Below are 72,089 nucleotides of genomic sequence, written 5' to 3' on the forward strand. Positions count from 1 at the left end.
TAAATAACAAAAGGATAGCTGTGAAATTGATTTTGATAGAACAACTCTTGGTATTTGATTGAAGGCCATCTATTCATAGACTACAAGATGACAAATGTGAGGTTCAATATTTCATCTCCTTACCCTTATCTTTAAAGTGAAAACCCGTTTTCATTTTTATCTATATGTTTAACATACAGACAATTTTGAACATATGTCATCTTTGTTAATGAGTATACACGTATTCATCTTTTAATATTTCAAATATTAATTAAATTATTTAAAAAAATAAAAATTAAAGAACTATTTACCATGAGGGGAGCAATATGTCCATACAGGCGATATTTTTAAATTCATCTTAAAAGTTGAATTCAAGGAAAATTTGTGCCCTTCACTTCCACGAATCCAATAAAATAATATCCTTCAAACGTCCAGAAGCAGCAGCCGACAATTTGGCAAATATTGAAGAAATGACTGACAATATAAGTGATAAAAAAAAAATCAAAGGAACGATATAGACAAGAGAGCCAGGGTTGAAGAACATAAAAAACAAAAAGATTAGAACAGAAGAAGACAAATATGAGTAAAACAATAATTGGACTTATATTGTTCGAGGTAAAAAAATGAAGGGAAAATAAAATGAAAGGTATCTATTTTAAAGTAATTAATAATGTGGGTTAAAACAGAATATATAATAAATTCTGCTTTTATTGTATTTTCTGATTTTATACATGTTAAAAGAGTGAAGGAATCTAAGTGGTAAAAGTTGTATTGAATATAATGCCTAAAAATCTAATATGATTTTATAGTTAAGATATAAATTGGCCACTATTAGTGTTAAAATATGACTGGAATGAAAAAGGACACTAGTGTAGTCAAATAACCACAACTAAAAAACTATTCTTCTTAATTGAAACATTGTGGTAATTTTAAAATAAAAGCCAACTTTTCTACAATGCTGTAGTTAAAAGCTCTAAGTTAGAGAAATAACGAAAGTTGAATGGAGTTGAGAAACAACAACGGTTCCTATATGAACCATCATCAAATCCCAATGCACTCATTTTTATTATCTTGTTCGCTTTTATGTGCTACATGTGTTCTTCACTCTCACCTTTTCTTCCTTTGTGTCGTTGTGGTTCAGTCATTGCACTACTTTTTTCTGTCATTTTTTTACTATTGTTTGTAAAATTCAGGAGAAAGAAAATATTTAGAAGGGTGGTATAAACGTGAACAATATTAATTAAAATAATAAAATATAAGTTATATAGAAATAAAGTGCAACTTAGTTAAAGCTCTTTATTATAAATTGAAAGTTATGTGTTTGATTTTTATTGTGTGCATAAAACACGTTTTACTTTTTTTTATTTTTATAATATTTGTACATGTGGTTTGTGATATTATTTGTATTATTTGTTGGGCATGTGAATGATAAGATAAATATGGTGTTCATATACGTTGTTTGAACATGTTGTCCTTTATTTTTTGGTTCTACACGATATCCATATATGTTGCTTATGTTTATTGGTGGATATAATCTTTGTGGTTAGTGATGGGAGTTTCTATGAGTGTATATATGTTGATATGGTGATGGAAAAATTCTATATTTATGGTTTATGGAGGGTAACAAGAGAAGTAATTATTGAGATATATGAAATATCTTTGAGACAATATTATAGTTTAATTTTGAAATTTTTGAATATTATTATAAGTTGTAATTGAATTAATTATTATTTTTGTACGATTTTAATTGTGTTCATGTAAGAACCTAGAAAATAGGTTATTAAAGTTGATAAATGTTTTAAAATAATAAGACCCAGTATTTTAATGTAAAAATAATTCAATAATATAAATAGATTTTCAAAAACTAATCTCATTATCTAAAACATTCACCATCTCTCTAGAACTCTTTCTTTGAGTTCTCTTTCCCTTCTCTCTATAATTTTTTACTTCTGAATCATCTATTTGACGATTAGAAAGTGTTTAAGCGATCACAACGGTGAATCCTTCATTCTCTACCGATCAGTTTCCATTCTAGAGCAAGTAAGTTTCCACTTCTTTTCTTAAATTCGTAATTTAAGGCACATGCGACTAGAGGTTTCTCGCATGTGTTGTCCACTTCTCTTTTCTAGTTTCTTGTTGATCAGAGGTCGTAAAGACTCACTTCGATCACAATTTTATGAGTTGTAGGTGTTTCTAGAGTTTCTTGAACTTAAAACAAGGGTTATGTGTGGATAGAGTTTGGTAGCATTTCCATTAAGTTAGGGGAAGCTAGTGCTTATGCTTAAATTTTGAATTTCAAGTATGATTAATTGTTTCTATGATGATATGATGATTTAATTGTAATTGAGATGACTGTTTTGGTAATAATGGTGTTTTGATGAGTATAATTAGTTGTGTGTTGCATGATGCCTCGTATGATTATGTGTTGAATTGGAATGTTATTATTATGAAGTTGGTGGTATGATTTTTGGTTAAAATGTTGGGGAGAAATGGGTTAGTAGAGTTATAGGTCTTTTTTCTTGTATAAAAGGGAGGTTTGATAGGTGAATTTTAGAAATAATGGTATAAGGGGAGAAATGGTAAATTAGGACATGTTGTATGGTCCTTTGAAACTTGTTTGGGTTGTGAGTTAGTAAATATGTGATGCAAAATAAGGTGGTACCCAATTAGTTGTGTCTTGAATGATTTTAAGTGCATTTTCAAAGTTTTGGTAGTGGGTTTTCAAAGTCGAAAGTCTGAGGTAAAGTAGAGTATTTGAGATTTGTTTTTGGGTCACTTTTAACTTGTTTCGACACTTAAGTTGCTAAGTCATGTGTTAAAATCGGTAGAACGCATGTATGGTTCTATATATGGTGACGTTTTAGTTGATTTAAGTTGGAATTTCATTATAAATGAGTTTAAACTTGGTTTGAGTTGGATCACATATACTTGGATAGGTCAATTGTAGCTTAGAATACCAAATAAAAGTGATAAACTTGGTAAAAGTGCATAAGATAGGACATGTAAGGTTGAGAGGGTGCAAATTTTGCAAAAATGGTGTTCTGTAGAATTATGCAGAGTGGCTGGGTAAGAAAGTAGCTCGTTACGCGAGTATTTGGGGTGTTTTGGCAGTGTTGTTGGTATGAATGTAGGAAGCTCAGTCTTGGAGGTTATCCTGACACTCTAGTGATTTCATTCTCAATTAGAGAGGAGTGAAGCATGTGATGAGAGAAGCAGGAGGTCCTAGTCTAGGTGCTCTATTATGGCCTAAGATGCCGAATAGACCAACCTTGTGTGTGTGATAGGGTGAAACTCATTGACAATGAATCTACAAAGCAGTAGAGGCCACCACAAGTGCATGACACATCATAGCTTGACATTCATATTATATTTTGATGGTTAGGTATAGGTTTATAACATGCTTATCATGAATTGTTTAACTATGTATAAAAAGTATTTTATGATGAATCTCAATAGTTTGTGCTTGATTCTTTTCTTCATTAGCTTACCTTGTCTTATGTTTTTTACGGTTGTTATTGTGTGTTGATCCTTTGAGCAATATCTTGAATAAAAAGAATGACTTGTATGTGAAATAGATTTTGGATGAAGATGGTGCTAATGAATAAATATTGTAATATATATATATATATATATATATATACATACATATATATATACATACATACATATATATATATACATACATACATATATATATATACATACATACATATATATATACATACATACATATATATATATACATACATACATATATATATACATACATACATATATATATACATACATACATATATATATACATACATATATATATACATACATACATATACATACATACATATACATACATACATATATATACATACATATATATACATACATACATACATATATATATACATACATATATATATATATATATATACATACATATATATATACATATATATATATATATATATATATATATATATATATATATATATATATATATTCTTTTGGATATAAAAGGATGATATTTAAAGTACTTTTGAATTAGTAACTTGTATATAAAGATTGATTTATAGTCATATGTTTAATAAAACTTTATGTTTAGTGTATATTAATGGTTTTATTTTATTGATTATGTAATAGTTTCTTTATAAATTTATACTATTTATTTGGAATGTTACATTTTTATGATATGATAGTGAAATAAAGTTTTAATTTTTTTTACTATTTCGTTATAATATTAGAAGTCACTATTTTTGAAGTTAATTAATTACGCATAATAAGATGCAATAAAAAAAAGTCAAAACACATAATTATCCTAATTTTCATTGTTGTATTGGACACACTATAGAAACTAATACCTCACAAATATTATATGCTATTATATTAGTTATATGTAAGACTCATTTTATTTTATTGAAAATCTTTAATAACATCTATCACAATTAATTTTGCTTATTTACACTAATAACAGTCGTATATAATTTATTACATGTTATTTTTATAGTTTATACTAACTAAACCAATAAAAAATAATATTAATAAACTATAAATAAATGCTTTTGTCATTTTTAAAACATGTTTACCTTTACATATCATTTGAAAATGATGTATAATCTTCTTTTTTTCTTTTATTCATTATACATTAATATATATATTCGTATTTTTTTAAACTAAAAAGCTGAATTTACATATTTAATTATTTAATTATATTACAATATACTTATTTTTATATTTTATTAATTTGTTTCATGTATTCAATTTTTTTTTATTTTAAATTTTTTTTCTTTAATTTAATTTATTATTCAAAATTTCTACGTCTAAATGTTTTAACATCAAATAATATTACACTGTTTAAAATTATTTTCTCTTAATATTATTACTTCAATATATTAAAAATGTAATTTTATTATTTAAATATTACATTATTCATCCTCATAAAAAATTTAAACATTTTTTTAATTTCACAAAAAGTTACCTTTTTAATTACCAATGTAATAAAGTAACTAATTGCAATTAACAATGTAACATAATTTGTTTTCTCTTTTTTTTTCCTACTTTATAAAACTTTTATAGCATTTCCGAATAAAGATTCATTAGTATTGTATTACATAAAACGAATCGAAAGTTAATACCTCTTTATTTTAAAAGTTTTATGCAATTATTTATATTTTTAATTACATATATTAAAAACTCAAAAATAAAATCATATTAGTCATTTTTATTATTATCCAGTTTTGACCGTAATCAGTAAATACGTATTGGTATATAATGTTAAGATGTTTATTTATTTAATTTATTTGAAAATAAGTTTAATTAAGAAAAAAACACTCGAAAAAAGTTATGATCTAAATAAAGAGAAAGCAGTATAGATAAGATATAAACTTTAATTACTATTATTATTATTGATGATGTTTTAAAAAAAATGCATTCAATTGATTTAAAATATTAAAATTTTGTTTATATTTATCTGTTTCGGTTACTTAATTAATATAGTCACGTAGACTTCAAAACTGTTAAGAGTAATTTTATCTTATTTAGTTAATTATATATATATATATATTATTAAAACGAAGAAGCTGGTGTCGAATCTTATTATGTTCAGCCATGCGAAGATTTATTACAACGACAGCGAAATTAGCCTTTATTTAGCGCATAGATTACGTTAGTCACTGAGTTGGAGAAGCTAGTCATGACTTTTTAGGAGCAGTGATGGTTCATGCAGAGAAATTGCAGATGATGCGGGCGAAAGTCTCTGAAATCGAACCCATAAGGCAGCGTCCGCGTTCTGGGTGATCACCAAATGCCTGTTTCTAGCAGCATCAAACTGAATCCCAAGATAGTCACATGAACTACTATCGAGAGGACAGAACAAGATGTTGTAGCCCCCAATGTCAACAGGAACACTCTGAATCTTAAACCAACCGCTTACTGTGTTGTCGTATCCAGTAAGTTTAACAGAGAGTTCCTCTTCCTCACCCTTCACAGGAGTCCACACAGACGGGGTGGGGGCACACGGAGGCACAAAAGTGAACCCCAAGGTCAAAATAGTGCCTTCACGTAAAAAAAGGATTCTTAATGGGGATGAAATGTGTACAGGGAAGCCGTTAGAGAAAGGATTGGGATTTTGGACAACCGACAAAGGACAAGTTTCGTTTCCGGTTGCTGCAAATTCTACCCCACCCCCGTTGCCAGTTACTATAACTGGCGTTATAAAATATACGCCACCATTTTGAATAGGGTTACCGTCAGTGTCCACCAAATCAGCACTGGCTGAAGGAAGGTTCGAGGTGAAGGCACAAAGTAGAAACAGAGAGAGGAAGGTCGTAAACTTCATTTTTTGGGAGGCTCTACAAGGCTTATCTTCTGTTTGTGTGGACGAATCATATAGGAAACATGTATTTATAGACGCGCGAGTACAGAAGCAGAGACCCTCAGTATATTTTATAGTTTGAGTGAACAATTTTTTTTTATCTATTTTATGTGGTTCAACGTTTTTCAGTATAGAGATCATGAGCAAAATAAGTTAAACGTGGATTGTAAGGAGTTTAAGGAGACTGCTAGAGTTTAAGAAGCTTTCTCTTAAATCGACATTTGAAAATAAAGTCTGCATCTCCTTTATCTCTAATAATTTTCTAAGGTGATAAGCTTCTTCCAAAATTGAATCACGTGAATGAGCATGTCACGTCACCATAAAAGCACTGCTGAGTCACCTGTCAGCTTCCATAAATGCACCCACGCCACACGCTCAGTGCAATTAAAACGCACTTACATTCTCTGAATTACGTCTGCCATGTGTCAAATTGGAATGTTCTAAATTTGATAGTGGAAGCCAGGTGTCAGCGTGCAAGAGAGTGTCCGTTTGACTTGGAAAAGGAGTTGATTTTCTGAAAGCACCTCTTCTCACTCTCTCTGCATTGCACCATCTTCTTCCTCAGAAATTCAAAACCTCCATTTTCTCCTCCTTCTCTCTAGAACCCCCTTCTTCTCTCTTCGGTAACTTACCACCCTTTTCTCCGTTCACGTTTCAGCACCGTAGGAACGTCCCCTGCACCGTGAGCGTCATTTTAAACCGAACAACTTCTGATTCTTTAACCGGTAAGTTTTCCAACCTAGACTCTCGTTTCTAGATTTCCTACAAAACCCAAATTCAGCTGCATGCAAGGGTATCAGCTAAATTCTTTTACACTTCTTTTGGTTAGATTTAGTGAACAACTTAAGAAAATCGTTGAGGGTAGGAAACCGTTGTGGACGAGTCCAATTATTAGACGTTTCAGTCACGAATCCAGGTAAGGGAAGCTTATTAAGTTTAATTCTTGTGATTTTCTGTACTGCATGTGCGTTTATGTGATGTTTAAAGTATGATCTATGATATTGGACTTTTGGTATGAGAATATGATTCTGAAATGATGTATGAAAGTGATGTAATGTGCTATGGTTTGATTAAATTGAAACGTGAGCTGTATGATGAGATGATGCAATGAACATGTATGAATTGTACTATGATATGAGTGATTTAATGCATGAAAGTTTCTACTGGAAAATATGGTTACTGTATGTGGAATGTAAATATGAAAATCCTATGAAAATGAACGTTCGTTATCGAAACGGTCTTTGACCGTTCGGTATTCGTAGTAAATTCTTTGAAGTAGTCGAACCCTTTCATTTGGAAAGGATTATCCTTGAGGACAAACGCCCTCTTATATAGCTTTACGTTTGTGCTTTCGGCCAGACGTAAACATCATGAGTGTTGTGTGAGAATTTGAGAAGCCTGAAAATATCCCTTTGAACTCTTAGTCATATTATTAAAACATAAACTTTAAGTATCTCATCTTATATAATATCCAAATTTTCTATGATTTTGAATCAGCGAATAGCCTCGACCTAAAAGCGTACGTCTTAAGTGGCGCTCGGTCCTAGACCGAACGCTCGTCCTAAAAGTGTAAATGATAAGTAGCGCTCGGTCCTATACCGAACGCTCGTTCTCTCTGTAATTATCAACAAGCAGTAAAAGCGTTCGTCCATAAATTTAAATAGCTTTCGTCCAATACTTTAGTGACGTTCGTCCAAAATCTTCATTTAAATACCTATTTTCACGCTTGGTCATTGACTGGCGATTTGTCTTCTGAATTAAGTCGTGCTCGGTTTATTTATCCAAACAATTTGTGATATATCTATCCATTGGATTCACTCTAGCGTTATTGAACCTAAATTATTCTAAGTAATTTCCAGATCATTCTAGAGTCAGTTCATCTAACTGATTCAAGTTGTACTGAAGTCCATCTAAATAACTTATGTTGGTTTTATTCTACTCGTGAACGAGCCTTTCTTGGTATTGTATTAACGTTCGTCCTCTATTACAAAGAGGGTTGGACGTTCGTTCTTTTATGGAAGTGGAACTAAAAGTGAAAGTGTGAATAAGATGAAAGATTGAGATGTGCGAATGGTGTAAGAGATGAAATTATGGTTGTGGATTTTGAACGAGCGTTCCAAGGAGGAACGACTCTTGGATGGAAATTGAGATTGGTAAAGTATGAATGTGGACAAAGCTTAGCTGGCGATTCATCCTGATGTTCCGTGAGTGCTCGTCCTCACGTAGAGGGGAGTATGTCATGTGTGGGAACGGCAGGAGGTCCTAGTCCTTAGGGGTACTTTGGATGGAAGGGACTAACCTCGGGTGGCAGCTGATGATAAATGCCAGTTACTACACCACCTGGGTGCACGAACGTCGTAGCTACACAGAATTCATACAGTCCGGACAGTCAGTCTAGTATCAGGAATTGATTGAGTGAATGAATTGATTGAAGCATATGTTATGACTTATTTAATTTGTTTGATGTATATGTATGTTTCACTTGAATTAAATTCAATAAGCTTACCCTTCGTTTTCCATTGTGTTGTCTGTATCTGTACGTCCGTCTTGTCCTTGAAATGATCATCCGTGTGGATGTGAGCAGAGGGAGATGCATCTCTGGAAGAAACGCTTGAAGAAGGAATTCTGGCGGAAGAGAATTTAGTGGAGATTGAAGTGAAGGCCGAACCATAGAACGTTCGGTTATATGTTAGTTTATTTATGATAGTGGGCTGTTTTAGAGCGAACGCCCTTTTGTTTATGATAAATTTTGGAACGTTCGATGTTTCCCTCAATTTTGTAAACCGTCCGTTCTTATTGCTTAGTGAACTCTCGTAAAATTTTATGTATCTATGTAAGGCCGTTCGGCCAAGAGCGTACGTTATTTCCTTACTGTAAGACTGATTTGATATATTAATATATGTGAATATTCTATTATATAGTTGCTGACTGTATAATTTTGGGATGTTACATTATTGGTATCAGAGCAGTTTTGTTCTACTAAAGGGACACTGTAGGTTATGAGTGCACTGTGTTTTTGCTGTGTGCTTATTATATGTTTGGTGAGTTATTGTATTTTTAACTCTTAGACATTTCTAACGCTCGTTTTTCTCTGGTCCAGAGAACTAATGGCGCCTAGACTCCCTCCTCCTCCGCAACTGAACGAGTCTGATACGTCCAACAACACCAGGTTGTTGGAAACAGTGGTTGAAAGACTGCATCAACAAAACACCACTTTAATGGAGCAGAACGCCGTTCTGATGCAGCAGAATCAGAGCGCCATGCAGAGTTTGGAGGCTGCTCGCGCTAACTCCGAGGAAACTCAGAGACAATTGATGGAACTCATCTCTGCCACCAGAGGCACGCCAGGAGCGTCCTCTTCCACCGCTACACCACATGCTGAATGGAGTTTGGAAAGCTTCCTCCAACACCATCCTGCAAAATTCAGTGGAAAATGCCTTCCTGATGAGGCGGACCAGTGAGATATGGAGCGGATCTACAACGCTAAGAGGTGTCCGGATGACAACCGGTTAGCCTTTACTGAATACTTGCTGACTGGTGAAGCTAGCCACTGGTGGACGAGCATGAAAGCTATTTTAACGGACGCTCAGAGTCCCATTACTTGGGAGGTTTTCAGAGCTAAGTTCTATGAAGAATATTTCCCAGACAGCGTTCGTTACGCTAAGGAAGTTGAATTCCTTCAACTGGTGCAGGGAGCGAAGTCCGTGTCAGAATATACTAACACATTCAAACATCTACTGAGGTTCAATACAATGGCGGCCAGTGAGGAGTGGCAGTGTAGAAAATTCGAGAATGGGCTGAGGAGTGATCTAAAGGTGTTAATATCCAGCCTGTGTATCCGTTCATTCCCTGCAATGGTTGAGAGGGCAAAAGTGTTAGAGAAGAACATGGCTGAAGCCGAACAGCATAAGAAGCAACAAGCAACCAGAGGACGATTCTAACGAGAACGAATTCGAATCGGAATAGGACTCCTTACGTTCGACCCGTGCAGTCAAGTGGGTCTCAGGCGATAGTTGTTGCTGGACAGCAGGGGTCGATCAAATGTTTTCAATGTGGAGGACCCCATTACAAGGCAGTTTGTCCTCAATTGATAGGAGGGAAATATTGCACTCGCTGTAGAAGAAAGGGCCACATGGATAATGAGTGTAATATGGGTGGAAGAGCGGTTATGAGACCACCGAACGCTGGGAGAAATCAGGCAAGAGGAGGTGGACGAGCGCAAGCTGTGGGGAGAGTATATGCGATCACTGGAGCGGAGGCAGCAAGCTCAGGTACGCTCATCACTGGTACCTGCTTAGTACATGGAAAATCTTGCTATGTGTTGTACGACTCGGGGGCAACACACTCCTTCATCTCGAAGGCGTGCTTTGAGAAATTGGGATTAGCGGAGAGTGAAATGCAGTTTGACTTGGTGGTGTCAACCCCAGCAGCTGGTGAGGTTAGGACGTCTACCATGTGCATTAGATGTCCTATTGAGATAGAAGGGCGTAGGTATAAGGTGAATCTCATATGTTTACCTCTCAAGGAGTTAGAAGTGATTTTGGGGATGGATTGGCTGACTACCAATCACATTCTCATAGACTGTGGTGCTAAGGAATTGATCTTTCCGGAAGAATATGAAGAAGAGTTGTCTGTGACGCTCGGGCAGCTGAAAGAAGATATTATGGAGGGCGCCAGTTGCTTTTTGATTTTAACGCACTCGGACGAAGACTCCAGTGGAGAACGATCGTCCAGAAGTCAGTTGAGTAGAGGACGATCGGTCGTAGATGAATTTCCTGATGTTTTTCCAGAAGAAGTACCTGGACTGCCTCCCGTTCGTGAGGTTGAATTTACAATCGATTTGGTGACAACAGCAGCACCCATATCTGTCCAACCGTACCGCATGGCACCAGCTGAGTTGGCCGAACTCAAACAACAAATTGAAGATCTGATGGACAAGAGATTTATTAGACCGAGCGTCTCACCGTGGGGAGCGCCAGTGTTGTTGGTAAAGAAGAAAGATGGCAGCTCTCGGCTCTGCATTGATTACAGACAACTAAACAAGCTGACCATCAAAAACAAGTACCCACTACCTCGGATTGATGACCTGCTGGATCAGTTGCAGGGTGCGAGCGTCTTTTCGAAGATTGACTTACGCTCGGGCTATCACCAAATTCGGGTGAAGGAAGGAGACATTCAGAAGACGGCCTTTAGGTCCCGTTATGGACATTATGAGTACGTGGTGATGCCGTTCGGAGTGACGAACGCCCCAGCAGTTTTTATGGAATATATGAATCGAATATTCAGGCCGTATCTAGATAAGTTTGTGGTAGTGTTCATTGACGACATCCTAGTCTACTCCAAGAGCCAAGAAGAACACGAAGAACATTTGAGATTGGTACTGGGCGTATTGAGAGAAAAGGAGTTGTACGCCAAGTTATCTAAGTGCGATTTTTGGATGGAGAGCGTGCAGTTTTTGGGACATGTAGTCTCGGCAGAAGGTATATCAGTTGACCCGGCCAAAGTACGAGCGGTGTTAGAATGGGAGAGTCCGCGTTCGGTCACTGAAGTGAGGAGTTTCGTGGGGCTCGCGGGCTACTATAGGCGTTTCATTGAAGGGTTTTCTAAGATAGTAGCGCCGTTGACACAGCTAACGCGCAAGGATCACCCATTCGCTTGGACTGATAAGTGTGAATCGAGCTTCCAGGAGTTAAAGAAGAAGTTGACGAGCGCTCCAGTATTAATCATTCCAGACACGACCAAGCCATTTGAAGTCTACTGTGATGCATCTCATCAAGGTTTGGGCTGTGTATTGATGCAAGAGAAACGAGCGGTGGCTTATGCCTCTCGACAATTGAAGGTCCACGAAAGGAATTACCCAACGCACGACCTGGAATTGGCAGCGGTCGTCTTCGCACTGAAGATTTGGAGGCATTACTTGTACGGGTCTACTTTCCAAGTCTTCAGTGATCACAAGAGCCTCAAGTATTTATTTGATCAGAAGGAGTTGAACATGAGGCAGAGGCATTGGCTAGAGTTTTTGAAAGATTATGAGTTTGAACTGCTGTATCACCCTGGGAAGGCCAATGTAGTGGCGGACGCCCTAAGCAGGAAGACAGTTCATGTCTCGGTGATGATGATTAAAGAGCTAAGTTTGGTGGAGAGTTTCCGAGACCTAAGGTTACAGTTCGATCTAGGAACGAACGTTATTAGATGCTGTAACCTTAGAATTTCCAGTGACGTCTTTGACCGTATCAGGATGAAGCAACGCGAGGACGAGGAATTGTTGAAGATTTTAAGCGCGCTCGGTACGGATCAGGCCAAGCATTTCAACACTGGAACGGACGGCCTATTACGCTACATGGATAGGACGTGCGTTCCCAACGATGGCGAGCTGAAAAGAATTATTCTGGAGGAAGGTCATCATAGTCGTCTTAGCATGCACCCTGGCATGACTAAGATGTATCAAGACCTCCGGAAATCATTTTGGTGGCCTGGAATGAAGAACGATGTCGCTCATTTTGTAGCGTCATGCCTAACCTGTCAACGAGTGAAGGCGGAACACCAAAGACCTGGCGGCCTATTGCAGCAATTGGAAATTCCAGAATGGAAGTAGGACAGCATCTCCATGGATTTTGTGACTCATCTACCACGAACGGTCAGGAATCATGACTCGATTTGGGTGATCGTAGATAGGCTAACGAAGAGCGCCCACTTCCTGGCCGTAAACTTGAAGATGTCAATGACAAATTTGGCCAAGTTGTATATTAAGGAGATCGTTCGTCTTCATGGAGTACCTTCGAGTATAATTTCTGACCGAGACACAAGGTTCACTTCACGGTTTTGGCAGTCACTTCAAAGTGAGCTCGGTAGTAAATTGCAGATGAGTTCAGCGTATCACCCTCAGACGGACGACCAATCTGAGAGGACCATCCAGATGCTCGAAGACTTACTGAGGACGTGCGTCCTAGACCACATGGGCGTCTGGGATGAAGTATTGCCATTGGTAGAGTTCACCTACAACAACAGTTTCCAATCCAGCATTGGAATGGCTCCTTTCGAAGCTCTTTACGGACGTAAATGCCGCACGCCACTTTGCTGGTTTCTTGAAGGAGAGAACGTGTTGACTGGATCGGAACTCATTCAACAAACGACCGAAAAGGTGAAATTAATCCAGGAGAGGTTGAAGACGTCAAGAAGCAGACAGAAATCTTATGGTGACAAGAGAAGAAGGCCGTTAGAGTTCCAAACTGGCGACCACGTGTTCCTTAGATTGAATCCAACCACTGGAGTAGGCAGAGCTATGCGATCAAAGAAATTATCTCCGAAGTTCGTTGGGCCGTATCAAATTCTGAAGAAGATTGGAACAGTAGCGTACGAACTAGCCTTGCCGCCTCAACTGTCCAACCTTCACCCGGTGTTCCATGTTTCCCAACTCCGCAAATAAATAGCAGATCCCTCGCATATATTGGAGCTGGAGGACGTTCGTCTTCGTCAAGACCGAACGCTGGAGATGAAGCCGGTTCGTGTTGAAGACGTCCGCACCAAGTTATACAAAGGAAAGAACGTTCGATTGGTGAAAATGGTGTGGGACGAAAAGACGGGCGACTCTACATGGGAAGTGGAGGAAGCCATGAAAGACTTATACCCTCACCTATTTCTTGGTAAGTCTTAATTTTCGAGGACGAAAATTTTTGTAGTTAGGGGGATTGTCACGTCACCATAAAAGCACTGCTGAGTCACCTGTCAGCTTCCATAAATGCACCCACGCCACACGCTCAGTGCAATTAAAACGCACTCACATTCTCTGAATTACGTCTGCCATGTGTCAAATTGGAATGTTCTAAATTTGATAGTGGAAGCCAGGTGTCAGCGTGCGAGAGAGTGTCCGTTTGACTTGGGAAAGGAGTTGATTTTCTGAAAGCACCTCTTCTCACTCTCTCTGCATTGCACCATCTTCTTCCTCAGAAATTCAAAACCTCCATTTTCTCCTCCTCTCTAGAACCCCCTTCTTCTCTCTTGGTAACTTACCACCCTTTTCTCCGTTCACGTTTCAGCACCGTAGGAACGTCCCCTGCACCGTGAGCGTCATTTTAAACTGAACAACTTCTGATTCTGTAACCGGTAAGTTTTCCAACCTAGACTCTCGTTTCTAGATTTCCTACAAAACCCAAATTCAGCTGCATGCAAGGGTATCAGCTAAATTCTTTTACATTTCTTTTGGTTAGATTTAGTGAAGAACTTAAGAAAATCGTTGAGGGTAGGAAACCGTTGTGGACGAGTCCAATTATTAGACGTTTCAGTCACGAATCCAGGTAAGGGAAGCTTATTAAGTTTAATTCTTGTGATTTTCTGTACTGCATGTGCGTTTATGTGATGTTTAAAGTATGATCTATGATATTGGACTTTTGGTATGAGAATATGATTCTGAAATGATGTATGAAAAAGTGATGTAATGTGCTATGGTTTGATTAAATTGAAACGTGAGCTGTATGATGAGATGATGCAATGAACATGTATGAATTGTACTATGATATGAGTGATTTAATGCATGAAAGTTTCTACTGGAAAATATGGTTACTGTATGTGGAATGTAAATATGAAAATCCTATGAAAATGAACGTTCGTTATCGAAACGGTCTTTGACCGTTCGGTATTCGTAGTAAATTCTTTGAAGTAGTCGAACCCTTTCATTTGGAAAGGATTATCCTTGAGGACGAACGCCCTCTTATATAGCTTTACGTTTGTGCTTTCGGCCAGACGTAAACATCATGAGTGTTGTGTGAGAATTTGAGAAGCCTGAAAATATCCCTTTGAACTCTTAGTCATATTATTAAAACATAAACTTTAAGTATCTCATCTTATATAATATCCAAATTTTCTATGATTTTGAATCAGCGAATAGCCTCGACCTAAAAGCGTACGTCCTAAGTGGCGCTCGGTCTTAGACCGAACGCTCGTCCTAAAAGTGTAAATGATAAGTAGCGCTCGGTCCTATACCGAACGCTCGTTCTCTCCGTAATTATCAACAAGCTGTAAAAGCGTTCGTCCATAAATTTAAATAGCTTTCGTCCAATACTTTAGTGACGTTCGTCCAAAATCTTCATTTAAATACCTATTTTCACGCTTGGTCATTGACTGGCGATTTGTCTTCTGAATTAAGTCGTGCTCGGTTTATTTATCCAAACAATTTGTGATATATCTATCCATTGGATTCACTCTAGCGTTATTGAACCTAAATTATTCTAGGTAATTTCCAGATCATTCTAGAGTCAGTTCATCTAACTGATTCAAGTTGTACTGAAGTCCATCTAAATAACTTATGTTGGTTTTATTCTACTCGTGAACGAGCCTTTCTTGGTATTGTATTAACGTTCGTCCTCTATTACAAAGAGGGTTGGACGTTCGTTCTTTTATGGAAGTGGAACTAAAAGTGAAAGTGTGAATAAGATGAAAGATTGAGATGTGCGAATGGTGTAAGAGATGAAATTATGGTTGTGGATTTTGAACGAGCGTTCCAAGGAGGAACGACTCTTGGATGGAAATTGAGATTGGTAAAGTATGAATGTGGACAAAGCTTAGCTGGCGATTCATCCTGATGTTTCGTGAGTGCTCGTCCTCACGTAGAGGGGAGTATGTCATGTGTGGGAACGGCAGGAGGTCCTAGTCCTTAGGGGTACTTTGGATGGAAGGGACTAACCTCGGGTGGCAGCTGATGATAAATGCCAGTTACTACACCACCTGGGTGCACGAACGTCGTAGCTACACAGAATTCATACAGTCCGGACAGTCAGTCTAGTATCAGGAATTGATTAAGTGAATGAATTGATTGAAGCATATGTTATGACTTATTTAATTTGTTTGATGTATATGTATGTTTTACTTGAATTAAATTCAATAAGCTTACCCTTCGTTTTCCATTGTGTTGTCTGTATCTGTACGTCCGTCTTGTCCTTGCAATGATCATCCGTGTGGATGTGAGCAGAGGGAGATGCATCTCTGGAAGAAACGCTTGAAGAAGGAATTCTGGCAGAAGAGAATTTAGTGGAGATTGAAGTGAAGGCCGAACCATAGAACGTTCGGTTATATGTTAGTTTATTTATGATAGTGGGCTGTTTTAGAGCGAACGCCCTTTTGTTTATGATAAATTTTGGAACGTTCGGTGTTTCCCTCAATTTTGTAAACCGTCCGTTCTTATTGCTTAGTGAACTCTCGTAAAATTTTATGTATCTATGTAAGGCCGTTCGGCCAAGAGCGTACGTTATTTCCTTACTGTAAGACTGATTTGATATATTAATATATGTGAATATTCTATTATATAGTTGCTGACTGTATAATTTTGGGATGTTACATAGCCAAACTTGTTGATAAACAATTTATAAGGAGAAGAAATAGTTTCAAACGAACAAGATTTTTATAAATAAATTTTAACTATTTAAATAATTTATTATACCAATTTTTTAATTTTATTTTAATTGTCCTTTAAATTTAACTCACCAATATTAGAAATAACAAGCTGTGAAATTTATTTGATGAACAACTCTTGGTATTTAATTAAAGACATCTATTCATAGACTACAAGATGACAGCGACGCAGGTTAAATGTCAGGTTCATTACTTCGTCCTTATCCTTATCTTTAAAGTGAAAACTCTTTTAATTTTTTTCTATATGTTTAACATACTGGCAATTTTGATCATATCCCATCTATGTTAACGAGTATACACGTATTCATTTTTTAATATTTCAAATACTAATTAAATTATTTAAAAAGTAAAAAATCAAATAAAATATTGACTATTTACCATGAGGAGCAATACCTCCATACAGGGATATTCTGAAATTCATCTTTCCCGACGTGACAGCTAACAATTGCTCCATTTTAAATGTTACTTTTTCAAAATAAAATGTAGGTTGAGGGTATTTTGGAAAGGCAGAGAGAAACTGATTTTCTTCTTTTCATAGTTTCATCTCAGGAAGCAAACATTTATTTTCATTTGTGATCTTACTCTCTTCACCATTAGTCTCAATGGTCTCACTCCCTCTCCATCGTCTCTCTCTCCACCATTGGTTTCATTGTGTCTTCACCAGAATTTCACCGGATTGTTTCTTTGTCTCGTTCTTCCTCTCCACCGAAGCATATTTCCCCTTTTCTTCCTCTCTTCATCTTTTTCTTGGCGACTTTTTCTCGTTGTCCTCTCCACCGAAGCACATTCAGTCTCTTCCCCATTGTCCTAATGTCCATCAAGGAGTAAAGGTGTGTCCTTTCTTTAAGGTTTCGGCTTTTCGCAATGTCAAGATTGGTAGCACCAATGTAAGTAACACTACATTTGTTAAAAGACTTGATGAATGTATTGATGGTTTCGGTGTTGTGGTAATATCTTTAAGTTGATTGTGTTGATTTCAGGAGGAGTAGCTCGAATTTAAACAAAAATATGTAAGTGACTGGATTCTAGACAACGACAATGTGTGAAGAGAACAAGTGCTGCTAGACTTACAATTATTATAGGACGTTGAGTTGTTGTGTAGAGATTTTGATTGTATGAGAGTTGTAAACCTTCTTAGTATAGAAAAATACATTAAAAATGATGGATAATATGTACTTATTAAATATTATATCAATAAAATTTCAATTTTGATTAATACGATTTCAATTTTGTTATAGTTTTTCTGTGTTTTTGGGTGAGTTTTTCCACTTTTTGTGATGGATGATTGAGTTTATTAATCATGGTTGGTGCTTACTTCACCAATTTACACTTGAGAAGAAATGTGATTTAGGTGCTTTCATGTAAGTTAGATGAACTCCATAAGCATTTATGTCCATTTTCTACCCTCGTAATCGATTACAAGGGTCTTGTAATCGATTACCAGAGGAAAAATGGTCATTTGTGCAAAACCTTCAACTATACTCTCCAACTGGATGAACAACACTTCCCAACTCTGTTTTTCTTACCTTTGCTGCTTGTTTTGCTCCTAACTTTCTCCACTGAACTCCAAATGAGTTGATTCTTATTTTGTTGGAATCTAGACTCAGAGTTTTCAAATGACTACAAATTCCCAAAAACAATGTTTTTTTAAGCTTCCTAAATGAGTTTAATTTCAAGTTATTTTTTTGATGTTTGTTATTTTAGATGAGTGAGTGAGTTTAATGGTCATGAGTGGTGATTAGAGCACCAATGAACATGTTAGGCCATTGAATTGTTGAGAAAAAATGTCATTTAGGTACTTTCATGTAAGTTAGATGAGCTCCATAAGCATTTATGGCCATTTTCTGCCCTGGTAATCAATTACAGGGGTCTTGTAATCGATTACTAGAGAAAAAATGGTCATTTGTACAGAAACTTCAACTATACTTCCCAGCTGGATGAACAACATTCCCCAACTCTGTTTTTCTGACCTTTGCTGCTTGTTTTGCTCTTAACTTTCTCCACCGAACTCCAAATGGTCATAATTTGTAGACCATTGTACTAGGTGCAATTAATTTCCCCAAAACAACGTTTTTCTAAGCTTCCTAAATGAGTTTAATTTCAAGTTATTGTTTCATGTTTGTCATTTTAGATGGGTGAGTGAGTTTAATGGTCATGAGTGGTGTTTAGTGCACCAATGAACATGTTACAGTGCACAAATTTTAAAAGGAAATTTCAATAAGTAATATATCTGTGAACAAGAGGGAAAGATATACGTATAAGATAATGTGCTGTCAACTTTGACCTTTGCTGACTATTTTAATCATTACTTTTTCCACAGACCTCCAAATGATGTGGTTCTTTTTTATTAGAAACTAGACTCAAAAAGCTTTCCAATGACTACTAATTTTTAATTTTTGGACATCTGAGTAGGTACAGTTAATTCCTTAAAGTTAACGTTTTACATATTCCTGTCAACTCTGACTTTGTTGGTTGTTTTGCTCTTAACTTTCTCCACCGAACTTCAAATGAGTTGATTCTTTTTTTTTGAATCTAAACTCAAAGAGTTTTCAAATGACTACTAACTCATAATTTTTAGACCAATGTACTAGGTACAGTTAATTTCCCAAAAACAACGTTTTTGTAAGCTTCCTAAATGGTAAGAGACTTCACCTACCTTGTTCAAACCCATATATGCATTGTTTCATCCCCAATTGAGTAGGGCAAACTGTGTTTTGATATACTTGACACCAACAATGATTAGAAACAAGAGGTATCCATGAAAAAATTGGAAAAAATCACCCATAGGAACACAAAAATGACTTTGGGGAGTCAAGTTCTCCCAACTAGGGAGTAACGTTTTTCGTACAAATTAGCAATCAAACCCTGGTAATCGATTACAATTTTTGTGTCCTTATAAGTGATTTTTTCTATTTTTTTCCATGGATGACTCACATTGCTCATCATTGATGGTATCAAGTGTATCAAAACAAAGTTTGGTCCACTCAATTGTGGATGAAACACATGTTGTTCATCATTGATTGTGTCAAGTGTATCAAAACACAATTTTCCCCACTCAATTGTGAAGGAAAAAACTCCTATAGGTGTTTGAACCAAGGTAGTTCAAGTTCATGAAAATTTGTGCACAACTCATGTCCTGGAATGCCATCTAATGTTGTTACAATGCACAAAATTTAAAAGGAATTTTCAATAAGTAATAGATCTGTGAACAAGAGGGAAATATATACGTATAAGATAATGTGCTGTCAACTTTGACCTTTGTTGACTATTTTAATCATAACGTTTTTCACAAACCTTCAAATGATGTGATTCTTTTTTTATTAGAAACTAGACTCAAATATCTTTCCAATGACTACTAATTTGTAATTTTTGGACATCTGAGTAGGTACAGTTAATTCCTTAAAGTTAACGTTTTACATATTCATGTCAACTCTCACCTTTATTGGTTGTTTTGCTCTTAACTTTCTCCACCGAACTCCAAATGAGTTGATTCTTTTTATGTTGGAATCTAGACTCAAAGAGCTTTCAAGTGACTACTAATTTGTAATTTTTGGACATGTGAGTAGGTACAGTTAATTCCTTAAAGGTAACGTTTTATATATTTGTCAGGTGTGCCCTTTGTTGATTGTTTTGCTGATAACTTTCTCCACCAAACTCCAAATGAGTTGATTCTTGTTTCGTTGGAATCTAGACTTAAAGATCTTTCAAATGACTATTAACTCATAATTTTTAGACTACTGTACTAGATGCAGTTAATTTCCCAAAAACACGTTTGTTTAAGCTTCCTAAATGAGTTTACTTCCAAGTTATTGTTTCATGTCTCTTATTTTATTCTATTTTATTTTATTTCTTTATAAACTTGCAACCATCAACCATGACCAACATGAGTCATGCATTGAAAAAAATGGACAAAGACAACCTAAAGCACATAAAAATCACCATGGAGAGTCACGTTCTCCCAACTAGGGAGTGACTTGCAAGTTTTTGTACAAATAATCATTAAGGCACTGGTAATCGATTACAAACACCATGTAATCGATTACCAAGGCATGTATCAGCTTCAAGTGCTAAGGGACTTTAACTACCTTGCTGAAATAATCACATGGGGCCTTTGCTCCATAATAGGCTGGACAAAGATGAGTTTTGATGCACTTACAACCATCAACAATGACCAACAGGAGTCATCCATTGAAAACAATGGACAAAGGCAGCCTTAAGCACAAAAAAATCACCATGGGGGGTCACGTTCTCCCAATTTGGGTACCTATTAAGCCACTAGTAATCGGTTGCAGGCACCATGTAATCAATTACTAGAGCATCTCTTGGTTTCAAATGCTGAGGCACTTGAACTACCTTGCTGAAACACCCACATGGGGTCTTTGCTCCACAATGAGTTGGGCAAAGTAAGTTTTGATGGAGGTTGGAGAGAAGACCGAAATGAAGAGGGAGAGAGGAATGAAATCTGAGTTAAAAATGGAGGGTGTACAGAGGGGTAATTTCAGAATCTCAAAAAGCTAAATCTGCGTCTCTTTTCACCACAACGACTGCAAAAAAAATTAAAAATCCTACGCTCCAATAAGAAGCTAACATGTGACCGTTGTTAAATTGTTGTTTAATTTTAGTTGTTAACATATCGCGATCCTTTGTCAAATCTTGAAGAAATGACAGATAGTTTAAGTGATCAATAACAATACTTTGAGACGCTTTTAGTATTTGACACTCATTTGACACGCGATGGACTCCATTTTTTCTTATTTTCATTAAGGGTAAGTTTGGAATTTTGCCTAATGAAAGTAGTCGCCCCTTTGAAAAACCAAGCCTTTGTATTTGGTGCTGCAGAAACCCTATCTCTCCCATGAACTGCCCCTTTTTCTCCATGCAGTCGCCCTTTCTCTCCACACACTGGATTCATTGAAGCAGTTATTTCAATGGTTTAGGAACGCAATACCCTTTCTCTTTCTCTATTTTTTTCCAGAAACCCTAAATCAAACACAAAATCTCCTTCTCTATGGTGCTAAAGAAACCCTAAATCGAAGGCAAAAAAAGTGCGAAATTGATGTTTACATCATGTGCACGAAACCGGGAAGCCGAAAACGATTGTGGTGTGGTAAAATTTGAAAAATTTGATTCAGTGGAAAGCAAAGAGTACTCTTTGTTAAAGGATTAAAGAATCGAAATTGAAGCAAAGGAGGAAACTTTCTCTCTCTGCTTTTGGCTTTATTTCACGACTTCCTCTGCATTCCCCTCTACCATTATTCAGTAGGTCTTACACATTGTAGCTTTTCCCTTCTTTCTGAGTTTTGTGTGTTATTGGGATATTAAGGTTTTTCTAATCTTCTTGATCAACCTTTTTTCACTGTTTGGAATTTTTAATCGTAATATCGTGGGTTTGGACAATCTATTTTCCTTGTTCTGTATAATTCGAGAAAGTTGCGAGTTCTCTATGTTTTCACTGCACATTAAATTTGTTTTGGTTTTGATAACTGATGGACTGCTTGAACATGTGCTTCTCATGCCTCTTGTTGGTGGTTTAGGCTTTAAGGAGTTTTCATTTGTGCTCTTCAGTCTGAAATCTCCTTCTATCAATAAATTTATTACTTCCTATTTTGCTAAATCTCTTTGTGTTAACTCAAAGTTGGAGTTTTGATATGATTAACTTAGTTTTTGCAAAATGTTTTTGTTGTTTTGCTTCATACTCAAAAATCCTAATTAGTAAATTAGAGATGTAGAATTTAGACTAGACCTATTCAATTATATATAGCTAATTATGTGATGCTCACATTATATTAGTAATTTCGACTTGCTATAGAGTTGGGGAACAAGTGTTAATGTGCTGACCAAAGATCGTGAACAAGTGTTGCAAACACAACTATACATATTAAACAACAGAAATAAGGTGATCTCGTTTTTAGAAGCACACAAGGCCATTGTGAAGGACAACAATTCGAGACAATCAAAGAAATGACAATTGATGGAGAATAAAAAAACATTCATGTCCTGGTTTAAATCGGGGATTTTAAAAGATGCACATTTTTCTAAGATCATTGCAGAAGAGCTGATGACGGTTACATGGGATTCTATTGTATTTGGTAGTGGCTCTGACATCCCATTATTCTTGTATAGGGATGATGCCATGGAGCTTATGTCGGGGAAAGATGAGTAGAATATTATCCTCATTCAGTTGTGAGTGATGTAAGTCTATGAACCAATCTTTATATAAAATTGATTTATCTAGGTACTTATATGAAATAATTTCTATGTTTTTACGTATATGTTTGGTTTCAGTAACAATTTGGGGTTCAATGATGTTTATGGGTTCGTTGACCCCTAACTCACTCATGAAGGCAATAAATTTGATGACATCCAAGCATACGTGAACGACTGCTTTGGATGGGGGAAGGAGACATCACTAGTGCAATGAAGGGAAACGACAACGGTTTTTTTTACAATACGCTTCGGTTTTCGAATCAAGGCCTATACATGCGAGATAAAAAGGTGGGGGCGTTTTGGCCTCTGTTCTTACCGAGGTAATATCCTAAAGGATACTGCTTCGGTTACTCTGAACCCGAAGCAGTAAGGAAGAAAAAAAACGGGGAGGGGGAGGGGTTATTACCTCAGTTCAACCGAGGTAATAATGTAGGCCTATGACAGCGGTTCAAGCTAGAACCGATGCCAAAGCCCTTTATTTTTTGTCATTGATTGAGGTTGAACTGAGGCCATAGACAAGCTTTCTACCTCGGTTTTGGCCACAACCGAGGCCTATTCTCTTGGAATTGTTTTTAATAGTAGGTCTGTTTTCGTCATATCCACTATCACAAAAATAAACCTGCAAAGAAAACAATATATACAACACAAAATCAATATTTACAACACAAAATGTTTAAAGGATAATGTACAAAGTCTAATAACTATAAATCAAAATGTGCTAATGTATTTTAAATCATAATAACTATGAATTATTGTAAAATTTAATTAAATGTTTTGCAAGTGTCTTCCTTAGGAATGTAAGTGGCTTCTCAGGAAGTGGAGTAGGAGTCTTAAATCTCTGCATAAGACACGTGATATTAATTAGTGAATATGAATTCCAAATGATGGATAAAATCAAAATTCATTAAATTTAAATATTACCGTTTCCCAACCACTTTTAATATGGGCATGAATAGTGTGTTTCATCCAATACATTACATAGTATCTGCACTTATACGACCCACTTTGTCAATGACACTACAATATATCGTCACAGTTGTAAAAAGGTAGTGAAAATCATTAAAACAAAACAATTATAAGAAAGTATGACTTTAGCATATGTCAAACCTTGAGAGCCAACCATGCAAGCTTTTTACCGATAGGTCCCAGACAACATCATACGTGCTGCAATGGAATTATTAAAACAAAAGGCTTTAGCATTCATTTATATAACAAAGAAATTCCAAGCATTGAGGTGTTTACCAAACAACTACTTGTCTGAGATGATTGGGAGAAGACTTATGCAATGAGTAGAACCACACAACATAGCTCTCCGGTATGGAAAATAATAGTCGTTGTCAATGCCGCAGGAAATTGATAATAACTTAATTGTAAAATATTAAAATCATAGATGATACTTTGAAGTTAACAAACTTCACTTTGAGAGACAGTTGAAAAGTGAATTTCTTCGTCGTGTCATATCCATGTTATATACCATCGTAGGAAACCATCACAGATAAGATGTTCCATAATTTGGGTTGCATTCAACTCTTTCCCATTCAAACAGTTCACACAAGGAAATCGAAACTTCACTTCATCATCACTTATACCCTAATTACGTTGCGCAAATTGTATAAATTCCTCTACCCCTCTCTCGTACTCAACACTAATGCGTGGTAAATTAATCCAATTTCGATCCATACGTAAATATTTTGAAATATTCTACAAAATTACAATAATACAATCATACAATTATACATATTTAACATACAAGTAATTCAATCATACAATCATACAATTAATAAGCATTCAAATGATTAATTCAAACATTCAATTGTCCATAATTACATATATATTCAACATACAAAAAATTAAAAATTAGCAAAAAAAAACTAATAAACACAATAATAAGAACCTGGGAGCGTGTAAAAAGAGACAATAACTGAGAAAATACGACTACTCGCGTTTTGGAACATAATAAATTTCACAGCAAAATCACAATACCTACACATAAATACAATAAAATGTAAGTCTCATAATCACAAATAATAAAAAATGCAACAAAATAATCGAAAAACATATTGAAACAATCCAAAAAAGCGAAAAAAATGAAGAAACCACGGCGACGACATAATAATGCTGTAAAACCGATTTTGATCGGTGTAAATGCTTCCAAAATGATCACGAAGGCAACGACGGCTATTGAAATCAAAGATGATCGGTGGAAATGCAAGCAAAATGGCGAGCAAGGCACGTTAAAGGAGAGTTCCAAAGAGTTTGAACACTTTCGTTTCGCGAAAAAGACAAAACTGTTCACTCTCTGTTATTTTTTTTTAAACCTACTTAAACGCTACTACCTTGGTTCATTGAATGATCGAGGCAATAGGGGGGCTATGGCCTCAGTTGTCCACCGAACCGAGGCTGAAAACCAGTTAAAAAAATTCAAATTTAATTCAAAATGACAATTTTGTAATTTTTGCTCATCTTTTTTGCCTTGGTTCCCCACCAAACCGAGGCCAAAACCCCAAAAATATATATTAAAAATTTCAATTAAGTCAAAGGGGAGTTAGAACAGGCTCTATGTCTTTGGTTCTACAAGGAACCGAGCCCATATACCCTTTCCCTAAAAAGTTGGCAACTGAACAGAGATTATGGCTTCAGTTCTGCAAACAACCGAGGCCACATCCTCTGCATAGAGATTATGTCAGTTTCCAGAGTAGGAATGTTCGTGGTCGTAGGGGGTATATGGCTTCAGTTCTGTAGGGAACCAAAGCCATAGACCGTTTTCCCAAAATGTTGGCAGCTGAAGAGTCAAAGGGCATGGGGAATGTTAGTGGGAGCGATGGGTCTTTGGCCTCGATTGAGAAGGGAATCGAGGCCATAGACCATCTGCAGCTTCGGTTCTGTTGGAACCGAGGCATATACGTTTGCGAAAATTTCAAAAATGGCACCTTAACGGAAGCATAAAGGACGCATTAGTATACCCTTTTTTTACTAGTGCATATTTTTTCCTTTATTTTGCTGGGTAAGTGTAGTTTGTTAACTTGAAAGTTTCATCTATGATTTTAAGACACAATATTTAAGTTATTATCTATTTCAGGCAACATTGGAAGCTACTTGTGATTTACGTACCGAACAACATTGCTGTGTTGTTCTGTTCATTACACAAGTCTCCTCCCAAACATCTTAAACAAGTAGTAGATTGGTAAGAACGTCAATGTTATGAACTATATTTGTTATATAAGTGTATCCTAAATCATTCGTTTTTTCATTATTCAATTGTAGTACATATGATGTTGTTAGGGAAATCAATTACTAATGCTAAAAAACTTGCATGGTTGGCCTTCAAGGTTTGATAGTTTTGTCCATACTTTCTTATAATTTTTTTATTCCAACTATCTTTGTTAATTAATTATTATTGCCATATGATATATTGTAGTGTAATAAACAAACCAACTCATATGAGTGTGATTACTATGTAATGAATTGGATGACAACAACTATTCATGCACATATATACTACACTACAAAAAATCCGACGATTTTTGGCTAAAACTACCGCAATTTCTCGGGGTTCTACTAAAACCGCCGCTATTTCCCGAAGTTATGAGAAACCGTCGGTATTTGTAGGATTTTTGCTAAAACCGCCGGAAATCACCGGAGTTTTATAAAAATTATTGAAAATGACTGGGGTTTTATAAAAATCGTAAAAAATGTTCGAGATTTTGTAGAAACCATCGGAAATCATCGCAACTTTATAGAAACCACTGGAATGTACTTATGAGCATACAAGGGAGACTGGAACCTGGCCATGCTTTTTCATATTGAAAAATAACTCCTTTGCTTATTTAGTTAACTTTAGAGTTCACTTTTAATCTTTAGTGTGTTGATATAGCCCTATTAGCATAACAAAATTTAAAATCAAACAGTAAACATTTATTCTTTATAAAAATATAGCTAGGTAGTTAACTACCACGGTCGTGCTGATTTTTTTTTTCTACGAAAGCCACCATGTATGCTTATTCAGTTGCCCCATATGGAGTAATACAATCATGTAGAGTCGCACTACTACATGAATTATCACAAAACAGACCTTTAAAAAGTAATTTTTTTTATTCTTCATAAAAGCATTAAGCCTGTTTTAATGTTCGAATTAATGTTGTTTGAATGGTAAAATAAGATTTTTAGCAGTATTTAACTTTAATTTTTAGAGTGCAATATCCAAGATTTTAGTCTATTGTTAAATTTCAACTCCTTCAATTACATTAGTTAAATTTCAGTTTCTTATTCTTCAATATATACATGTACATTGTGTCACACTTTACCATTTATAAATGTGATGCTTTAAGTAAATCCTCTCTGTTAGTGGGTTTATCCATATGATAGTCCATTCCACTCTCTATCGTTAATCTTTCTGTTCCAGCAGTCAATGCAATGAAAGGAATGGAACACCATAAGCTTTATCTTTCGTATCTTTGTTGCCTCAGTCCATTATTGGCATCTGTTCAATCAATTGTGCCCATTAAAAGTTATCAGTCATAAAATAATGATTATTATTTGAAGCTCTTCCAACAAAATCAAACTATAGATACTATAGAGAGGTTCTTAAGGAGAACGATTAAATATATGTGCGACACAAGTCTTACTTCATAAAGTCTTAAAATAATGTATTTATGGTCTTTTATGATGTTTAATTTTGTTATTTCAAATTTGAACTTTAACTTACACTTAGATTGTTTCTAACAAAGAAATGATAATGCATGGTGATTACCTACTATAAAAAAGAAAAAAGAAGGACATTACTGAAGGCCACAATCCCTCGGAAACAGCCATAAATCGTCAGTAAAACACTAGTAAAAAAACAGCTTTAGAAAGCGTCTAATATGCCTCGGTTTCGGAAGAACCGGTGCCTATACATGATACTAATTCGGTTATGAAACCACCCGAGGCATAAACCTCTTTACAACTCACCTGCTCTCGCTGTTGCCCTCTGCTGTTCTCTGCAAGTCAGACTGACAAAGTGATACCGCCTCGGTCCGTTGCAGAACCGGTGTCTAAAGGCTATACGACTTCGGTCTACAACGAAACCGAGGCATAAAAGTCTCTGATTCCAACTCGGTTAGTTTAGAGGCGGTGCTGAAATACGATACAACCTCGGTTTTGGATGAAACCGAGGCATATATAGTTATTTTGAATTTTTTTAAAGATGTTTAGGCATCGGGTTTGAGTATATTCACGTTAGTAGCTGGCCTACGGCTTCGGGTTTCTTTGAAACCGAGGTAATATCGTTTGTTTTATTTTTACCAAACCGATTAACAGTGCTTTGTCTTCCACCCTCCTCTCTGAGAGTTCTCTCTTCCACCAGCCGTTTTTTCTCTTCTACCAGCCCTTCTTTCTCTTAGACCAGAGCAAACCTCGGTTTCGATTTCTCTTCGACCAAAGACCAAACGCGAACTGCTGCAAGGCGAACCTCGGTTTCGATTTTGTCGCGGGTGGCCTTTGTCGTCTTCTCCGTGCATCCACCGCCGTGCCGCTACAGTTCCACCCCCTCCTTCACCTCCATTGTCTCCGGCGAAGCGCTGTTCAGGTTGGGTGGCTCTATTTCTCTCGCAAACAGTAGGAGTATTCTCTCCAAGCGTTGCTTCTGCCATCGTTCCCGCCTCTCCACCGTCGCTCCACTACCTTTGCTGCCGTTGTTTGCCGCCACGGTAAGTTCTTTACAATTTCATTTGTATATGGTGATTGATATTTGTTTGAATGAAGAAAGGAATGTCTGTGGTTATTGATATTGGTTTGTTTCCCTGATTTTTTCCCCTTGATTGGAATTAATTTTCTCTCCATTCAAGCATGAATTAGTGTGATTCTGTAATTAATGCACCAGATTTTCGATCCATGTTGGCTTATTTGTTATTGTATGGAGACAGTGGTGGTAGTATCTCTGTTGTGGATGTTGTCTTTGGCGTGTATGTTGGGTGGTGGAAGCTGACAATTCACGAAATGGGACCTAAACTTGGAACAGCGTCTCGATGCTATCTTTTCTTTGTTTTTTGTTTTTTTTACCTGCCTTTGCTGTCAAGACAAAAATGATAAGCTTTGAAATTTGTATTCTTTTGTTATTCTTTTTTGTGTATGAGATATCCTTCTGTTTTGGAAAATAATGCAAAATGTGTAGCAGGCAAATCATATACAGTGAGAAACCGGATAGAGAGAAATTGAATATTCTTCTATTTTTTCTTCTCACCATTTCCTTCTAAATTAAGAGCCCCATTTCTCCAACCATTTTAGGGTGTCTCGCATGTGGAACTTGGAATATTGCTTGATAACCTCACATGCCCAGTTGGTCGACTATCACATAATTCACAAAAAGTGAAACAAAATGGGACTTCCTCTATACAATTTTAAAAAATAGAACCATATTGGACGAAAATGGAATCAACATTGGCATGCAGATATAGAAGAAAAATACCCTATTACATTAAAATACCCTATGCAGATATTCTGAATACACTATTTAAAATTTACAAAAATAAAAATATGAATTAAAAATAAAAATATGAATTAAAAATTTTACATTAAATAAAAATAAATTAAATAACATATAAGGAAAAAAATACTTTTAAGTCTTAAAGTTATATTTACCAATTCACTTACATGAGTCATTCTAATTACTTCTAATTATAATTAAATAAAAAAACTACTCTGAGAGTGGTAAGTGGTTAAGAAAATTAGGTAAAGAAGTAAGAGGTTAATTTAAGAGGTTGGAACGAAAATGCACATTATCAAGAGAATAAAAGAGATGAGAATTTTACTATTTAAATGGGGTAATGCAATTTATAATATGAAAAACTCTAAATTAACTCGTGACTAAATTTAAAATTTTAATAGGTTTAATACCTCTTTTGGTCCCTAGAAAGGGGGCGAAAGTTCAATGTGGTCCCACCTTTTTTTAGAAGTTCAATGTGGTCCCATCTTTTGTAAAAAGTGTGCAATCAAGTCCTTTTTGCAAACGGCGTGAAGTTTTTAACGGAGCAGCTGACAGGGTGGACTGAGTATCATTACGTGGCTTTGTGTGGGTAAGACGTGGCAAAGAGAGGGTGATACGTGGCTGTGAGAGGGTAAATTTGGTAATATTAGTGAGGTTAGGAAATCAGAAGTTAGGGTTTCAGGAGTTTTAGAGAAATTGCTAATTTGGGATACGAATGGCTTCTTCTGAAGGGTGTTCATCGTGTTCGAGAAGTTGGGGCAAAGGATCTTCTGGGTGGTCCCATGGTTGTGGTGTGAGAGGAGGTGGGATAATCCCTACTTGTTACTGTGGTGATGTTGCTGTAACCAAAGTGGCGAGAACTACGAAGAATGCTGGGAGAAATTTTTGGGGTTGTCCACGTTACAAGGTTTGAATTATACCCGTTTGAGTTAAAGTTTTTTTGAATTGATGATGCATTTGTTGATAGAATCCATAACTTGGTGAATAACAGGGTGGATCTGCAATTGGCAGCTCGTGTAACTTTTTCAAGTGGTGTGTTGAAGAGAAAGTTGATGAAAAAGATTGCACAATGGTGAGGAGGATAAGTCAGCTGGAAAAATCAGTGCAGGACTTGCAGAAAATGATGAAGATCTTAGTTGTAGCTTTGTGTGTGTGTATTGTGGTGTGCCTTGTTCAGGTTCTGTCTAGGTTCATTTAGTTAGATTGTAAGGTGTAAGATGAATTATGCAATTCAATGTATTACGTATTGACTATTTTAATGAGTAAATTTTAGTGATTAATGTTGAAATCAGTCCCCCTGATGTTTTAACAATGTTGAAATCAGTCCCCTGATGTTTTAAAAATGTTGAAATGAGTCCCCCATTTGCTTTAAAACTGTTCACCAAGGTCACCAAATAATGCATATGATGTTGAATATTGGCACATAAAACAAATACATAAAACAAATACATAAAACAAGTACATAAAACAAATACATAAAAGCAGTTTCATTCATTACGACACATAAAAGAAATACAGAAAATCAGTTCAGTAAGTACGTTAAGTATGTATTACACCACCATGTAAGAAATAGTACATATTACACCACCACAAAATTTAAATATCTAATAACAATTCTTCTGACTTTGCATCTAAGTACGTTTTCTTCTGACTTTGCATTTTGTTGGCCGGGATGATTGGGGACTTGATGGCTGTGATGGTTCAGGGGTTGGTGAACTTGGAGGTGGCTGTGATGGTTGTGTTGTTTCTGCTGGCTGGGGCTTTAAAGGGCAGTTACTCTTGTTGTGCCCCATGTTACGACAAAGACTACATTTTTTCTTATGGCCACCAACACGCATTTGAGTCTGATCTTTAGTTAGCTCCCATGCTTCCAACCTCCTTTTTTTCTTTGGCCTCCCAGGCATCTTCCTGATCAGTGGTGGTAGTACATCATTGAAATTTGTCTTTTCCCATAGTAGGTGGCCATTGAGTGGAAAAATGATGGACGCATAGACCTCTTCATAGGTGGATCTTGTGAACACATTGGGGACAAAAGTCTGTGGATCAACGTTGGAGAAGTTCATTGCTGCAATTGCATGACAGCATGGAATGGCACTAATCATCCACTTTCTGCAGCTACACTCCTTTGTGTCCAGGTCCAGTGTGAACTTGTTCCCAACTGAAGAAGTATGCCTAACCTCAAAAATCTTTCGTGCAGACCAGCTGAAACAAATGAAGCACATCAACAATGTAGATAAATAACTTGTATATAAAATAAATGGAGTTATATTACCTTGGCACCCAATATCTTGACAGATTACATTCCTTCTCAAGTCTCTTCTTTATCTTTGGGCATATTGTGAACTCCATAGATGCCACCTTGGTTCTATTGGTGGCCCACCTTTTCATGAGATAAACTCTGATATCCTCCATCATGGTTATAATAGGTTTTCCTCTTGAATGAATAAGAACACTGTTGAAAGCTTCACTGATGTTGTTATCTAGTGTATCAGTCATTGCTTGACCTGTGAAGCGAGATCTTGACCAAAACCTGTTGCACACTCAAATGGGTTACAATGCATCAGGGACAGTAAATTGTATGTAATGGCTAATGGGTTACCTCGGGGGAATGGCTATGAGGTATTTATATGCTTCAATATTGACTTCTTTAATTTTCAGCATCTCTCTCTCCCAAGCCTGTGGATATGTGCTTGTGGCAGCTGTCCACATCAGGTTTTTTAAAATTTGACCACCAAACCTTTTTCTAAAGTTTGCATACAGGTGCCTCATACAGAATCTTTGTTCTGCCCCAGGAAGAAGCTCTTGGATAGCTGGGACCAACCCCTGCACAAATAATTTTAGTCATAAAACAAGATCCTTTAACAAAGCATTAACTAAAATTGAATATAAGGTGTATATTTACCTTCTGCTGGTCTGACATCCACGTGCACCCCCCACATACTTCACTACCCCCGAGGTCTTCAATTAATAATTGCAAGAACCATGTCCAGCTGTCTTTGTTCTCCACTTCTACTACTGCATAGGCAAGTGGTAGCATTTGATCGTTTGGGTCCCTACCAACAGCAGTGAGAAGCTCTCCCTTGTAATAACCTTTCAAAAAACATCCGTCTAAACATATTATGGGCCTACAACTTTTGAAGCTGTCTTTACAAGCTTTCAGACAAACATACATTCTTTGGAAGATTGTATCACCATTATGCGAGTCAACTTTAATCTGCACTGTTGAACCTGGGTTACACCTCAACAACTCATGTCCATAGTCGTATATCCTTTTATACTGTTCTTTGAAATCTCCTTCAAGCTGTCTTGTGGCAATTAACTTTGCCCTTCGTGCCTTGGATATTGACACATTTGTATTCCATTTTCTTAATGCTTTAGTACGAATATCATTCACCTTTAAGTTAGGATTGTCAACTAAAGACCTATCTATTTCTTCACTCAACCACTGAGCATTCATTAGTTTGATGTTAAGTTGCCTACTACAACCGTGAGTATCAATTATCTTCCTTAATTGCCAAATTTTGCGTGATGGCAAGTACCCACAGTAAGCTACCCATGGGCACTTCCCTTGGCCACCCATGCAGCGCACCCTCACCCTACGCTTATCATTCTTCACAAATTTTAGATCCCTCCCAGCATGAACAGCATACCTTCTAATAGCATCCTTAAACTCTTCCTTCCCACTGAAAATGGTGCCCACTTCCCACTTGTAATCTGCCATGGACTTCTGTTTTGTATATTTTGAGAAACCACCCATACATAGTCTATCCTCGTTGTAATCCTCCTCACTTGAACTGTTTTCAGGAGTTACAAGCATATCAGACTCCCAATCATCATCTGACAAACCCCTGCATTGTTGTTGGGTTTCTTCATCATTGTCTGCATCCACATACTCATCACCACTGAGATCATCCATTCCAGGTTCATCATCACTGTCCCCTCCATCCTCAATGTTTTCTTCCAATTCTTGTTCACTATGAACCTCCCCTCCATCCTCAATGTCTGCTTCCAATTCTTGTGCAGTATGAACCTCCCCTCCATCCTCAATGTCAACTTCCACTTCTTGTTCAGTAGGAACCTCCCCTCCATCCTCAATGTCAACTTCCACCTCTTGTTCAGTACGAACCTCCCCTCCCTCCTCAATGTCCACTTCCAATTCTTCTTCACTTTCAACCTCCCTTCCATCCTCCCTTCCATCCTCAATGTGCACTTCCATTAATCCCTCATTCTCAACCTCAACATCTTCTGCATCCTCCTTGTCTTCCTCCCAGACATTTTCATTCTCACCATCCTCCTTGTCACCCTCAAGATGTGCTTCTCCTCCAACGTCACTACCCTCACCACTGTCTGCTGGACCTTCACATAGGTACAAAATCTCATTGTCATCATTTTCTACAATAGCTGGTTCGTCCACCCCATGCACAACATACAGGTTCACTTTCCCCAAATAATTAGCCACCTTCATCATGTTCATGGCTCCTTTATCATCATCAAGCTTATGTAAAACATGTTGGATATTGTAATATAATTCTTTTACTTCCATGTAACCCAGATCTTTAAGTGAACCTAATACTCCAAAATAACACCATTTATCGGGATCTACGTCCCAATAAACTATCTCCCCACCCATATACTTAAAGGGGACTTCTTTGATCAAGGTCCCACCGTGATGGACCACAACCTGAAACATGTCATCACCCATCCCTACCCCAACCCTGCAAATGCAAACGGGGACCACTAATTTAAGTTAAACTAATATGTATGGGACCACTATGAACCATCAAAACAAGACAACTTTTCACCCCTACTTAATCCCCCTATAAAGCGACAACAGTGATAACATATACAACAAATACATATCATAAACCCTAACCTGATTTGCGGTTTCCAATTTGAGCTTCAGATTTGTGGTCTCCAATTCGCGCTTGAGATCCTCAATGTGCACTTCATCCACGATGATCAATCCCAAATTAGCAATTTCTCTAAAACTCCTGAACCCTAATTTCTGATTTCCTAACCTCACTAATATTACCAAATTTACCCTCTCACAGCCACGTATCACCCTCTCTTTGCCACGTCTTACCCACACAAAGCCACGTAATGATACTTAGTCCACCTTGTCAGTTGCTCCGTTAAAAACTTCACGCCGTTTGCAAAAAGGACTTGATTGCACACTTTTTACAAAAGATGGGATCACATTGAACTTCTAAAAAAAGGTGGGACCACATTGAACTTTGGCCCCCTTTCTAGGGACCAAAAGAGGTATTAAACCATTTTAATACTTGTGAAAAAAATTTCATAGTTGCTTTTAATAGTATTTGACTGTGGTGATTTTAATAGTTGTTTGCTTTTATTTGATGTTGTATGTAGCATATGTAATTATTTGTTTGTTTTGGATATATTCTTGCTTTTAATTAGCCTTAGATTCCCGTTTGAGATTCAATACAAAAATTATTTACTATCTCCAGATTCTTCTAAACAAATGTACTTTTTAAAAATGAATACAAAGGAGATGGTAATAATAATTTATAAGTATTGAATCTTGAATTGTCCGGCTGGACAGTTTAAGAAGAGTAATAACTTTTTATAGTTTATTATAACATATCAATTTTATTATACATGTCTTAAATTCATGAAAATTTTAAGTTGTGTTTTGTATTGATCTTCGGGTGCATATTTGATTGTGATTTATAATCACTTTCATTTCATGTAACTTGAAGACCAATGTGAAATGCTGGCAAAATTTCGTGAAATTTAAGATATGTTGTTTAAAATTGATATGTTTAATAAACTAAAAAAGTGAATCTTCTTGAATGGGATAGGGTCACACCTTGAATACAAACACGATCAAAGTGATCATTCAAGATTATTGAAATTGTGTAAACAATTTCAGTAAACATGCGTACGGATAGAGGGTGGATTAATTTACCACGCATCAGCACTGAGTACGAGAGAGGGGTAGAAGAATTTATATAGTTTGCGCAACGTAATGCGAGTAGAAGTGGTGATGATGAAGTCAAGTTCAGATGTCCCTGTGTGAACTGTTTGAATGGGAGGAAGTTGAACGCAACTGATATTAGGGAACATCTTATCTGTGATGGTTTCATACGAAGTTATACAACATGGATATGGCACGGCGAATTAACAGACTTTCCAACTGTCTCTCCAACTGAAAATGTTTATGATTCCACAATGGATATGGAAGATCAAGTAGAAGAAGACAACTTAGAGGACATGATCCGCGATGTTGGCGCAGAAGCTTTTGCCCAAGCGCATGTGTATGAAACGATGTCCACTGATGCGGAGACTCCTTTGTATGCGGGTTCAACTAAGTTCACACGGTTGTCACCGGTGTTAAGGCTCATGAATTTAAAGGCGAGCAATGGATGGAGTGATAAGAGTTTTACAGAATTGTTGTCGTTGTTGAATGAAATGCTGCCAGATGGAAATACGTTACCCAATCGTAATTATGATGCAAAAAAAATTCTTTGTCCGATGGGTATGGAATATAAACGGATACATGCATGTCCGAATGATTGCATATTATATAGGAATGAGAATGAAGTTTTGATAAAGTGTCCAAAATGTGGGTTATCACGATACAAGTCACACAGAAAAGAATGGTTCTGCTTTGAAAGTAGTTTGGTACGTTCCACTAGTTGCCAGACTTAAGCGTTTGTTCGCGAATCCCAAAGACGCTAAAAACCTAAGATGGCATGCAGATGAGAGAACAACTGATGGGCTGCTTCGTCATCCAGCTGATTCAAATCAATGGAAAATTATTGATCAAGAATTCCCCCAATTTGGTGAAGAATGTAGAAATCTAAGGTTTGGCTTAGCTACTGATGAAATGAATTCATTTGGTAATTTAAGTACCAATCACAGTTGTTGGCCCGTTATATTGATAATTTACAACTTATCTCCTGGATTGTGCATGAAAAGAAAGTACATGATGTTGTCAATGTTGATATCTGGTCCAAAGCAGCCTGGAAATGACATCGATGTTTATCTAAGGCCACTAGTTGAAGACTTGAAGTTGTTGTGGGTTGATGGGGTTGAAATATTTGATGCCTTTGCTTCAGAAACTTTCATGATGCATGCCATGTTATTTTGCACCATTAATGACTTCCCAGCTTACGGTAATTTGTCGGGGTACAGTGTGAAAGGTCATAAAGCATGTCCTATATGTGAAGAAAACACTACAGCTCAACAATTAAAACACGAAAGGAAGACAATGTATATGCGTCATCGGCGATTTTTACAATCTAATCATCCATATCGAAGGTTAAAGAAAGCATTCAATGGAGAACAAGAGAAAGACAATGCACCCATTCCACTTACTGGAGTTGAAGTTGCTGAGAAAGTTAATAGAGTACATCATATATTTGGGAAAACGTCGAAGAAGTCTTCTGTAACGACCCCTTGGAAGAAGAAATCAATATTCTTTGATCTTCCATATTGGTCAAAGTTAGATGTTAGACATTGCATAGATGTCATGCATGTTGAGAAAAATGTTTGTGATAGCTTGATTGGTACACTACTAAACATCAAGGGAAAAACAAAAGATGGAGTGAATGCGCGTTTGGATTTGGTTGACATGAAGATCCGAGAAGAGTTGGCACCAATAGAGATTGGTAAACGTACTTATTTGCCCCCTGCATGTTACACAATGTCCAAACAAGAGAAGATAAGTTTTTGTCTTTGTTTAAAGAGTATCAAGGTACCCCAAGGATACTCTTCAAATATCAAGAGCTTAGTGTCAATGCAGAACTTAAAGCTTGTTGGACTGAAGTCTCACGATTGCCACGTCTTAATGCAACAGTTGTTACCAGTGGCAATTCGTAGAATTTTGCCCAAAAAAGTTAGGCTGACCATAACTCGATTGTGCTCATTTTTCTCGTCAATTTGTAGTAAAGTCATCGATCCTACAAAGTTAGATGAACTTCAAAGCGAAATTATCATCATCTTGTGTCAACTAGAAATGTTTTTCCCTCCATCCTTTTTTGACATCATGGTGCATTTACTTGTTCATTTGGTCAGAGAAATAAAGTTGTGTGGACCAGTATACTTAAGATGGATGTACCCTATTGAGCGTTATATGAAGATTTTGAAAGGGTACGTAAAAAATCAATATCGTCCAGAAGGTTCAATGATTGAAAGATATATTGCTGAAGAAAGTATTGAGTTTTGCTCTGAGTATATGACTAAAGCAAATCCGGTAGGAGTCCCTCGGACATCATGGTTGAGTAAATATTCTACAAGTAAAAGCATCTGAGGTGAGAATGTGGTGACGAAAAGTCGTGAAGAATTGATGCAAGCACATCTGTACATATTAAACAACACAGATGAAGTGATCCCATTTTTGGAAGCACACAAAGCCGTTGTAAAGGACAACTATCCACGACAATCAGAGAAATGGCAGTTGATGGAGCATAACAGAACATTCTTGTCCTAGTTCAAATCTGAAGTTTCGAAAGAATCACGGTCCTCTGAGACTTTGTCGTGGTTAGCAAATGGCTTGAAGTTTGATGTTGTATGTTGTACAGGCTACGAAATTAATAATTGCACATTCTATACAAAGACTTTGGATGATAAAAGCACAGTACAAAATAGTGGCGTCAGTCTAGAAGCTGAGTCGCTACAGCTTTCCACATCCAAAGATAAAAATCCTATAGTTGGATCCATGAGATATTATGGTAGAATTGAAGAGATATGGGAAGTTGATTACACTAAGTTTTCCGTTGCACTCTTCAAATGTAAGTGGGTAGACAATAAGAGTGGTGTCAACATAGATGAATCTGGTATGACACTTGTTGATTTTCGAAAGGTTGGTTATAGAGACGAACCGTTCATCATGGCATATCAAGCAAGTCAGGTTTTTTATGTCAAAGATCCTGTGTCTGACCATTGGTATGTTGCTCTCCAAGGAAAAAGGCAAATTGAGGATAAAGAAGAGAATCTAAGTAATATTCATATCGCTGACAACCATCCATTTAAAAAGACAATAAATTTGGATGACGACCCTCTAATTGATGAACTACAAGCAATACGAGAAGATCACAATGAGGGAATATATATATGACCAATCCATATGATTATGTATGAATTTCATGTTTGTGTAAATATTTATGGCTTTTGTTAAATAATATATGTTATTTTATAAGTGTTTTATTTATATTTCAGCTTATTTATTGTGACAGATATATGGCTGAGTCACCTCATTCGTCAGGCGATGAAGTCCCCACCACTTCTAGACGGACGAGAGGAGCAACGAGGTTACGACAGCTTATACTTAGAAGAAATACAGGTGAGAGGACACCTGTCATTATTGACGTGGTCACTGGAGTTGCATCTGGCCCAAATGCAGATGTATTTAGGTCTTACCTTGGGGTATTAGCACGTGATCGTATCTCTATACTTACTCCATCCTTTGACCTTGTTTCTGAGGCTGATCGGAATCTCATATGGCAAGATCTATTGGTAAGTTAAGCAATATTGCTCCAAATTCTATATTCATTATATTGATAAATCTGTATTGTGATAAGGTTATTACTTTCTTTGTTGCAGATAACATTTGATATGCCAAACGTCGAGAGCTTAAGGAATAGGTGTTTATCTGCAATTACAGAAAGATTTCGAGGGTTTAAGACAAAATTGACGTCTAGATATATATTTGGACCAAAAAGTAATGAAAATCCATGTTCCAAATATTCAGCAATTGACGAAGAAACATGGCGTCAGTTTGTAGAGCTTCGTTCATCTGAGGCGTGGCAGGTAAGTGCAGTAAAATCATTCAATTCATCATTCATAATTCTCTACCATGACAATTGTTTCATTTTGTCATAGGAAAAAAGGTCAAAAGCACAGGGAATAAGCGCTCAGAATAAAAATCCACACCTACTATCTCGTGGTGGATATAGGAAGCTTAAAGAGAAAATAATGAAGCAGAAGTCAGATAATAGACTTCCACTTTCTGAGGTGGTGACCCTCCTCCTCCTCCTTCACCACCATCTCGGCACGACAAGTGGAAGTTAGCCCGTATGAGACCATCGGGCTCCTACACTTCCGAGTCTGCCAGAGAAATATCTGAAAGAATTGTAAGATGTCATTTCTTATTATATTACATTAATTTTGTTATATATATTACATAGATCTTTCAAATGATTTTGAACTTTTGTTATGTGATAGGACTCCTTGGTTGAGCAGAGCTCCCAAGGTCAATTCACACAAGAAGGTCGTCAAGATATTCTTGCCACAACTATTGGACGACCTGAGCACCCAGGACGGGTGCGTGGTGCTGGGACTGGCATAGGCATACGACAGTTTTTTGGGTCTTCCTCGCGTCCATATTCATACGAAAAGATGAAGGAGGAAATAAGAAAAGAGATGACGCAGGAGATCACAAAGAAGGTTCGAGCAGAGTTGTATGATGAAGTTGCTGAAATGGTTGCGCGCCAGTTCCAGCAGCATTATGAGGATTATGGCAATCGTCCTCCACCATCTCCTGTAGCGGAACATGTTGTGCCCCCTACAGGTAAACTTATTTATTTTTGGTTACTAATTTACTTTTTGCATAAACTAACATTTAATTTGACAGGTAGAAGCGGTAAAGGAAGTTGCTCAGCTGCCGGTGCCCCAGGGGACGACATGGATGACACTCGTCCATGTCAGTTATATATTCTCTCTGATACTGGGACCATGCTAGTGGCTCGTGGTACAGTTTATGAGACAGCCACTGTAGTGCATGGTGTACAGCTTGCAGAAGATGAGGTCAAGGTGACGGTGGATGAAGTTGTCATAGCGGATGTCGTTCTTCCTGTGCCTACAGATGAGTTCTTTACTGTGGAAGAAGCATTTAAGTCCTTTGTCGCCTGGCCTAGACATTTGGTTGGTCATGTATCTAATCCCCCGGTAAACATTCGTACTATATACTTCTCAATTTTAATATTTACTTCTAATTGACGTTATAACATAACCATTTTTGCATTTAACAGCAGATAGGTCAAGAGGGAAGTCCTACACCGAAGAAGACTCATTTATCTGAGGATGACCCTCTTGGTGCGTTAGACGAGCTTGCTAAAATCATTTCAGATGTGCCGATGAATGTACACTGGGATTCTACTACATTTGGAAGAGAAGCTGATATCCCATTGTACTTGCATCATCAAGATGTTAGGGAGCTTGCATCGGGTAGAGAAGAAATTAATATTACACTCATTCAGCTGTGGATGATGTAAGTTTATGAAAACTTTTATATATAATTCGATTTTATCAACTTACTTATATTAGATTATTTCTTCATTTTAGGTATCTGTTTGATGTTAGTAACAAGAAGGGGTTCAATGATGTATATGGGTTCATTGACCCCTCTATGACTCATGAAAGAAATAAATTTGATGATATCCAGACATACATCACCACCTGCTTTGGAATGGGGAAGGAGATATATTTTCTCCCTTATATACATGGGTAAGTGAAGTTTGTTAACTTCAACACATTCATTTTTTAATATATTTGGTATATGATTCATAAGTTATTATCAATTTCAGGTGTCATTGGCAACTACTTGTGATCTCCATACCGGAGAACACGGCTGTCTGGTTTTGTTCATTGCAGAAGTCTCCTCCTAGCCCTCTTAGACATATAGTAGATTGGTAAGAATCTCAATGTATAGAATTTTTTGTTATATAAATGTATGCTAAAGGAATTTTTTTTAATAGTTCCCTTGCAACACATATGATATTATCTGGGAGATCTACTGCTACAGCTAAAAAGCTTGGATGGGTTTCCCTTAAGGTTTGGTATTTTAGTCCATACTTTGTTACATTTGGTTCCATTCAAATGATGTTACTTAACATTTTATAATTATGATGATATATTGTAGTGTAATAGACAAATGGGGTCATACGAATGTGGTTACTACGTTATGTTTTGGATGATGACCATCATTCGTGCACATTACACCAGTGGATGGGAAACGGTAATAATTTAGGTTTGAATTTTATGTTCTCTATATTTGGATTTCATATACACTAATTGAAATCATTGTATTTTATGCAGAGATTTAATAGGACTGCTTCAATTCCAGAGAAGTCAATTCAACTTGTGAGGAAAACACTTGCTAAATATGTAATTCATTTATATAATAGTATGTAGTAGATATTAGGATATACTAAGTTCTAAGTTTATGTTTCTAAGTTCTTTTATGTTTTTCTACATTATTATAAGTTTAACATGTACATTGCATTGATTTATGCTTGAAACTTGATTTATGATTACATTGGATTGATTTATGCTTCTAAGAAGTTGATTTATGATTCCATTCAATATATTTATGTTTTAATATAATTTTCATTTAAAATATACGTTTCTACAATATTCTGGACTGTTCTGGTTATAAAAATATATGCAGGTCTGTTTTTGTGATTGGAAATGTTGCAGAAACAGACATCATTTAAAAAAAAAAGTACTTATATGCCTCGGTTCAAGTCAAAACCGAAGTCGAAAGACCACTTACGGCCTCGGTTATGGTCAAACCCGAAGCAGAATGTGTTGCGGATGAGAACAAAAAAAAAAAAAAAGAGTCTACTGCCTCGGTTGTAGCCTGAACCGAGGCAGTAGAGTGGGACTTTATGCCTCGGTTCAGGCTACAACCGAGGCATAAAGTCCCAGGAAAAAAAAATTAAAAAAACCAAAAACTTTACTACTTCGGTTAAGACTGAACCGAGGCCAAATACTCTCCATTTATGCCTCGGTTCCCAACCGAGACCAAAAGTATTAGACTTTTTACCTCGCCTAAATATGCCTCGGTTCAGAAACCGCGGCCTATAGACAAAAATAACCGCTGTCGTTTCCCTTGACTATACTAGTGAAAGGTCATTACCGACGGCTTATCGACGACCAAAACACCGTCGGTAAAGCCCTTGTCGCGAACATTTACCAAGGGCTTTTGCCCCTCGGTAATTACCGAAGGGAAAAAGCCTTTGGTAATTACCGAAGGTCAAGAGCCTTCGGTAAGGCCTTCGGTAAGAACCAGGCAGAATTAAGTGATATTTGTATTTGTTATCCAATCACACAAACCTGCATAACATGTTCACATCACAGACAGACCTGAATAATATTTTCAAACCACAAGCAGATCTCCATAATATACATTCCAAAATCATCCAATCATTAATGGAGTAAACAACAATAGAATAACATCATTTGTATTGTTGAAATTTAAGAACTTGTATTTGTAAATGAAACATTAAACATAAAACATAAAACAATATGTTCATCTAGAAAATGTAATGTAACAAAATCATAAGGTAACATAAAAAATGTTCTAAAAACTATGTTCAATAACAAAAAAAAACTAATAATCTACATAGTCATCATCAGAATGATCTTCATCATCCTATTGCTCTATAGATGGCTGGACTGGTGTGGGCTGGACTAGTGTAGGTTGGACTGATGTGGGCTGGACTGATGTGGACTAGATTGATGTTGGCTGCTGAGGGACAGCGGGTGACGGGGAGGGTCGTGGCTGGGTCGGAGTGATAGTGGGATGAATGTTTGAAGCATCAGGCAGCGCTCTCATGACCAGGGACTTGAAGTTTGTAAACTCGGCTCTCAAGTCACTGTAATTTTCTCTCAATTCATGATTTTCCTGGTCACATTGTTGTAGTAACTGTGTCAAGCACTTGATGGTCTCGTCAGCAGTAGTGGTGGAAGAAGAAGGTTGGTGCTTTAGAGTACCTCCTCTTGATGTTGTATAGTTTGCAACAAGTTTTCTTGCACCGTACACTCGTCCCTTTTTCTTCCCACCAACGACATCGACCCATAACTGTGTCCTACGGATGTCGTTGTCCTTATTAGTCGCATCATCCGGTGTAGGAGCTGAACCTTGTTCGAATCTAACCTGTGAAAGTCTCGCAGAAAATTCTTCCTATTAAAACCAATGTTAGGGAATGATACAATAACATAATGAAAAATTAATATTAGTACCATTGTTATTTGCTTACATGAGTCTTCCGAGATCTTTCATCAACGAATTGATTAGTGTCCTTCCGAACATGAGTCTATGCAAAGACCTCATCAACATGGACCGCCCGTCCCAAAGCTTGTGCCTGTAACATAATTTAGAGTTAGAAGTGTACATGAAATAGAAAATACATAAGTTATATATGAAAGAAACAGAAAATTATTGAAAGTTTACCATACGAATGACATGCTCATTAACCGTGATCGACCTACAGTATGCAGGGTGCCACCCTTTTCAAAAGCTTTGTTCCTCTAGGCTGTAGCACACTTATTGTGAAACTCTGCTGAATTCTAATGAGCGAGTAAAGAGTTCCAAATGTGCTCGCCCAACCAGTAAGGGTGTTCCCCTGCATTGCGGGCATCCTTAAACATCTCTAACAACCGATGAGATGCTTTCATGTGGAAATTTCTTTGTATTTGAGTTTCATGTTCAGGTTTCCACTGCATCTTCATCTGTAACAATAAACAAAACAAACATTGATTAATAAACATACTAAAATAAGAATGACAATTAGTTTAATTGGTTGTTTACCGTAAAACGCTCCCAGAATGGCTTTTTGTCGTCTACATGTATTGCTCCCTAAATAGGCCATGGATTTAAATATTGTTGCTTAATTGATCGTGTGATGGCCTGGGGAGGAACCCTGGATGGAATAAACCTACATATAAAGAAATAAAAATCATTTGAAGTAAGACAAACTTTGAACATCAAAATGGTTAAAAAAGGGATTAAAGTCTTACCCTTTACCATATGGCTCAATCCATGGTCGATCATGGAGGGGCGGGTTAACACCATAACCATCACCAGCTAAATATGCATCAACAAATGGTGTGGCAGTCTCATAAGGTGGTATAGAAGATGAGGAAGGTATAGAAGTAGGGTTAGGAGGAGAAGTAGGGGTAATAATCACAAGGGGAGGAGTGGGGGTAATAATCACAGGAGGAGGAGTGAGGGTAATAATCACAAGAGGAGGAAAAATGTTTGTTGTAGGGGTAAGAGGAGGGTGTACTGCAGGGGTAGGAGGAGGGTGTACTACATGGGTAGGAAGAGGGTGTACGACAGGGGTAGGAGGCCCCACGGATGATGGATTGGGGGCAGCAGTGATAGGTAGTGTAGCAGGCACCCTAAGTACATACTTTGGTGCCTGTCGTTGCCTCTTTTTAGGCCTTGCTACCCCCTTTCCTTTATCACGACGTTCTGAACCTTCTTCTGTCATGACTGCATTCAAATGGTTACAAATAAAGTGAAAGAATAAAAAAGTATAAGGAAGGACAAATACAAATTAATGTGAATGTAAAATAGTTGCATACAACTTTTAAGATGGTATTTTAAGATGGTATTTTGCATAACTCAATTGGAATGTTTTTGAAATGCTAGTTAAATTTGCTACAATAGATGTCCAACATTCAATCATCGTCATCATCATCTTCATCTTCTTCTTGTTCTTCATCATCATCATCATTATCATCATTATCATTATCTTCTTCTTCTTCATCATCATCTTCTTCATCGTCATATTCTTCTTCTTCTTCTTCTTCTCCTTCTTGTCCTCCTTGTATTGGTGCTTCTAATTCATCTCCATCACCATCAGGGTCGTGCAATGCGGTTATACGTTCAACTTCAATAATTTGTTGTGGTTGTGACATTTGGTCAAGTTGGTAGGCAACATCTTCCTCAACCTCATTTGGGTCAATGCGACCTCTAGGCTTGGTTTGTATTGCAATAGCCCAACCACGTTTGTCAATATTGCGGAATGGTGGATATTGCACATAATAAACTTGTCTGACATTAGTTGGTAGAATGAAAGGATCAAACGGTCGATATCTTAATCTCAGGTGGAGTTCGACAATGTTAAACTTAGGATCCGCTATAGTACCAACTCTAGAAGGATCAAACCATTCACAATAAAAAAGTACTACTCTGTTTGGAGAAGTAGTACTACTTGTACTCGTGTTGTACTGTAGCTCATATATTTTATGAATGATGCTGTAGAAATCATCATAAGAACCCTCTGTATCTAGCTCATACACACCACAATTTGTTGTTTTCTTTCCTTTAGACCACTCATCTGTATGGAATTTGTAACCATTGGTGAAGTAAGTGTGCGATTCTTTCACACATCTCATTGGCCAATTGGAGAGATGTCTTAACTCTTGAACCATGGAGTTAATGCCTGATTAAAAACCTACAAAGATACCAACAAAATTTCAAAGCAAGAGTCAAATTAACCTCGCTCAAAACTTGGGAAAAGTACGAACCTGATTTCTGAACCATTGAGGAAACTCTAAGTGTATTCTAGTAGAAGCATTTCCTTCTGCGACTTGCTCAACCACAAGAAATGAGCTCGTACGAATGAAATGAATTAGTGTATAACAATTTAAGCATTGCAAAGGTAGGAGTTGGATGATGACATACTCAAGGTACGACTTAACTTCACTACAATTGATTAAAACATGGACATGAGCAGAGTTGAATTCAGCATCAGTTAACCAATAAGTAAATTCTTTGCCTGCATGACGGCCTGATTTTCGAAAAACTGACAATTTACCTTCACATGGTTCAGCTTTCCATTGCATTTCATTTCTGACATTAGTCGGGGACAACATGAAGTTTTTAAAATAATGTGAACAAAAATACGTTGTCTCTTTGTGCAAGTAAGCTGCACAAATTGATTCTTCTACTCTAACTTTATTTTTAACTGAACATTTGGATTCTCCCATAAACCTTTCAAAGGGATACATCCACCTGTATTGCACCAGTCCCCCAAGCCAAGCTTCATATGCAAGATGAATTGGAAGATGCTCCACTGAATCAAAGAATGTAGGAGGAAATATTCTTTCTAATTTGCAGAGAATAATTGGAATATTTTCTTCCATCTTTCTTAGGGAATTTTCCTTTAGTGTCATGCAACACAAATCTTTAAAGAAGTTATTGATTTCTATCAGTGGATTTAACACGTGCATTGGCAAACAACTGAACGCAAGAGGGATGAAAATCTCCATGAATACATGACAATCATGACTCTTCAACCCTTGAATAGTAACGTTCTGAACATTGGCACATCTGGACAAGTTAGAAGCATATCCATTTGGCATTCTAAGGTCCTTGATCCATCCACAAATTATTCTTGCCTCGTCTTTTGACATGGTGTAATTTGCTTTTGCTTTGCGCCTTCAACTCTAAGTCTTTGCGCCTTCAACTCTAAGTCTTTGAAGACATTGTCAAAGAAATTTTTTTCTATGTGCATGACATCGAGGTTATTTCTTAGCAAGTTGTCTTTCCAATAGGGAAGATTCCAAAATACGCTTCTTTTAGTCCAATTATGCCACTCCCCAAACCCTTCTATCCTATTCTGACCACATTCAGTGACTTTTGGCAAGTCTTTCAATCTTCTCCAAACGTGTGATCCAGTCAACTTCGACGGGGGCATATCCGTTTCAACATGCCCTTTGCGAAATGCCTTTTTGTTTCTTCTAAAGGGGTGATCAATGGCCAAGAATCCTCGATGGCAGTCAAACCAACTACTTTTACGACCATAACTCAATTGGAATGACTTTGTATGCTCCATGCAATGTGGACAAGCTAATCGACCATGCGTGCTCTAACCAGATAACATGCCATGGGCTGGGAAGTCGCTAATAGTCCACATCAAAGCTGCCCTCATAATGAAATTTTGCTTCCTTGAAACATCATACGTCCAAACACCATTCCATAGCTTCTTCAAATCATCAATCAAAGGCTCCAAATATACATCAATCGCTGATTTGGGATTAGATGGACATGGTATTATACACGTTAAAAACATGTAAGGCTTTGTCATACACATCTCAGGTGGTAGATTATATGGGGTAACTATCACCGTCCAACATGAATATGGTGATGCAGACGCCTGAATGTACGACGTAAACCCATCAGAGCATAGACCAAGTCTCACGTTACGCGGTTCACTAGAAAAGGATGGATGTTTACGATTGAAGTGCTTCCAAGCTTCACCATCAAAAGGATGACGCAAAACTCCTTGAGTTTTGTTACCATCATGCCATGTCATGTGTTGTGATGTTTGCATTGATGTAAACATTCTTTGTAATCTTGGAATTAGAGGCAAGTAGAACATGGACTTTAAGGGAATTGGTTTTTTTTGCCTTCGTCCTGCATGCATCGTATGATATCAAGGTGAGCCACAAAACTTGCATTCAACCAATAATGCATCATTTTGCCACTATCATTGTCATAGAATAACATACATCCATTAACACAACAATCAATCTTCTTGGCTTCCAATCCCAACTTTGAAACACATCTTTTGGCTTGATAATAATTCTTCGGCATAGTATTATTTTGTAGTGTCAGATCTAACATCAATTTTTTAAAGAAGTCCAATGCTTGATTGGGAACGTTCCAATTAGATTTACCAGCCATTAGTCTAATGCATACTGACAATTTTGACTCAGATGAACCTTCAAATACAGGTTAATTTGTCTCTGTCAGTAAATTGTAAAACCTCTGAGTGGTTTCATTTAGAGACTCTTCATCATGATTATCGTTTGCTTCTTGTTCAGCACGTCAACGAAGAGCATTGTCGACCATCTCTTGCATATAGGCAAATTGATCTATCTCAGATGTATGTACAATTTTATTCGAACTTGATGCAAGCCGCTTTTCAGCTGCAGTGAAGGTCGAAGGAACTTCTTCAGCATGAAATGTCCAAACCGTGTAATTAGGCATGAACCCTTTTTGGCATAGGTGAACTTTGACGACTTCGTCTTTCAAAATCCTTGTAGATTCGCACTTGATGCATGGGCATCGAATCCCTCCATCAAGAGCATAATATTCATATTGTCGAGCCGTCTCCACAAACTCATTAACTCCGATGACAAAAGATTCCTGCAAACCTCTCCTTCCGCTATAACAACGATCGTACATCCATCCACGGTGGTTGGGAAAATGGGCCATGTTCTGTGACAAGCCAAACAAAGATAAACTACTTTAGACAAAACAACAACATTCCATGTGACATAAGTAATCAACCTATTACTACTTAAGTCGAACATGGAAGACAATTTGACCACTACTGTCATAGGCATACAATAAGGGCATGCAAAGAGAACTCCTCAGTATTGAAATGCCTTAGACATCCTCAAGGGCTATGTATTAAATTTGGGGGAGAGAACTTATTATTACTGAAGTTCTCTTTTATAGAGTACTTCCACATATTTTGTAGGTTCTAAGTGTTTACACTACTTTTACCCTTCTCTTTCTATTGAGAATGTGTGTAGTACCATACAATATATAGGAACATACAATATATACATCAACATACAATATATACATTAAGTAAAATTAGTATATACATTTAACAAGTTTAAACTTGTTAGGATATGAAGACTACATCAACATACAATATATACATTTAACAAGTTTAAACTTGTTAGGATATGAAGACTACATATTCTTAGCCTAGTTTAGGTCAATTTTCGTGCTGATGTTATTATGTGCTATTTGGAAGTTTATACAAGTCCTAAAAGTTGTTTTAAACTAGTTAGAACATTCAAATTGAACTCAAATTCATGTATCTGCAAAATAGCATATTCAAACCTCATTCTTTAGTGAAATTAGGAAGTAGAAGGGTGATTATGCTAAACAATTTGGTTTTGAACCCAATTAGAGTTCAAGCAAGTTTAAATTGATGAATTAAAGTTGCTGAGTGTATTACCAGAGTGTTAGAATCAATTGTGCATGAATTCACTTTTAAAACCACTACTCTTGGGTCAATTCTTTTGGTGCAGAGCTGAAAAACAGAAACTGATTTGCTAGAACCATTCCTAGGATCTAATATGTTCTAGAACCATTCCTAGGATATAATTGTGTGCCTGCTTCATTTCTACACCCTTTTCATTGCTTTAAAGATCTTTGGCTTCCTAAGTGTTAATTTTAAAACCTATTTTAGGTGCAAAATCTGGTGTAATTAACTAATCTGTTTGGTGATTATTTTGGTTGATTTCAAGGGTGTTGTGAAGTCCAATTGGAGCACTCAAAAGAAATTTGTTAGTGGAGTAAAATCTAAGAGCAAGGTGTTGTAACTGTTTTTGTTCAATCTTTTCACAATGATTGATATCTTTGTTGTGTCTTAGGCCATTTAACATCTCCTAGCTAATATTCTGTAGCTAGATCTAGTGAATTAGGACTTTCATTAGCTTTGTTTGTACTGTCCAGATGCTTCAAATCACACCTGTTGTGCTAATTTTGGTTTAAAAATGCTTCATAATTGGCTACAGCAGGTGTGATTTGAAGCATCTGGCTATTTCTGTGCATTGTGAATATTTGAACAAGTTTATTTTACCATTTCAAACCTGTGTGCACTGTTCAAAACCATCAATTTTGAGCCTACATGCACAATCACTTCCTAAACCCTCCATTTTGCTTAAATCTGGAAGTGAACTAGTGATTTTTGAGTGTAATGTGATTCCTTGTTGTTTTAGTGTTTAAACACCTTTAAATTGATGATATAAAGTTGCTTGAAGCATCACTTGAGCTTTAGAAACACTGCCACTCACTTTTGGGTTTGAGAGCACACTTTTAAAGCCATTTTTATGATGCAGTTTTCATTTTTAGTGTTGTTTGATTTTGTACATTCTTTATATTTCAATTCTAGGTTGGCAAGAGCTGGTTACATGTTTCCAAATGGAATTATAAAAGTATAATCCAATCATAAAAATCATTTGAAAACCAAGCAATCCAGCTTTGAACCCTAAAAACCGAAAATCACAAAAATGTGCACTTCTTTGGGGACTTTCGTCAAACAATTGTATTTTTATCAAGCACCTTACTGCATTACTTTTGGCTCTTCGTTTTTTATTTTTCTTCCATGCTTAATCTGATCTAGTGCCTCTCCTAGGTTCCCTTTGTGTCCCTCTATTGATTCAAAGCTTAAAATCATTTGAAATCCACTTGTTTGGCCTCCAAATTTTGCCACAAAGTCTGTTATCCAAAATTCAAATCTGGTGCAATGCAGATTTTTACTGTGACTGGTTTAGTGTGTGGCAGGGTGCTGTGACGTTTTTTAGTGAGGCTTCCAAGTCAAGAATCCTTGTTCAAAGGGGGTAGCATACTATGAAGTGGAAGAGTTGCTGAATTGGACAAAGAGGTAGCTCTAAAAGTATCAATTTGGCTTCATTTTCATCAACATTTCACCAACTTGGTACCACCTTTTCCATTGTCTAATTTAGGTGAATTGCCACTTTCTCACCCTTTTAGCAAACTTTTTTAGGTTCTAAGAACTCAAACTTTGAGTTTTACCTAATTCTTTGCTTTTGACTAGTTTCCTAGGTTCATTTCACTATATTAGACTTGTTAGGATGTTAACATTATTTAAAATGAGTCTACATTAGGTGAATTGACAATTTCTCACCTTATAAGTACACTTTTTAGAATCTAAATACTCAAACTTTGAGTTTTAGGTTATTCTTTGCTTTTCACCACTTCACGAACTTTATTTGATGAATTGAAACATGTTAAAACTCAAATTTAACTCAAAACCAAACTGCTACTCAAAATCAGCTTTCTACTTCCCAAAATTGACTCAAAATTGGTGGTTTTGGAAGTGATTTTGTGCCTAAGGCATTCTGACACTTTGGTAATCATTTCAACAGTTTTAATTCAACAGAATACATTTGCTTGAACTCTAATTAGGCACAAAGCAGAACTGCAACTCAGATTCACTTTGCAAGTTCCAAAAATGGTTGAAATATGATGGTTTGACATACTAAATTGCATACAGGTCATTCTAACTTCATATCAATGGTTCTAACAGCTTTAATACATCAATTTGGACTTGTTTAAACTTCCAAACATCACAGAATCACAACAGAACAAATAATGACTTGTAATGACTCAATTAGGTACATTTTACTACACTTTTTAAGGTTTTAAGCAATGTGATTTTCAGTTTTAGGGAATTCTTTGCTTTTGACCACTTTCCTAGCATCATTTCATTACTTTAGACTTGTTAGGATGTTAACATTACTTAAAATTACTCTCCTTTAGGTGAATTGGCAATTTGTCACCCTTTAAGTGAACTTTTTAGGTTGAAACTACTCAAACTTTGAGTTTTAAGTACTTGTTTGCTTTTGAGTAGTTTCCTACCTTCACTTGACTACTTTAGACTTATTACGATATTAACATTAGTTAAAAATACTTTACTTTAGGTGAATTGCCAATTTCTCACCTTTTTAGTAGACTTTTTTAGGTTCTAACTACTCAAAATTTTAGTTTTAGGTACTTGTTTGCTTTTGAGTAGTTTCCTAGTGTCATTTCACTACTTTAGACTTGTTAGGATATTAACATTAGTTATTGTTAGTAGGTGAATTATCTCTTTCTCACCCTTTTAGTAGACTTTTTTAGTTTCTACATACTCAAACTTTGAAGTTTAGGTAATTCTTTACTTTTGATAAATTTCCTAGCTTCATTCTACTAGTTTAGACTTGTTAGGATGTTAAATATAGTACTCTTTTTAGGTTTTAGGTAGGCAAATTTCGAGATTTTGCTACTTGATCTAATTTGACATCTCTCTTAGCTTCATTTAAGTACTTTAAACTTGTTAGGATAAGAACATTATACTTTCTTTGGTTATATTAGGTTAATTTTGAAATTGTCACCTATTTAGAACACTTTTTATGTTTTAAGTACTTCAATTTTGAGACTTCACAATTGAAGTCCAAATTCATATGTTGAACTTTGACTTTAGAGTTGACTTTCACAATTAAAGTCCAAATTCATGTCCAGGTTGTTGGACACTTTAAGAGACATATATTTTAACATGTTGAAGGCCAAACTAATCACTAGAGTGCCCTTAACCACTACCAGTTGGAGCAAAGTTAATAAAGTTTAAGCTAAGAGATGGTCTACTTTAGCCTTAGTAAGGAATTTTCAGTTTTTTAGTTAATATATAAACTATAAAACAACTATAACTTTGGTTCCTCCTTCTAGTTTGGTAACTTAGGGGATTCAAGATAGTATATAACCAACATATATGCATGTTGGTTCGTCCTTGTACTCTACTTCATCCTTAGAATTACTCATTTTAATAATGAAGGTGTAAATTCGAAGAAAATTTTAAGGGTGTTGTCATGGTCTTCTTCCAAGAGGGCATTTCGGTGGAAGGGTGGGGAACAAGGTGTGGAGATTATATATAAGAAGAATATGCAGCACAGAGAAGACAAGAGAGAAGACAAGAGAGGCGAAAGAGAAAGAGAGATAAAAGGCAAACAAAATTTTATTTATCAAAAGGAGGGGCCAGCATGTTTATTTATCAAATCGTTGCATGGCTATGGGCTTTTAGACAAATCCTTCAGAAGCAAAACAAAGCAAGGCAAACAAAATAAGACATCATTTACCTATATGGAAATGATGAAGTCTTCGACACTTGAGTCCAGCCCTTCAACAATGAGACTTTTTCAACCAACTTTAACCCACTGTGTTCGAAGCTTCCAAACGTTTTGTGCCCCTAATCGAAACCCCAAAACCTTGTACAATAATGGACAATTTTAATTAGCACAACGCAACAACAACAAAAGATTAATCATCAAACACCCTATTACCAAGAACAGGGGCTCAACTTAGAAGCTTCTAAAAATAAATCTGTTACACCAACTAAAACATAATCTAACTTAAATAGGTTGGAACAAAGTAAAATCAATGATCAATTTCCTCTCCCAACCAGCTTTGTGCCTACTAACAACAATCATCATCATGCCTCAAATTTAATCCAAAACTGGTCCTACCCATCCACAAGCCTAATTACTCCAAACAGATCACCTCATGCACAACTATACCACCACAGCAAATATATACACACACCTAATTTACAATGAATCAGGTAGGTGGCATTCAAGAATAAGCAAGAATTCAATGATACTAATGCATTCATAAACAAAATTTGCAAATTGACTTAACCCAAGATTTGGAAACAGGACTACAGTAATCAATTTAAAGCTTACAATGAATGTGGGAGCAACTTTCTCTCTTGACTTCACTCCAACTAAAACATTCACAATTTGCAATTCCTTGATCAAGCAAATTCTTAATTCTGCACAAATAACATTCAACAAAATTGTTAGTATAAAAACTGAGTTCTATCTCTCAATTTATTAAAGGAAATGGGCCAAGTTAGCCTCATAAAGCTCTCACAATATCAAAACTGTTCGAAAAAACAATTCAAGTATCTTACACCTACCTAGCTCCCATTTCAAGTCTATCATTATCCAGCAGAATGAGTATACTTTGTGAGTCCAATTTATAGAATGTAGATAAAACATTCACAAACTATATAGTTCTAATGTTTCCAAATTCTGCATGATATTATTATAGGTTATTATGTTTGATACTAAATTTTGTTTACATTTTTGTATAGTGTTCTACAAGATTGATTAAGTTATTCTAATTATTATAATGTTGATAATTCAACATGAGAGAAATGTCCACATTATAATCTATCCATAACAGGAACAATCATATGATATAAGTACTCTTGAAACCTGACTTAACATAATTAAGGCATGGAAAAAAGGAATAGGGCAATATAAGAAAACAACAAGCAATAACCCAAGTAATGTTGTGACAGATGAAATCTGCTAAGCTTTTTTTTCACTTTCAAACCTATGTCTACAAGAGCTAGTAAAGTTTTTAAGAACATCATATGAGCAATATATACATCAATTGTTAATGCAATCAAAACACCAACCACAATGCAGTTACACCAATGCCTAATTCATTACTTTTGTTAATCTTTGTTTCAGTGAATTTCAAGTTCAGACCACACCTCTTTTCTTTATCACAATCAGTTTCAAATCATTCATAATCAAGTTTGTCAGACCTCACACTATACAAAATGATAAAACTCCAATCAACAGAACCCCAAACTCAAAATCAACATTCACAACATTTTAGAACACCATGAAATTCAAGAAACAAGAATCAAAATAAAATGACAGAGCACATCACATCATGGAAATTCAATTTAGCCTTTGCAGCAAAATAAAATGGCAGAGCACATCAAATTCACCACGACTTTGTAGCACCAACCCATACCATGGGCTTTGCCTTCCTTTCCTGGTCACGTCTACTCCCAAGACTATATTCCTCCCTTTCCTGCTGCAATTCCAATTCCTTCTCAACCTAACCTTATGTTTTCTAGAATGGAAGTGAATTAAGGGTTTTTATAATACATTTGAACACAGTTCATTCACACAGAAGGACCTTACCTCGTCATAGACCCCTGTTAATGGTTGAAAATACCGTTATTTGGGATGTAATTTTAATACTAAATACACCCTTTTTCACTTATAAACTTGCTTGGACTCATGCTTTTTCATTAAGTTGTGTGAATAACAGAGTTGAGGTTGAATTTGATAGGTAATGAGAGAATGCGGAAAGCAGAGATGAAGTACTAAGGAGTTAGAGCTCAGAAAGGCCTGGAAAAGCACCAAAATGAGGAAGCGCACGAAGCTTGGGCGCCCTATCTGGAGGCTTGAGCCTCAAAAAATCGACGTCCACCGCCCGAGCGCCCTAAATGGGGCGCTCGAGCATTGTGCGTCGTGGATTAGGCCTAGTTTTTGCTCTGTTTCGACTCTTTTGAATCGGTCCCTGTTTCTACTCTTTTCCAACTTTATTTAAAGGACCCAAGCGCTCTAGGTTTGGTATCTCTGGCTGGAGAAACACAACAGCACACTTTTCTACTCTCTAAAGGCGGATCTGGAGGCGGGAGCTTCCTCTTGTACTTTTTCACTATCTCAAGCTTTCCATTATTCATCTAGTTTCTCCATGTCTATGGGGAACTAAACTCTATTTTTTGTTGGGGGATGATGTAACCTTGTGAACTCTCATGTATTTGAATTGATTCTTAATTTATATGCTTTTTCATTAATTGTTAGGGAGGTTGCTTACAATTCAGGTTCTTGTTGAATTCTCCCAAGTGTAATATTTCTCAGGGATAAGGGTATGAGTACTTGGTTGTCTTAAGCTCTTGATCTTTAGACTTAGTTTTCTAGGAATGCTAGGAATTGCACGAACTAGGAATTAAGGCAGGCTTATTGCGCCAAGGGATCGAGTTCTAAGTAATTTAGTGAGTGACGTTAACATTAATGTAAAAAGAAGAATTCTAATATACATGAGAGTAATCTTGGTGAAATCAAACCCTAATAACATATTCATCTCATATTAAACAACATTCGTTCATCTTTGTGTTACTCTACTATTGATCAATTTGCATTCATATTTAATTTTCTGTCTTTGCATCTTAAACCAATGATCTCGTTTCTTTTAAGTCTTAATTAATCGAGTTATCAAACAATTGTTTAGTGCCGAGAGTCCTCTGGGATATGATACTTGGTCTTACCATTTTATATTAGTTGTTCGATTTGGTACACTTGTCAATCCATCAATAAGTTTTTGGCGCCGTTGCCGAGGACTCACAGTTTAAATTATTCTATTTGTGTGATTCTTAATTAATTTTGGCTTTATTCTATTTTATTTTATTTTCTTATCTTTTATTTTTATTTTTATTTTTATTTTTGTGCTAACAATATTTTCTAGGATTTTGTTTTTAGTTTATGCAGGATACAATTAGAACAAGGAGCAACAAAAGTGTTGAACCTCTTATTGAAGGACTTGAACTAGCAAGAGGAGTAGGATATCCACGGAATCTGCTCCAGAGATCCTTTCACTATTTGATCAGAGAAACAAGGACAACAAGTATGGACAGATTGGTAGACGTACTTTGGCAGATTATGCAACCGCGGTTGGCCCTCATCATTTTAACAGCATTGCAAAGCCGAGGGTCAATGCTGCAAATATGGAGGTGAAGCCTGTGTTGATCCATCTTGTGAAGAGCAACCAATTCAATGGACTGTCACATGAAAGTCCATATGAGCATCTTACCACCTTTAATGAGATCTGCAACACTGTGAAGCTGAATGGAGTACCTGATGATGCTATTAGATTGAGCTTGTTTCCTTTCTCGCTGAGAGGCAATGCTAAATTGTGGTTAAATTCTTTCCCTGAAAACAGTTTCACTGAATGGGAAGATGTGGTTGCAAAGTTCTTGAACAAATACTTCCCATAGTCAAAGATCAACAAAGGGAAGCAAGAAATCTCTTCTTTCAATCAACACATGGAAGAATCATTAGGGCAAGCATGGGATAGATACAAAAGCTTGCTGAGAAAGACACCTACTCATGGTTTTGATGAAGCAACAATAGTCCTTCTTTTCCTTGGAGGTCTTTGTTCACAAACCAAATTGATGTTGGATGCCTTAGCTGGAGGCAATATCAAATGCAAGACTATGAATTAACTGATAACATGGCTACTAATGATAATGAGATGTACAATGAAAGAAGAACTTCATCACAACCTAAGGGAGTTTTATAACTATAGTCTTATGATGCCTTGCTTGCTCAAAAATAAGATCATCACTCAACAACTTGAAGTCTTGACAAAGAGGCTTTCTCGGCCACAAAAGGAATGCCATAATGTTTTACAGGTTCACCAGCAACTATGTGAACTATGTAGTGGTGACCATATTAATGGTCAATGTGGTGTGCTCGAGAATCTAAATGAAGAAGTTAATTACATGGGTAACAAGTTTTGTCCTAACAATTATAATCAAGGGTGGAAATCTCATCCTAGCATGGGACAAAGTCAGTTTGGGCAAACTGGTGGACAATTCAATAGGCCACCACAACAGCAACAACAATGGCAACAACAAACCTCTCCTTCTGATAAAATAACAAAGCTTGAAGAAACCCTCAAACCATTCATGGAGGCAAGTCTTTTCACTCAGCAAAGTAATGAAGCTGCTATAAGGAACCTGGAGATGTAGGTTGGTCAATTGGCCAAGAAGTTGGAGGAGACACCTAATAGAAGTTTTGGGGCTAATACTGAAGTTAACCCTAAGAAGGAGTGTCATGCCATTATGACTATAAGTGGTAAGATTTTAGATGAGAGAAAAATGGAAAGAAAAGAAAAAGAAAGGTTGAGTGAAAAAGAAAATGATGAAGAAGAGAAAGAAAAAGAAGAGAGTGGGAGAAAAGAAAAGAAAAAAAGAGAGGAAGAAGATGACAGAAAAATGGATAAAAAAGAAAAAGAAAGTTTGAGTGAAAAAGAGAAAGAAGAGAGAAAAGAAAAAGAACTAGAGAGAGGAAAGAGAAAAATTGAGAAAATTCTTCCTTACCCAAAGATTGCAAAAGAGAAGCAATGTCAGCGTTTCAAGGAGATCTTCAAGCAATTGGAGATTACTCTGCCCTTGACCGAAGCACTTCAGCAAATTTCTGCTTATGCTAAGCACATGAAGCAATTCCTCAAAAAGAAGAAATGTCTAGATGAGAAAACAATTGAAGGGCAGGGTAATTGCAATGCCATATTGCAGAAGACACTTCCTCCAAAATTCAAAGATCCGGGGAGTTTCACCATCTCTTGCACCATTAAGAATTATGATATAAGGAAGGCTCTAGTTGACTTAGGAGCAAATATCAATCTAATGCCCCTATCTGTGCTCAAGAAGATTGGTGGTCTGGAGGTCAAACCGACAAAAACAATCTTACAAATGGCAGGCAGGTCCATCAAACCCCCTTATGGTGTGGTAGAATATGTCGTGGTGAAAATTGATAAGCTTCAATTCCCGGTGGATTTTGTGGTGATGGAGATGGAGGAAAATGCAGAGATACCAATCATTCTTGGACGACCATTCATGAAGACAACCAAGGTTGACATTCATGTAGATGATGGATTACTAAGATTAAAGGACCAAGAGAAAGGTGTAACTTTCAGTGTTTTTGAAGCTGGGCAGCCAATTAAAGAAAAGCAAACTAGTAGTAAAACGATGAAATTCTATTGGTGACTAGTTTATCATATAAAGCTGCCAGGTTGGTCAGAGAGAGGCTTAATTATTTTTCTCCACAAGTGAAAGAAGAGGAAGGAGGGAAGAAAGAAAAAGTGGTCCACCGCATCCTGAGATGAAAAGTGATGAACCCAAACCTGGCACACTAGTGAAATTCATGTGGGTTGTCAAGAACATTAAAGAAAAAGGGATCCTTGAGATTGAAGCTCCTTATTCTAGGAGAGTAAAGTGGGTGGCCAGGAAATTGCTGAGATTTTTTCAGTGTTATGAAGGAAGGAAGAACATCAACATTAAAGATCCAGACTAAGCTTTATTGGGTCAAGCTAGTGATGTTAAAGAAGCGCTTACTGGGAGGCAACCCAGCTTTCTAAACCTTTCTTTTTAATCTTTTGTTTTGTTATTTGTTTTCTTTTTTTTAATCAATTGTTTTGTAATTGTACTTTGCTTGAATGAACTACACTGCTTTGATTCAACTATGATGTGTTTTCTGATGAGTATTGCTTTGTGATATTCTAGTGTATTGATTGATGTTGAGATGATGTATGATGTGTTCATATACAGGTGATGGCTCACAATGTATGGAACAGGTGCTTGAGGTAAAATTTGATTGAGATACTGAGCAGGATGTTTTTCTGACTTCTAGGACTTGAGAGTTTACCCGTGTGAGTTTTGGGCCTTAGAGTTGTTGTGAATAATTACTATTACTTTGGAAGCATGAATGATTTTGCCCAAATTTTCTGTGATTGAACTACTTGCTTGCAGGTTTCATATGATCAAGGCCATCTTTTGTTATCCCTTATTTTTTTAGCCTACTCATGAATTTTTCCAAATAAAAAAAGAACAGTTTGTTCCAATCCTTTGAACCTTTAGCCTTAAGCATGTTTTGAAAACCCTATTTTAGATTCTTTATCTTGAATTGAGTTGAGAATATTTGTGAGGTATCGATAAAGGTTTAAGTTTGGGGTTGCTAGAAAAATAAGCAGTGAGCACAAAGAAAAAGAAAAAGAGAAGTCTAAAGTAAAGAAAAATCAAAAGAAAACAAAGAAAAGCTCACTGCAAGGGAAAAGGTTGGGAATAAGAAAAAGATCTTCATGAAAAGAGAACCTGTGTGTAATTGTTAAATTCATAAATACCTATCTTAACTCAAGGATTTTGCATTCCTGAAAAACCATGTTTCTTCTTAGCCCAGCCAAGTTACAAGCCAAGAAAAGCCCTTGTGATGAAAACCTACTTGTGAGTATGTTTGATTTTGGTTAAATGAAAGGAAAAATTAATTTGTGTGACATTGTGATAGTAGAGTGAAAGAAACACCAACACCTCACTATACACTTGTGAGTTGAGTGATACACTTTTGAGTGCTTGAGTGAAACACTTTCTTTGGTGAGGAATAGTTCTCTGAATTTCTGATTGCGTCTCTGTTTGGTTGATTGATCATTCTTAAGGATAGCATCTGTTGAAACATATGAGAATCACATTGATTTTCATTGAATTAAGGCATATTCACATCTTGACTGAGATCTTTATGCTGAATTGATAAAAGTGATTTCTTGTCTTAGAAGGAAAAGTTTTTTAAAAATGCTAAGTCATTGTAGTGATTGTTCTAAAAAGCTGAGTTACATTCTGTTTTAGTTTAGGCCAAGCAAAGTTCTAAGTTTGGGGTTGTGTTAACGGTTGAAAATACTGTTATTTGGGATGTAATTTTAATACTAAATACACCCTTTTTCACTTAGAAACTTGCTTGGAGTCATGCTTTTTCATTAAGTTGTGTGAATAAGAGCGTTGAGGTTGAATTTGATGATTTTATGACTAATTTCCCTTGTTTTGATAGGTAATGAGAGAATGCGGAAAGTAGAGATGAAGTGCTAAGGAGTTAGAGCTCAGAAAGGCTTGGAAAAGCACCAAAAGAAGGAACCGCACGAAGCTTGGGCGCCCTATCAAGACGCTTGAGCCTCGGAAAATCGATGTCCACCACCCGGCGCCCTCCCAGACCGCCTCAGCGGCGGACCTCGAAGCCTGGGTGACCAATTGAAGGCTCAATGCCTACATTAGAACCGTCCACCGCCCGGTCGCCCTACATGGGGCGCTCGAGCATCGTGCGTCATAGATTCGGCCCAGTTTTTGCTCTGTTTCGACTCTTTTGGACCGGTCCCTGTTTCTACTCTTTTCCAACTTTATTTAAAGGACTCAGGCGCTCTAGGTTTGGTATCTCTGGCTGGAGCAACACAACAGCACACTCTTCTACTCTCTAAAGGTGGATCCAGAGGCGGGAGCTTCCTCTTCTACTTTTAGGGTTTCACTATCTCATTCTTTTCCATTATTCATCTAGTTTCTCCATGTCTATGGGAAACTAGACTCTATTTGTTGTTGGGAGATGATCTAACCTTGTGAACTCTCATGTATTTGAATTGATTCTTAATTTATATGCTTTTTCATTAATTATTAGGGAATTCATCTGTTTCAATACTTGCTCTATGTAACTCATTTAGTAGAATGATTTATGAATTGAATGAGTGCTGGGAGGTTCCTTACAATTCAGGTTCTTGTTGAATTCTCCCAAGGGTAATATTTCTCAGGGATGAGGGTATGAGTACTTGGTCGTCTTAAGCTCTTGATCTTCAGACTTAATTTTCTAGGAATGCTAGGAATTGCACGAACTAGGAATTAAGGCAGGCTTATTGCGTCGAGGGATCGGGTTCTAAGTAATTTAGTGAGTGACATTAACATGAGAGTAAACTTGGTGAAATCAAACCCTAACAACATATTCATCTCATATTAAACAACATTCGTTCATCTTTGTGTTACTTTATCATTGATCAATTTGTATTCATATTTAATTTTCTGTCTTTGCATATTAAACCAATGATCTCGTTTCTTTTAAGTCTTAATTAATCGAGTTATCACACAATTGTTTAGTGCCGAGAGTCCTCTGGCATACGATACTTGGTCTTACCATTTTATATTAGTTGTGCGATTTTATACACTTGTCAATCCATCCACAACCCCCTACATTGGCCTCGCCCTGCGATAGTGGAAGCCCTGGTCACGCCGCCACAGCATCGTCGTCAGGCCGCCACAGCACCATAGTCACGTCGCCACAACATCGTAGTCACACCGCCACAACACGGTTGTCAGGTTGCCAAAACACCGTCGTCAGGCTGCGACAACAAACTCATTAACAAACACCTTCAAACAATCCCCTCGCAACAATGTAATCCGTCAACCACCACCCTCCTCACCGGCACTATCTTGACATCGACACAGAAATTGTAGAAAAAAGGGGTTAAGCTTAAGGGTTTCGAACGAGAGAGGAAGATGCGATGCTTGGGGGGTTCTGAAGTGAGAGAGGAAGAATTGGGGAAAAGCTTGTGCGAAAAAAAAAATTGGGAGAATGGGAGAGGGAAATCCCAAATTTTCATTTCATTAAGTCTATGCTTATACCGACGGTCGTAGTCCTTCGGTAAACTCAATGCACCATTACCGACGGTCAAAAGCCTTCGGTAATCAACCACTTACATGACCGTCAGTACATCCTTCGGTAAATCAACTTTACCGAAGGCCCAAAAGACCGTCGGTATTATTCCTTCGGAAATTAACCTTTTTCTTGTAATTATAAGGAGGATTAGGATACTCCCAATGTAGACCTTCATCAATTAACCTCACAGCTTGTTCACCATTCTCACATTGCTCCACGGTTGTACCAAGAGAAATCAGAGTATGTTAGGTTTCTATGGATTAAACCTAACCCAAAGAGAAATCGCACACCCAATACTCACACACAGAAGACCAAAGAAGGCTAATCTTTTATTCACAGTAGAAAGAATACAATGTACAATCTCAATTGGGAGCCTAACCTCCCCACAGGGTTAAAACTCCTGTCAATTCACAACTGTCAAAACGTAACTCCAAACAATACAAGAATTCTATTTATACAATCCCTTTTTCCCGCTTCTACTAACTGCCTAGGCAGTTAGGCTATTAATGCTTCCCTCTTCTCACGTCAACTCTTCATTCTCTAACATTACCTCCCTCCTCTTTTTGAACCTCATCCTCAAGGTTAAGATCTGGATATTGGTCTTGTATTGTTGCCCTGTCCTCCCATGTCGCTCCTTCTCTCCCTTCTTCTTGTCACTATACCAGTATTTGTGAACCTTCTCTTCCCCTTGCTGCACTTGTCTTTAATCCAGAACCCTTACTGGCCAGAAGGTTGGCCCTTCCGCTTGTAATTCGGGAGGCAATTCCTTTTCAACCTGTTGCACCCCCACTGCCTTCTTGAGCTGGGATGCATGAAACACAAGATGTATCCTAGCTATGTCTAGTAGTTGCAACTTACAGGCCACTTTCCCCACCTGCTGCACAACTTGAAAAGGGCCAAAATAACGAGCTAAAAGTTTTGGATGCAATCAGGATGACATCGAGGATTGCCTATGAAGCCTTAGCTTTAGGTAGACCCAGTCTCCCACCTTGATTTTCGCCGACTTCCTCCTTTTGTTTGCATGCTTGGTCATAAAATCCTGGGCTCTACTCAAATGAAACTTTAGCTGTGTAAGAGCTTCATCTCTTGTTTGCAACTCTTGGGCAACTGCTTCAACTGGAGTTTCTCCCGATATGAACCTGTTCAGAGATGGTGGAGCCCTACCATAAACTATTTCGAAAGGAGTACACCTGACATCTCCTTGATAGCTGGTATTATACCAATACTCGGCCCACGACAACACCACACTCTAGTTGTTTGGCTTCTCTGAAGAGAAACATCTTAAATAGCCTTCAACTTTTCAGTTTATCACGTTAGTTTGACCATCCGTCTCAGGATGGTATGCAGTACTCATCCTGAGTTGACTCCCCTGCATCTTAAACAATTCCCTCTAAAACGTGCTAAAAAACAAAGGGTCGCGGTCATTGACAATGGACATTGGAACCCCATGCAGGCAAACGATCTCCTTAACAAAAATCTTTATCACCGTCTTAGCCGAATAGGGGTGTTTGAGTGGTAAGAAGTGCCCATATTTGCTCAGGCAGTCTACCACCACTAATACCACATCATAACCTTGGGATTTTGGAAACTTGACAATGAAATCCATACTTACTTCTTCCCAAACAACATTCGATATAGGTAATGGTTGTAACAGTCCCTGGGGAGATGTGGCCAGGTACTTGTGTTGTTGGTACACTAAACAACTTGCAAGAAAATCCGTGACAAACTTCTTCATTCCCCTCCAATACAACAATCCGTGGAACTCGGCCAGTAGCTTTGGAATCCAGGCTGAATTTGCAGACAACACCATCCTTCCTTTTTAGTGCAATCGGTCTTGCTCTAAAGTAAAAGCTACATGAGCATTAGCATTCTCCTTAAGATCTTTAACCACCTTCACCAACTCCTCATCCAAATCTACTTCTTTTAGTATTTCTTCGAAGTCTTGCCAATACAATCGTGCGATCATTCTCAACTCCTTCTGATGGGGAAGTGCATGCCTAGAGAGAAGTATACTAATGACATTTAAAAGAATGAATGGAAAATAAAAGCGGAAAAGAGAAAGGAGGAGCAAACTTATGACTCGTAGATACGCCACTTGAGAGAGGACTCAAAGATAAGAGTCGAAGAAGGACCTCCACTCGCTTTGCGCAAGATAAGGTTTGCCCAAAATGGACTAGAGACAGAAAACTATCTCAAGAGGAATGCAAATTTGCAATTCAACTCAAAGAATTCATTCAATTTCGAACTTAATCCAAAAGGAGACCCTAAGCCTTTTTATATAGCCCTTGGAGTGAGTTTGAAGAGTGAAAGTAAGAGATATGGGACTTCTAGTCTCAAGGTCGGCCAACAGCTCCTAAGGTGCTTTGAGTCCCACATTGCTTAATTCCCTTCATCCTAAAGGGTTTATAAGCCAACTAGTTCTCCTAAAGTTCAAAACAAAGAAGAAAAGCTATGCTACCTTGCACTTCCATCTAAGATGCCTTTCTTCGTCTTCTTTTCTTTTAAGCCCAAGCCATGAGAGTCCCACATTGCTTATGCTTAAAGGAAAAGAAGGCTTTATAAGCGTTTATTCTACTAGAACTAATGTAAAGTGTGCAATATAAATTTCTAAATGTTAAGATTGGTGCCGAGGTCACCGCCTCCTTCAACCTTGACATTGCAGCTCTGGCCTGTTCGATCCAAACGAATTGCCCCTTTTTCAACAATTCTGTTAAGGATTTGGCTATCTTGGCATAGTCCTTCACGAATCTCCTATAATATCTTGTCAAACCCAAATATCCTCTCAAAGCTTTTAAATTTATAGGATCCTCCCACTCCCGCACGGCTTTGACCTTATCTTAGTCCATCTCTAGACCTTTTTCTGAAATCTGATGTCCCAGATACCAGATCTTTGTCCTTCCGAAGTCACACTTCTTCTTATTAGCCACCCACTTACTCTACTCTAACACCTGTAACACAATTTTGACATGGTCCAAGTGTTTCTCCCACGTGGAGCTGCACACTAATATATCGTCAAACAAAACCAACACAAACTTCCTCAAATATGGTTGCAACAAGCCGTTCATGGCACTCTGGAAGGTGGCCGGCGCGTTGGTGAGGCCGAACGACATTACCAAGAACTCATAGTGACCTTGATGAGTCCTAAACGAGATTTTATGGATATCCCCCTCGCCCATCCGAATTTGGTGGTACCTGGCCTTTAAGTCGATCTTGGAAAAATATATGCCCCTCCTCAATTCATCTAGGAACTCTTCTATCACTGGAATCAGAAATTTATCCGGTATAGTTGCACGGTTCAAGGCTCTATAATCTACACATAACTGCCAGCTACCGTCCTTCTTCTTGACCAGGATGACTAGGCTGGAGTAAGGGCTAGTTTTTGGCTGTATGACCCCTGCCCTTAACATGTCCGCAACTTGTTTCTCTATTTCTCCTTTCATTAAGTGCGGGTACCTATAGGGTCGTACGTTCACTGCATCAACCCCTTCCTTAAGGGGAATTTGGTGTACCATTCCCCGTTCGGGTGGCAACCTTCTCACCTCCTGGAAAACCCCTAGGTGTAACTTCATAATCTCTTCCAGTTCCCTTTCTTGCTCCTCTGTCAACTCTGTATGCCCTTCTTTGTCTTCCCCCTTGCTAACCTGACCCAAATCCCACACCAGGGTCTAAACTTCCACCTCTGTCAACTTCAAAAGAGCTTTAGATTTTATCAACCGCCTAGCCAAAGTAGGATCTCCTCTGATCTTCACCTTCTTCCCTCCCTGACTGTAAACAATTGTCATGTCTCCCCAGTTCAACCTTACTTCCCCCAATTTCGCCAACCACTCTACCCCAATATGATGTCTACTCCTACCAACTCGAACAAATGGAAGTTCTCCTCTATGGTGGCCTCTTCTAAAGTTATGAGAACCTTCTCACAGCACCCACCAGTTTCCTTCCGTTGCCGATCGCCCAGGCTCACCTGATAACGGGGTGTCTCTCTAATGGCCAAACCCAGCTCTGCCGCCAGCCCCTATTAATAAAATTGTGGCTCGCGCCACTATCTATCAATACCAGCACATTTCTCTCCCCAATTCTTCCCTGTAACTTCATGGTCTTTGGCTGGGTTAAACCTTTAGCTGAGAAGGCTAACAGTTCCATCTGCCGCTAATCTCGTTCGGTCATCTCCTCTTCCCATCTGGTCATTCCCTCCTCGTATCCCTCTTCATCCTCCGTTAGGATTACCACGCGCAAGCTCTGTAAGGGGCAATGGTGGCTGAGCTCGAAAGGTCCCCCACATCGAAAACATCGCCCCTCTTCCTTTCTCTTCAGGAACTCAGGATAGGGCAGGTTCCTCGCTATTCGGCCCTTCTTATCGCTTCTGCCAATACTGCTCGGTGTCGCATTGGTACTTGTCGCGACTCCTTCTTTTCTCATCGACCTTGTAATCTCCGGCCCTCCAAGTCGACTCAAATTAGGACCTGGACTAGGCTCGTTTCGTATCACCGCACCAGTCGCGTGTGACCAAGATTGTGAATTCTTGATCCCATTCCAACTTCCTCTTCTCGCTCTCTTCGTATCATCCTCCACTTCTCTCGCGATTCTCATCGCCACCATAAACTCTTGGGGATTGTGGGTTTTAACCTAACCCTTAATGTCATCGCATAGTCCGGCAAGGAAGTACCCGAGCATCTGCTCCTCCGAAACTCCACGGGTTTGCCCCTCCAATATCTCAAAGTCTTGGACGTATTCTTCGACTATGCCCTCCTGTCACAGCGTCGCCAGCCTTTCAAACACCGTTCCCCGGTGTCGTCCTCCAAACCGCCAGATCATGGCTGACTTAAGGCTCTCCCAAGAACGATTCTTGGCCTTTTCCTTCAAGAACTTGAACAATTAACCCGTGCTGCCTTCCATGCTTATGTACGCGAGCCTCACCTTCTCTTCCTTCGCCACGCCTTGAAGATCAAAAAACCTTTTTGCCCTATTTATCCAATTTAGAGGATCCAGCCCTTCGAACGTGGGTAATTCAACCCTCTTCCGCCAATGATTCTGCCCTTCCTGATGATCGACCACCCCTCTTCCTCCAATTTCCTCCTCACGCCGTTGTTGGTTATCGTTTACGAAGGTTTGACTCCCATTTGAATGTCCATCATTGTTGTTAGACCGCACCCCCATCATCCTCATTAATTCTTGCAAGTCCCGGCACACTATGGCGGATTCCACCTTCATCCCTTCCATTGTAATCTCCAGAGCCTCCAAACGTTCCTCTGTGCTTCCTCCATCTTCACTTCGCACTCCCAAATTTGATCCAGCATGTCGAACCAAATTGTTAGGTTTGTATGGATTAAACCTAACCAAAAGAGCAATCGGACACCCAATACTCACACACAGAAGACCAAAGAAGGCTAATCTTGTATTCACAGTAGAAAGAATAAAATGTACAATCTCAATTGGGAGCCTAACCTCCCACACAGGGTTAAAACTCCTGTCAATTCACAACTGTCAAAACGTAACTCTAAACAATACAAGAATTCTATTTATACAATCCATCTTTCTTGCTTCTCCTAACTTCCTAAGCAGTTAGACTATTAATGCTTCCCTCTTCTCACATAAACCGTCCATTCTCTAACAGAGTAGCAGAAGCTATATTGCGCGACATTGCAGTGTCATCAGCAACCAAAAACTTCTTACCCCTCAAGGGTATGTGAGCCCCTGATGAGTTTCCAACATCTTGTGTTTCTCCATGATGAACAAGAGTTATTTTCGCCTTCGATGCTCGTTTTCCCTTCAAAAACTTTTCACCAGTTTGGAATGTACTTTCGTCAGTTGAAGAACAGACTTGTGATCTGTCCAGCAGAGGAGACGTGTATTTCGACAGACCTGGATCCTTGTAAGTGTTCGATGTAGCTCTCTCATTAGCCATTTCCCTCTTAGCTCTACCAGAATTGCATTGCCAAGAACCACCAAATTCAGGAAGGAGCTTTATGGTTTGGAACAAACGAGTACCATGAAATGGTTTGGATGTGACGATGTCATCTTGATTAAGGGCCTTCAAGTTGATTCTACCGACAAAGGGCTTATCCAAGCACAACCTTATTGAAGTTGGACACAATCGGGTAAAGCTCAGAAAATGGTCCTGCATTTGCATCAATCACAACAAGGATGAAGCCGGGAGAAGCTCCCATATTAGTTTTCTTGAAAACTAAAGGCATGTGTTCCATCCATAGAACTCAAAGAAACTCTTGTGGCTATGTCGAGTGAACTATGAGGTGTAGACCAATAACTCAAATCCGAAGAACCTGGATAATTTTGGCCACTAGAATACTTAGCCTTCAGCTTGATCTTCCTCAGTATAAAACAAACCTTTTCCTGTATTCACAACTTTCACTTTGATCCCTAACCTCTCCATGAACCTTTGTGAAGTCCTTTGGCGCTCTTCGTCAACAATCAAAAGAACCACAAGGGAAGCCTCAGGCTTTGGACTAGACCTGCACATTCGTAACTTAGGACTCATGGAACAAATTCTAGGAGAACCAGAACACGAAGCCTGCATAGTCTGCTGCTCCTCACATTCTATTTTTCTGTCTCCTAATCCACAACCAACACCCTCCCTTCTGCTACCATCTGACACTGCCTCATTCTCACATACACTGAGAACCACATTGAACTTGAAGCATGTCCCTCTTTCCCCAGTATCCTTCTCCACAATTTCAATATCTTCATGCATCAAACGCACCTAAAAAAATCACATAACATTTTTTGTAATGAAGACAAGACTTTCGAAAAGCCAATCAATCACACATGATTTTTATACAACTTTTAAAACAATTACTATGTGGCACAATGAACAGATGATTAACAATTGTTGGCAATCAGTAATACATACCAGCGACTGCACAATCCCGAGTCCCAAGCCTGTTCCGCTTGGCCAAGAGCAGTATCTTGGATTTGGACGTAATTCTAAAAAACACACTTGTAATTCTCTTTAAGAATTCTTTTTCCTGTGTCATCCACTTCAAATATAAAATCTATAGAATGAGGATCTTCTTGGATTCAACGCGTGGATTCCACGTCACTACGTGGTTCAGTTTTGTTACAAAATAAGCATGATAAATATTGCTTGAAACCAAACTGGTTAAAAGTGACTGTGGAGTTCTGCAGTAGCTTTGGCTTCCGAGTGCATGCGGGTACCTCTATGTGTCCCTCATCAGTAAATTTCGCAGCATAGCTCAGTAAATTACACAAAACTTGTTTTAGTTTGCCCCTATCACCTTTCACGCGTGAATATCCCACTACGGAACCGTTACAGGGGTTCAACACCAGATCTACGACCTACTCGCGAGCAGTAGAGACTCTTCACGCGATTTTGGTGGACGAAAGTTGAGAATCCCCATTTTTAGAGGTGAAAAACAAAAGATATTCAGCTTTTTGACAACAAAAGTGGTCAACTTGAAAAAACAATGTTCTTCGACCTTAATTACTATTAAAGTATAATGCAGATCTGGAAGAATATAAAAAGTCCTGAGTACTAAAATGTAATAAAAATTCTATTGTAGAAAAACTTAAGATAAAAAGAAAAAATCAAGAATATACTATATAGGTAAAATTTAGGACATTTCACATGGTTAGCATGTTCTAGAATAATCTATGAGTTTATAAATATACCAATGTATTCTACCATTTAATGCATGAAAGACAACATCTACTACAACTAAAGAAAACTACAACACTTCTTCCACTATCTCCACATTTTCTAAACATCTCATTATCTCTACATTTTCTCTATCCCATCAACTATTCCTTTGACAATACTAACGGTGGTACTCTACGTTCAGTCATCTCCTGGGCGTAGATAAAATTTTCACCTACTTCAAAAAAAATTATAACTCCATTTTATACTACTTCCAAAATATTTTCTCAACTCATGGCAACTACCAATCAAACATCCTCAATTCCAGTACCTAGTTTCACAGGAGAAAATTATGTTTTCTGGAGTGTCAAAATAAAGACATTCTTCTGCTCTCAAGATTTATGAGATATTATAGAAGATGAATTCACTATTCCAGAAGACATCTATACTCTTACTGCAGCTCAAAACAAGGAGTTGAAGGAAAACAAGCACAAAGATTCAAGGGCTTTATTTACTCTTCAACAAGCAATTGATGACTCAATTTTTTCAAGGATAATTGGTGCCACGAGTGCAAAGCAAGCTTGGAACATAATACAAGAGGAGTTTCAAGGAAGTGTGATGAGATACGCAAAGTTAAACTTCATTCTCTAAGACGAGAGTTTGAATTAATAAGAATGACGGAATCTAAGACTATTAAAGAGTACTATTCTAGAATGAAAGAAATAATTAGTCAAATGAGAGCCTATGGGGAAAATATTCATGACAAAAAAATTGTTGAGAAAAATTTTAATTTCTATTCCCCAAAAATATGATGCAATTGCAACCGCGATTGAACAAACAAAAGATTTGGCTACATTGTCAGTAACACAACTAATGAGCTCTCTTGAAGCTTATGATCAAAGATTGAAAAGACATGAAGAAGACTCGGTTGAAAATGTCTTTCAATCAAAACTAAAATTACAGTCTCAGAATAAAGAATATGAAGGAAATAAAAGTAGAGAAGAAATTTCTAGAAATAAAGAAAATCCTAGAAGCTTCTCTATGACTCGTCAAGGAAAAGATCCTCCATGTGGCATATGTAAAAAGACAAGTCACTTGGAAAAAGATTGTTGGCATCATGGAAAACCTTAATTTCAATATTGCAAGAAGTTTGATCACATAGAGAAGTATTGTCGTAATAAAAATAAACATCAAGCAAACTTTGAGGAAGAAGATAATCAGGAGAAAATCTTATTCTATGCCAATCAAGAATCTCCTAGTGGAGAAGGGAGTTGGTACTTGTATAGTGGACGCATTAATCACATGGCGAAAGATCAAAGTATCTTCAAAGACAAATAAATTTGTCAATGTCAAAGTTCACCTAGGAAATGACACCATAGTGGAGTCTCGCGACAAAGGAACTGTCATGGTGGAGACAAAGAAAGGTAGGAAATTCATTAAGGATGTTTATGGAGTAGTCCACAAGACTACAAATCTTTCTCCTTTTGAGGTTGTTTATGGTTTTAACCCTATCACACCTCTTGATTTACTACCTCTTCCAGAATCATCTTCTTTTCTTCATAAAGAAGGTGCTTCTAAAGCGGAGTTTATCAAGAAGTTACATGAGAAAGTTAAAATCCAAATTGAAAAACAAACTCAAAAATATGCATAATACAACAACAAAGGGAGAAAGAAAATAGTTTTTGAAAAAGGAGACCTAGTTTGGCTTCATTTGAGAAAGGAAAGATTTCCCTCTCAAAGGAAATCCAAACTTAGTCCAAGAGGAGATGGTCCATTCAAGGTGCTGAAAAAGATAAATGATAATGCATACATATTAGACCTTCCTGAAAGTTATGGTGTCAGTCCTACTTTTAACATCTGCGATTTAATTCCTTTCACAGGAGATGATCAACAGGATGAAGCAGATCTGAGGACAGATCTTTTTCAAGAGGGAGGGTCTGATGGAAAACCATCAAGAAATCACATTGGACCTCTTACTAGAGCAATGGCTAGGAAGATTCAAGAAGAAGAAGGATCATCTAACATTTTACTTCTATGGAAGGTTAAAAAATCCTTCTTCTCTTAACTAAAGCACTTATATTTTGTTTTGTAGGAATTAATAAATTTTGGAGAATATGATTGAGCCATCCGAGAAAGAACCAAGCAAAGGAGCCAAAAAGCAAAGGAGGTGCTTACGGCATGCACCAGCATTTTCCACGTGAATGTTGGCTGATTTGGAAGGAAGCACACACCTTGCTGGATGAGCTGGAATGAACCATGGATTTTGCTTGATCAAAATCTGAATAATTTGAATTTTAGGAGGGAATTACAAACAGAATTTAGGCTCCTCTTCACCTATAAATAAGAGGGCCTTTTCCTTGTATTGGGTTACTTTTGAGCTTAGTAAATTGCTGCTGAAATTCATTGCCAGCCCTATTGCTCTTGAGTCACTAATTCTCTCTACTTTCTCTTCCCTTTCCTCTAGCTTCCTTCCATTGTAGGAAGGCCTTCTGAGCTGTGAGGTTCCCACACATACTTATTCCACTCAAATACACCAAAATCTCACCCAATTGCTACTGCATCCACTCTGATGTATTTCATACACTGCACCAATACTATTTTTCATCCGCTGCATCTGCAAGGCCAGGTCATTCAAGCATGGATAAGCTTCCATCAAGTGGTATCCAGAGCTT

The 72,089-nt window shown here is 37.3% G+C and overlaps 6 protein-coding genes across 6 annotated transcripts; 3 read left to right on the top strand and 3 right to left on the bottom strand.

Moving 5' to 3' along the window:
• Positions 1–5,589: 5,589 nt before the first annotated feature.
• On the bottom strand, positions 5,590–6,367 carry LOC124837461 (kunitz-type trypsin inhibitor KTI1-like). The gene has a single exon (XM_047312823.2). The coding sequence runs from the start codon at positions 6,308–6,310 to the stop codon at positions 5,660–5,662; it is 651 nt and encodes a 216-aa protein (XP_047168779.2). The 5' UTR covers positions 6,311–6,367; the 3' UTR covers positions 5,590–5,659.
• A 3,443-nt stretch (positions 6,368–9,810) lies between these two features.
• LOC148199451 (uncharacterized) lies at positions 9,811–10,287 on the top strand. The gene has a single exon (XM_088112672.1). It carries the CDS (start codon positions 9,811–9,813, stop codon positions 10,285–10,287), a length of 477 nt encoding a protein of 158 aa, XP_087968798.1.
• A 191-nt stretch (positions 10,288–10,478) lies between these two features.
• Positions 10,479–12,941, top strand: LOC148199452 (uncharacterized). The gene is made up of 4 exons (XM_088112673.1): positions 10,479–10,757; positions 10,872–11,894; positions 12,348–12,744; positions 12,853–12,941. The coding sequence occupies exons 1-4, from the start codon at positions 10,479–10,481 to the stop codon at positions 12,939–12,941; spliced, it is 1,788 nt and encodes a 595-aa protein (XP_087968799.1).
• Positions 12,942–31,374: 18,433 nt separating this feature from the next.
• On the bottom strand, positions 31,375–34,122 carry LOC148199453 (uncharacterized). Its single transcript, XM_088114308.1, has 5 exons — positions 33,777–34,122; positions 32,323–33,665; positions 32,020–32,243; positions 31,693–31,950; positions 31,375–31,606 (listed from the first exon to the last, which is right to left on the bottom strand). Exons 1-5 carry the CDS (start codon positions 34,120–34,122, stop codon positions 31,519–31,521), a joined length of 2,259 nt encoding a protein of 752 aa, XP_087970434.1. The 3' UTR covers positions 31,375–31,518.
• An 8,775-nt stretch (positions 34,123–42,897) lies between these two features.
• Positions 42,898–46,592, bottom strand: LOC148199454 (uncharacterized). Its single transcript, XM_088112674.1, has 2 exons — positions 45,705–46,592; positions 42,898–43,350 (listed from the first exon to the last, which is right to left on the bottom strand). The coding sequence occupies exons 1-2, from the start codon at positions 46,590–46,592 to the stop codon at positions 42,898–42,900; spliced, it is 1,341 nt and encodes a 446-aa protein (XP_087968800.1).
• An 11,192-nt stretch (positions 46,593–57,784) lies between these two features.
• Positions 57,785–58,336, top strand: LOC148199455 (uncharacterized). The gene has a single exon (XM_088112675.1). It carries the CDS (start codon positions 57,785–57,787, stop codon positions 58,334–58,336), a length of 552 nt encoding a protein of 183 aa, XP_087968801.1.
• The last annotated feature ends 13,753 nt before the right edge of the window (positions 58,337–72,089 follow it).

This window comes from Vigna umbellata, chromosome 4, assembly GCF_029865625.1.
Source record: "Vigna umbellata cultivar VRB3 chromosome 4, Vumbellata_1.0, whole genome shotgun sequence".
Lineage (NCBI taxonomy): Eukaryota > Viridiplantae > Streptophyta > Magnoliopsida > Fabales > Fabaceae > Vigna > Vigna umbellata.

What these genes read in the sequence shown, in the direction of transcription:
- LOC124837461 (XM_047312823.2), bottom strand. Translation starts at nt 6,310, where the DNA reads ATGAAGTTTACGACCTTCCTCTCTCTGTTTCTACTTTGTGCCTTCACC.
- LOC148199451 (XM_088112672.1), top strand. Translation starts at nt 9,811, where the DNA reads ATGGAGCGGATCTACAACGCTAAGAGGTGTCCGGATGACAACCGGTTA.
- LOC148199452 (XM_088112673.1), top strand. Translation starts at nt 10,479, where the DNA reads ATGGATAATGAGTGTAATATGGGTGGAAGAGCGGTTATGAGACCACCG. An exon ending in GTCCGCGTTCGGTCACTGAA is followed by an intron (nt 11,895 to 12,347) that starts GTGAGGAGTTTC and finishes AACATGAGGCAG; the next exon opens with AGGCATTGGCTAGAGTTTTT. An exon ending in AAGAATTATTCTGGAGGAAG is followed by an intron (nt 12,745 to 12,852) that starts GTCATCATAGTC and finishes CTCATTTTGTAG; the next exon opens with CGTCATGCCTAACCTGTCAA.
- LOC148199453 (XM_088114308.1), bottom strand. Translation starts at nt 34,122, where the DNA reads ATGGGTGATGACATGTTTCAGGTTGTGGTCCATCACGGTGGGACCTTG. An exon ending in GGATGTCAGACCAGCAGAAG is followed by an intron (nt 32,244 to 32,322) that starts GTAAATATACAC and finishes TTATTTGTGCAG; the next exon opens with GGGTTGGTCCCAGCTATCCA. An exon ending in CTCATAGCCATTCCCCCGAG is followed by an intron (nt 31,951 to 32,019) that starts GTAACCCATTAG and finishes AGTGTGCAACAG; the next exon opens with GTTTTGGTCAAGATCTCGCT.
- LOC148199454 (XM_088112674.1), bottom strand. Translation starts at nt 46,592, where the DNA reads ATGTCAAAAGACGAGGCAAGAATAATTTGTGGATGGATCAAGGACCTT. An exon ending in CTCAATGGTTCAGAAATCAG is followed by an intron (nt 43,351 to 45,704) that starts GTTCGTACTTTT and finishes TGGTTTTAATAG; the next exon opens with GAAGAATTTTCTGCGAGACT.
- LOC148199455 (XM_088112675.1), top strand. Translation starts at nt 57,785, where the DNA reads ATGAAGCAATTCCTCAAAAAGAAGAAATGTCTAGATGAGAAAACAATT.